General features: G+C 49.7%; 1 protein-coding gene and 1 long non-coding RNA gene across 4 annotated transcripts; one reads left to right on the top strand and one right to left on the bottom strand.

The window, feature by feature from the left end:
- Positions 1–39725: 39725 nt before the first annotated feature.
- Positions 39726–47590, bottom strand: IRX3 (iroquois homeobox 3). Of its 3 annotated transcripts, XM_079117944.1 has the most exons (5): positions 46579–47589; positions 45287–46409; positions 45043–45109; positions 41238–41304; positions 40670–40787 (listed from the first exon to the last, which is right to left on the bottom strand). In XM_079117944.1, the coding sequence occupies exons 1-4, from the start codon at positions 46846–46848 to the stop codon at positions 41247–41249; spliced, it is 1518 nt and encodes a 505-aa protein (XP_078974070.1). In that variant the 5' UTR covers positions 46849–47589; the 3' UTR covers positions 40670–40787; positions 41238–41246. The 3 variants fall into 3 exon arrangements, with proteins under 3 accessions (XP_078974069.1, XP_078974070.1, XP_078974071.1); XM_079117943.1 differs by lacking the exon at positions 41238–41304 and having other exon boundaries at positions 39726–40787; positions 46579–47590; XM_079117945.1 differs by lacking the exons at positions 40670–40787; positions 41238–41304 and adding an exon at positions 44133–44555.
- LOC306648143 lies at positions 46371–53241 on the top strand. The gene is made up of 2 exons (XR_013760302.1): positions 46371–46456; positions 50899–53241. It is a non-coding gene; the product is annotated as an uncharacterized lncRNA (long non-coding RNA).
- The last annotated feature ends 17460 nt before the right edge of the window (positions 53242–70701 follow it).

The raw sequence follows: 70701 nt of genomic DNA, 5'->3' as shown, positions 1-70701 counted from the left end.
TGAGCGCTGTTGGAGGAGTCCCAGTTCAGGCCCAGGGGAAGAGGCAGAGGCCACCAAGGAGCCCTGTGGCAGGGCTGGGAAGCTGGGGATGCAGCTCCGTGGAGACCCGCTTGCCTAGCATGCCAGGGGCCCTGGGTTCAATCCTCAGCCGCGGGATGGTGGGCAGGAAAGCAGCCACCAGGAGCGTGGCTACCTGTGCTGGGCAGTTGACAGGAGCCTGCCACTCATTCACCTGGGCCACTATCATCCAGGGCCAGGACTGGGTTAAGGCCGGGGAGGGGGCACTCACCTCCGTCATAAAACCTAACGGGACACCCAACAACCCAACTCCTAAGATAATAATTTCACTGCAATTTTGAAAATCAAAGTTAATGCAAAAACTCCACTTTGAACAAGTGATCAAATTTTAAGCAAAGACACCCTCCTAGTCTAACCTTTCAGGACTCCACCTCCCCGATCCCCCCAAATCTGGTCCTGGGTCCCCATTTTACAGACACAGAAATCAAGGCTGGGGGACACACTGGTCCTCCTGCTCAGGAGCCGGGGCCTCTGACTGGGGCTGGAGTGACAGGGCATGCTGCCTCCCCTCTGCTCCAAACATCCCTCTGCTTATCCACCCCTTGCAGAGTGACAGGAAGGGCCAGCACAGAGCAAGGTGGCAGGAGCAGCTGTCCGTTACTGTTTAACATGTATTAAGAATCCGCAGTGTACTTTGAAATCGAAATGCACCAGGAAGCACGCTGGTCAACTCAACTCCGTCACCTTTGCGGGGCACCTGGCTGGACTTCAGAGAGAAATCAGATAAAGCAGAGAGAAGAACATCGCCAGTGACCGCGGATGGGAAGAGAGGGGAGAACTGGACACCAGCAAAGAGCGTGCGGGTACTTGAAAGAGCTCACCCGGGCAGAGCCAAGGGTGGCGACCCATAACCATGTTTTTCCTTTTGAAAAGACGACTTTCACAAACATTAGTTCACGACACTAGAGCACATTTTACGATTTCCATTTTACTTCTGACAAAGCGTCCACGTGGAGGACGTCCGGAATGAACTTGTGGTCACACGGTCAGTTTTTCTTGGGTGTTGGAGAAGAACAGGCCTCCGATCCTGTTTCCCTCTCTGCCCGCTTTTCTAACAGCTCCATGGCATCTGCTGAACAGACCATTAAATTCATTACAGAGTTTGCATTAAACTCGTGAACACGGAGCTAAACGGTTGACCTCTTTGAATTGGAAGGAAGCAGTGGTTTTCTCATCCAAAATCTGTGGGTCACAGACATGTTCACTGTCCCCTTCCTGGGCAAGTTATTCTTTGAACCAACATTCTGAACTTTGCACTCCTAACCTCTTAGATTTCATGATGCATCTACCAGGATCTTTTTTTTGGGGGGGGCGGGGGTGGTTCTGTGTTGTCCTCTGGTGCAGCTGTAGATCCGTATTGTAAAATGGCCTCCAATCAGGACTTCCTGTGTCTTTGCCCCTCAGAATGTGGTATTACTGCTCCTCCTATCAATGGTTAGAGTCTGTGTCCCCAGCTCTTGAGTCTTGGCTGGTCTTGAGCTGACTTTAGCCCACAGAACATCTGTGGCAGGCTAGACTAAGCCACCCAAGTGTCTGTCCATCAGCGGATGAATGGATAAAGAGCCTCTGATAGAGACATACAATGGAACATTCTTCAGCCTTTAAAAGGAAGGATATTCTGACATCCGCCACACAGGGATGAATCTTGAGAACATGACGCAGGAGAAATAAGCCTGTCACAAAGTGACAAGTACTGGATGAGTTCTCTTACAGGAGGTAGGCAGAGTAGACAAGTCCATAGAAGTCAGGATGGCCATTTCTAAGAACTGGGGTAGAGGCAAGGGCGGATGGCTGCACCCCACGGATGCGCTTAGTGCCACTGAACTGGAGGATGCCAAGACCGTCAGAACGGTCGGTTTTAAGTTATGTGTATTTCATCACAATAAGAATAAATTTAAAGAAGAGTAAGGGCGAGCGAGTTTGAGGCTAGGCCCTAAGACCTTGAAGCTCCTGTCCTGGCGCTCTGGGAATTCCTCTTGAAGACCACCTGGTAAAGGAGCCAGTGCAGACGTCCAGAGCCCGAGAGGTCCCAGGCCCAGGGGGTGCCAGGGGCCCCCACCAGCAGTGGACTTGAGAGTGAGAGAGACCGTGCAGGACCTTCCGTCCTCACTGACCCTGCAGAGCTCCTCGCTGCATGGCTGAGTCCAGGCAGAACCACGGAGGACCTGCCCGCCCATCCACAGAAGCCCAGAGAGGGCCGAGTGGTGTTTCTGGCCGAGCCACGAGCCTTTCCCTCTGGCTGTCAGACCCTTTTCTCCACCTCCCTGCTGGTGTTCATGGATTTGGGGACGACATATATCTAACTCCTCCTATTTGGGATAATTTTTTTTTTTCTTTTTAACGCACAAAACAGTATCTTGTCTCATTGCCACATCTCAGCCTGGAGCCTCCACCCTACCCAGTTTCAGTGGTTCCTAGAGGATCAGAGTGTTCAGCCTGGAGATGTGAATCCAGGCCTGGCGTCACCCAAAGGGCTGGCACCTGTTAACTCTCCCCACCCGTCCAAAAACTGACCGTGGCTTCCCGTCGCCTCAGCCCTCCTCGTGAACAATTAAGTTAGGGTTTGGGTCAGTGAAACGTGGAATTCTGATAGAAGAGAAAAGGTTACAATTTTTCTGCGGACAATTTGGCAAAGTGTTAAAAATGTCCATATCTCATGATCCCCTCTTTTCACCTCAGGGGTTTGTCCCGAGCACATAGTTGTGGATATAATCAGCTATATATTTGTTCATTGTGACATTAATTATATAGGTGAAAACCTGGGAATAACCTAAGTGTCCAAAAGCAGGGGATTGGCTAATTACTTAGATATAGCTGTAGAGAGGAATGCTACAGAGTTGGTAAAATTATATTATAGAAAAGTATTTAACGTCATAAAGAGAAGCTCATAATGTGCTGTGAACTAAGATAGCCATAAAATAATTTAGTATTAGTTCCTTTTTAGGAAAATATGTATTTATGTAAAATAGAAGTTATATATATGATAAATTTACGTATAAGATATACAGGAAGGTTTTATCACAAAATGTTAAAAATGGTGAACTCTGTGGGATGGAATTGAAGCTGATCTTAATTTTCTTTCTTATTTTTCCTTTCATCCATCGCTACCAAATATTCTACATTTGGCAATCACTGCTTTTGTAAAAAGGGAAAACACAATAAAGAAGTACTAATGCGGTTGGTTTAAACTACCCACTCAACAAAGCTTATTTTTAGTCATAGAAGAAAAGTTAAGGAACTGTGTCCCCTTCCTCTGCCTGAACTTCTAAATGTTAATTTGGAAGCGGTGAGGTGTCCGAGTCCCTGCTGCGGAGTAGAGCGTGACATGCTAGGTCAGTATCACTGAGGGACATTCACCTACTGAGGCTCCTGAGGTCTCGGTGTAGGGGGCACAGCTCAGGAATTTAGAATGCTCTTGCCACATGGCTGGCTCCAGACAGCTGGATTACCTCTGTGTCGGTGGGACCAAACTCCGTGGGCTGGAGTCCTGCTTTTGCCAGTTGCCACCTTTGGATTCTGGACATGAAAGGAGATTCTCAGCCTTTGTTTACAGGAAGCCAGGATCAGCCATCTTGCCAGCCCTGTTCCATCAGTCTGTGGAAGCTTCCCGGGCACCTATGATTGATGTGTTTTTCCAGAAGAAAGCACTGGAAGTAATTTAAAAATATTCAGGACTGAGAGATTGCTTTCTGGGTGAGGGAGTGGCTCACCCCTTCCTGCCCCTCACTGGGCATCCCCAGGGTGGGGAAGGCCAGTGCCCTTGGGACCCACCTTGCAGCCTCATCTCCATTCTGAGTCTGCGTCAGGTGCTGAAACATGCCACAGCTTCCCGAGGGGTGAGGAGCAGCCTCTGTGCCCCACATGGAGAATCCAGAAGGCAAGCCGAATGTTTTCAGCTCTCAGCCACCCGGCCTCCTGTTCTTGATATTTCCCTAACATATGCTAACATATGCTTTCCTCAAGAACTTCAAAAACATGCTTTTAGCAGCAATGAAAATAGGGCCATGCGTCCAATTCAACCCTAGGTTTCCTCGTCTCCCTCTAATACCATTACCTCATGTACAGAAGAAAATGTAAATCTAAAATATGCTGGTGATTATAACCTTTCTTCCTGACAGACATTGTAATATAAATGCACATAAATTGAATTTCTTCTTTAAAGAAATTTGAATACCTTTGGAGCATTTTAGCAAATCATCTGCAGCCCTCGTGGCACCACATCAATGATCTGTGGAAAAGGGATCTGTCTGCAGCATGGCTTCTGCAGGAGGACGGAGCAGGGCCGGGACATGCCAAGAAAAATAGCACGCACTTTATTGATATTCAAAATTTATTTTATTAAACTTGCACAAAAGACACAGACGGGGGGAGCTGGTTGCTACCAGGGCAGGAGCTTCAAATATTAACTCCCCGAGTCCTGCTCACGTCCCCTTCCTGACAAGGAAGAAGGGTTTGCAGTTTTGCTTCATTTCAACCCTGCTCGGCGGGGCTACAGGCAGAGGCCTTGTGTTAACTACGAAGTCGGGAAGGGTAACAATGGTGAGGGTTGTGGGGGTGGCCACATGTCAGGTGAGAGCTCCTGGGTCCAGATGTCCCCTGGGGCTCAGGGAAAGAGCCTTTGTACCACCTTGGGCTCACCAACTTGCACCCGATGGGTATGGGGCTGCAGCGGGTAAGAAGCTGTGTTAGCCAGGGTCGTCCAGAGAAACAGGCGGATAAGGCCTCCGGTCATTGCTGCACACTGCTGGGTGGCCTATCATGGACCGTGTGCACAGCTGAGCTTCCGTGATGGAACAAGAAAACTCCCATCGCCTGGTGGTTTTGCTCTGTGCATTTCCTACGATTAGATACAAAAACACTTACCATTGTGTTGTGATTGCCTACAGTATCCAGCCTACAGTCTCCGGGAAGAACAGACTGTAGGCCAGGTATATGGTAGGCTCACCATTGAGACCTGCGCAAGAGCACGCTAAGATATTCAGGTGACGATGGAATTATCAGACAACACATTTTTTTCTTTCTTCTTTTTATTTTATTTATTTATTTTTTGGTGGTATGGGAGTTGAACTCATCAGCAATGCTTCACCACTGAGCAATATCTCTGGTCCTTTTACTTATTTATTTTTGTATTTTGAGGCAGGGTCTTGCTAAGTTGCTGAGGCTGACCTCAAACTTACGATCCTCCTGTCTCGGTCTCCCGAGTTGCTGGGATTATGGGCACGAGCCACCGTGACCACCTGACGATGCACCAGGGGCACACCCCTGTTGCTAAGCAACACATGACTGCATATATATGTACATGTAATCTGTACACTACCCACAATTTCTTCATATTTATTTATTCTAGGATATTGGCTCAGGCAATTAAAAAAGCTAAGTCTCTTGTTGATGCAACTGGAGACCCAGGACATCTGGTGGCATAGTTCAAAAGCCCAAGGACCTGGTGTGCTGAGGGCAAAAGATTGTTGTTCCAGGTCACATGGTCAGTTAGACTGCTGTTCTGTTTAGGTCTTCCATGGGTTGAAGGATGCCCACCAGTTGCCATGCTAATCTCTTTCTGGGAACAACCCTACAGAGACACTGAGAAATAATGTCCCATTACGTCCCATCATCCTCCATGGAGCTGAAGACTTGGTCTTAATGGATTAACAGACTACCTGGGCCTCTCATGGCCCAGTCAAGTTGGCACAGAAAAGAAACCATCACAGTTCTGCTGTGGATCAGCTGCTTTGGGGGCATCAACTGGACGGGGAGATTGTCACTGCTGAGCTAGGGAAGTTAGGATAATAGGGAAAAGAGCATCCAGATGCCAGCCCTCTGCACTCATGGCTCACACCCTGCTCTGTGCCTGGGTTCATCGTTCAGCCCTGGGCTGGCATCTTTGCTGGTGGTGACTGCACTAGTCCCAACACCTCTTTGGACCCACGTCCAGCAGGTGCCCAAGGACTCTGTGTTTGTGGTTCGGTAGCTTGGCCTTGGAGCAGCCCATCTTGTCACCTCTGGGACGTTAGGAGAGGAGCTGGTGATTTCCAGGTGGAAATTTGAAGTCAGGAATGATGTTGAAGTGTCCTTTGGCCACAGACGTTAGGAGTCAGTCAGTGCAAGCCCACTGTCCTCCAGAAGCAAATGCGGTCCATGTTCTCCTGAGGAAGTACCACGAATAGCTCCACTTCCACCATCACCCAAGCAGTCAGCTGAGGCCACAAATCCCCGGGGGTGGCCTGGGAGGGCATCAGGGAGGCCCTTTCTGGGGCTACTGGCCCTAACTTGGTCATGTTCCAGGGCAGATCTCCTTTGATCCATCAGGTCATCCATCGCCCTTGTGAGAGAAAGCCCACCAGTGCCTGAGCAGGGACAGGACCCCTTTGACGAGAGGGTCTTTGGCAGGGGTGGGGCAGGGGGTGATTCAGAGCCCAGGGTCATAGCACCAACTGCTCCGGGCTCCATCACCTGGGATCTTGTGCAGCGGTGACCTCACCCTCCGGGCCTCAGCGTGCGCATCAGTAAAATGAAGGCTAATTGGCTCCTCAACCTCAGGAAACCGCCCTCGATGTAGACCAGAAACTACCAATTAGCGGCGGTTGCACGTGGTTCATTCTGGTGGAGTCACGGGGAGATGGACGTGTAAAAACGTGCATTGCACTCGGGATGGAGCAGAACACAGGGAAGAGCCGCGTGCTAATGGTCTGATGTGCCCTTCCTACCTCTCGCTCTCCTGCCCAGCTGGGAATGAGTCCTTAGAGGGACTAATTTCCCCCGGGGGGTGTGTGGACTCAGGGGGTTGAGGCAGGAGAGGACACAGCGACTCTCCGATGCCTTGGCTCCCTCCTGCCCATGGGGCTCAGCCCTCAGCCCTCACCTAACCCAGCAGCACGGTGTGCTCCTCCAAGTTTGACCATCTTGCAACAAATGCATTCGCTCGTCCCCTCAGCCAGGGCCAGGGTGAAACCAGCGAGGACAAATTTGAGTGCCAAAAATTTCAGCCATCAGGCTAGATCATATTTTTAAAAAATCAAAATTAATGCAAAAAAATCCCTGCAAACAGAAACAGCAGCAGCATCCAATGACCGTCCGGGAGGCGCAGGGGCTGCTGCGGGCTCAGCCCCGCGTGGGGCGGGCAGAGGGGGCGACGCAGAGAGGCTGGCAGGGGCGCAGGCGGCCTGCCCTCCCCGGTCTCTTCATTTCCTCTGGGCCAACTGTTATTGCTGCTCCTTCTTTTCCATCTGTTCCTTCCAGTTGGGACTTTATTTTATTTTATTTTTCATGAATTTTGATGATTTATTTTTGTTTGGAAAAATATAAACCATCTGACGTGCTGGGCGAACCGCGCGTCTGCAGGCGGCGGTCTGCCCCTCTGACAGCCTTGTTGGAATCACATAATTACTTGTTAGACTGAACTGTACTGATTTATGGGGGATCAATCTTTCTGCTGGTCTCGGTTCCACAGGGTCCCATGCCAGGAGCCTGTCAGAGTCGCCCGTCGGACTAGAATCGACAAGACACTGGAGAAAGCACTAGTGGACGCGGAGCCCAAAGAAGCGTCTTCTCCCCTCACCTCCCCGGGAGCCGGGAGAGGAGTGTGCGCAGCAGGCCCGAGCTTTCCCAGGCCACCTGACACTTCCCCTTTCTTCTGCAACATGTAAAAGGATGTTAAGAAAAGAAAGCCCAGGCCTTCCTGAGCCGTCATGGGCGGACCCTGGGGAGAACTTCAACAAAGAGGATTTGCACAGTGCTTAACTTGAGTGGGGCAGGAAGGTTCCAGAGGGGGCTGGGCAGACTCGGCTGGTCCCACGGAGTCGCAGGTGGTGGGCTCTGAAGTTAGATGACTTTAGCAGGAATCCAGATTCTAAGACTTTCTAAGCACATGGCCCCGCATGGGTCGGTTCAATTGGTTTCAGTTTCGGTTTCCTCATCTATACCACTGAGCTAGTGTTCAATGTATGAAGCAGTAGACCCAAAGCTGCCCTGTATACAGTAAGCACTCAATAAATACTGGCTGATACCAAGAGGTCACTGTGCTGCAGGAAGCATCACGAGTTTCTCTTTCCCCTTCTCTACATTGGGGGAACTCTGGGGGAGGGGACACGTTGATTCCCTTCTGCGTCCAGCACCCAATTGTGGGGCATCAAAAACCAAGGTTAAGAATGAGAGGTTGGGACTGGGAACTGAGCAGTCTGGCTTTTAGTCTCAGCTCTGTGACTTTGGGTAAGTCCCTTTCCCTCTCTGGACCTTAAATTTCTCACCTGTGAAATAGAAGGCTCGGATTGGAAGCGGCATTTCTCCAAGTTTGTTCTGGAATTCTAGAATGCTAACGTGGTTTATATTTCTGCAGAGCAAGGGAAGGGAGGAGAAAGGCTCTGTGGTCGGGTGTGTTGAGGAACGATCTGCTCCTGCCGCAGCACACAGCTGGCGTTGGCTGCTCTTCATTGCCAAGTGGTATTCCGACTTGGTTGGTGTTTTAAGCAATGATGGGAATTCCCTGGAGGGTCTGGTGTCTAGAAGAGGCCTTCCCAACAGCACCTGCAGGTCATCACTGGGCCAGCCAGAGGTCTTGGCCCGGATAGGTTAGGTTCTGCCTCAGATGGGCTGTTGCCTGTGGGGTCATTTCACCTCCCTGAACCCTACCTCCAGTCTTTTTATATTATTTTTTAATAATTTTTTAAATTTTTTGTTTTAATTAATTGTACATGACAGTAGAATGCATTTATACATTTTGATAGCTCATATATAAAGAGTGTAATTTCTCATTTTTCTGATTAAACATATTGCAAGATCACATGGGTCATGCAGTCATATATGTACATGAGGTAATAATGTCTGTTTCACTCTACTGTCCTTCCTACCCGCATGTCCCCTCCCCTCCCTTCACTCTCTTCTACCCAATACAAACTCTATTCCTCCCTATACCCCCTTCTTATTGTGAATCAGCTTCCGCATATGAGAGAAAACATTTGGCCTTTGTTTTTTTTGGGATTGGCTTATTTCACTTAGCATGATATTCTACAACTCCATCCATTTACCAGCAAATGCCAGAATTTCATTCTTCTTTAAGGTCGAGTAATATTCCATGTATATATATATCACATTTTTTTAATCCATTCATCTGTTGAAGGGCACCTTGGTTGGTTCCATAGTTTAGCTATTGTGAGTTGAACTGCTATAAATATTGATGTGGCTGCATCACTGCAGTGTGCTGATTTTAATTGTGGTAAAATAGACAGAACGTGAAATTGACCAGATGAACTATTGCCAGTGTAGACTGCAGTGGCCTTGAACACATTTGCAGGGTACCACAACTGTCTCCGCCACCCATCTTCACAACTACCTCTTCTCAGATTCAGTACCCACTAAACACAAACTCCCTGTGCCCGCTCCCCCATCCCTGGTAATCACGGTTCTATTGCCTGACTTAAGAGTCTCCTGCCCCGTGGACCTCATATGCTTAGATTCACATAGCATTTGTGCTTCATGTCTAGCTTATTTCACTGAACAGAATGTCTTCAAGGTCCATTCATCTTATAGCAGATGTCAGAATGTCCTTCCTTTTTTAAGGCTGAATACTACTCCATTGTATGGATATACCACATTTTGCCCATCCATCCATTTGTTAATGGACACTCAGGTGGCTTCTACCTTCTGGCTACTGTGAGTGATGCTGGGACATGGATGTAGACTCACTCTTCAAATGGGGGCGAGAAGCTGCCTGGTACAGTTGTCACGAGGATCAGATGAGATGATTCACACAGAGTGCTTAGCAGAGCGCCTGGCACATACGAAGTGCTGAGAGAACACCCTTCAGTACCCGTGTAATGACAACAGAGCCATTATTAATCATGCTGATTTTAGCCAAGCACTTGATAGAGAAATTTCACAGGACTGCAAGCTCAAAGAGAAGGCAAAGGGACCTTCTTTTCTTTCTTTTTTTGGGGACACTGGGGATTGAATCCAGGTGCACTTTACCACTGACCCCTGAGCCACATCCCCAGCCCTTTTAAAATTTTTTAACATTTTGAGGCAAAGTCTCACTAAGTTGCTTAAAGCCTCACTAAATTGCTGAGGCTGGCTTCAAACTTGTGATCCTCCTGCCTCAGCCTCCTGAGCTGCTGAGATTACAGACATGTACCACTGTGCCCAGCTAACTAGCTCTTTCTGTCTTTCTTTCTTTCTTTCTTTCTTTCTTTCTTTCTTTCTTTCTTTCTTTCTTTCTTTCTTTCTTTCTTTCTTTCTTTCTTTCTTTCTTTCTTTCTTTCTCATAAACAACAATGTGGTCCTAATTTTTGAAATTAAAAAAAAAAAAATCGAGAATAAAAGAAATGCTGCCCATCATCTGGTCATTCTGAGTTTCAATTTCCTTCTAGTTCAGAGGATTAAACAGACTGCATTTCAATAGGACAGAGGGAAATTGGAAGTACCTGGGGCTCAGGAGCTGCTGGGGAGGCCAAGGAGAGGCTCAGCAGCAGCCTCTTCTCCAGAGCACCCAGGCGGCTGTTTTGCTTCGGAAGTCCCGGGCCGCCTGGCTCAGCAGAGGAGGGTTGCCTGTTTGGCTTGGGCACCGAGAGAGAGAAAATCAAAAAGAGGAAATATCATTTCCTTAACTAGTAGGTATTAATATCCTGTTTAATTTAATTTCGGCTTTCTGCGCTGGTGAGCTCTTTCCCTCCTAACACAGTGTCAGCTTGGCAGGGAGTTTTGACAGTATCAAAAGAGGATTTAGCTCTGAACCCTTGCCATGAAAGTGTCTCTATCTGCGCACAGAAGAGAGCATTGTGTCCTGCGAAGACGGTAATTGAGTGAACGAGGCCTGGCACCTGGGCCTGCGGTGGAGCTCTGATAAGGACATAAAGACAGGCTTAGAGGGCCTCTTTGCCAGAGGCAGAGACGCTCCCGCGGCCCTGGGAGGAGGGAAGCCCAGCCATGCCTGCCATCCCCGCAGAGAGCTGAGCTGAGTGCAGGGCTCAGTCCCTGCAGCCCTGCAGAAAGCAGGTCCTGGATAGATGGAGGCGGGAGGGATCTGCGCGTGGCCGGGCGCCTGGGAGGAGATAAGCAGGAGGCGAGGGGGCGGAGCTAGCTCCCCAGGCTGACGCCCCTCTATTCCTTGATAAGCGCACTGTTGGCTTACTTGGCCAGAACCCACCGGGCAGTCTGTACACGAGCAAAGATCCAGCCTCAGTTGTCGAGCCGTATTTGTATGTTATCTTGAGGTACGGAGGGGCCCCTGGAAAACAGGATTGAGACTTCTGTGACTCTGCATGGCTGATTTCCCTAGGGATTCCTGTGTGCATCCAACTGCCCTTGTTCAGATTTCCCAGCCCCAAAACAAACTGCCCATCTCTCTAGAACTGTAGGATGATAGGATTGCTTCCTCCTAGCTTTCAGCAAAGACTTGCTGGTCCTTCCTCTGTGAATTGATGATGATTTAGCAGATAAATTACCACTAGGTCAATGTCCACCCATCCAAACACCCACCCATCCATCCACTCATCCATCTACCTATCCATCCACCCATCCACCTATCCATCCATCCATCCATCCATCCATCCATCCATCCATCCATCCATCCATCCATCCATCCATCCACCAACCTATCCATCCACTCATCCATCCACCCATCCATCCACCCATCCACTCATCCATCCACCCATCCATCCACCCATCCACTCATCCATCCATCCACCCATCCATCCATCCATCCATCCATCCATCCATCCATCCATCCATCCATCCATCCATCCAACTCTGAAGAGCCTGTTGTGTCTTAGGTAGTGGTGCACAACAGCTTTTAACGAATTTTAATGGTGAAAGCTATGGTTAAGAAGTTGACACTTGAATTCCTAACTAGCTGTGTGATTCTGGCTGAGTTACTCCCTTAGAGTTTGCTATGATGGGGCTTGCATTCATCAAAGTAGGCAAACTTTTAGAATCTTAGCTCCCCAGTTTTGGCAGTTTTGCAGAATACACATTAACTACTTACTCATGATCCCAAGTAAGTGTTCTTGATCGGTGGACAGCTTTCTTCCATGTAGTGACTTGAGGATCTGAGCTGCTTCCATCTTGAAAGTTAGGCTCCTCTAGTCCAAGGAGTGCTTTCCATTCTTCTGGTACGTGGGGCGGGAAAGAAATAGCACTACCCAGGGGAGGCCTGGAAGTGGTGCACCTCACATCTGCTCACATTCCATCAGCCAGAACTAAGTCACATGGCCTAACAGTAATGGTGGCTGTGTGCCCAGGGAGATACTGGAGAGTGCCAGTAATCTCTGTCACTGGGCCTGCAGAAGGTTTTTGGTCACAAAGAAACAGTGAAATATTAGATACTAAGAGAAAGAGGTGGGCCAAAGCCCTTTGGACATTCCTTATTCCATAAGTAGAAAGCTGGGTGTTATCTTCTTTACCTCCGACTATATAGTCAAAGCGGGGAGATTCTTCAATGGTGTGAGTAGCCTGGGGCCTTGGGGCTGGTGTAAAAGTGGATAGCATTAGGGTTTCCTTTGATATTGGAGCCCATGAACTTTCACATATGACCAGAACACTGTTCCAAAACGTTGGGACAGTGGGAGATGCCATGTTTCGAATTCTGTAAACATTTGACATTCGGAAGAAATGAAAGGGCTGTGGTGTCATCAAATCATCGTCTTCTTTTGTTCTGTGGAGGATTCTAATGGACAAGTTTAGACCTAGTCTTTCACAGATGCACATGTAAGCGTGTATTTCAAAATTGTCACCACTGCCACCACCATGGCCACCACCACTATTATTTATTGAGTCCTTACTATGTGATGTACGCCAGTCTTTTATTTAATTATCTGATTTACTCCTTACAACAATCTTATGTGGCAAGTGTGATTATTATCCCTATTTTTTAGTGATCTGTAACAGAAAGCATTCACCCAAGTTGCACAGTTACAAATGATCAAAATGATCTTAGTGACCTTTGCTTGAGTCCAGTAGTATCATTGGAGCTTCAGATTCAGTGCAGGAGATTTTTCTTGGGATGCTTTTCAAGGCCACTGTGTGTCAATTTTTTCATCCATAAAATGGGTACGCCCATCACTGTCCACCTATGTGGGCAGCTTTACTGAAGGGAATATTTGAGAGAATGGGCTTGGAAGCCTTTTTCCAAGTAGAGGATGTTAGCAATGTGCAGGATCATTTCTTTGGTTGTACTATCATTTGTTTTTAGTCCTTTTCTTGCCCCAGGTCTCAAAATTAGAGAAAAAGCCTGGAGCAAGTTACTTAGCAAAGTGAGGGTTTATAACAGAACGGGGTGTTCACATAAGTCCCGGCCTTTGGAATATCGACCTCGGGAGGCTCAGGGGAGCTGGGAAGTTGGCAGTCTGCTTAGCTGTGTGTTTTTCTAGCTCCAGAAAAGGGAAGCCTCATCTCTACACACCAGATGTTTCCAGGCCTGCAGAGCCGTCCGTCTGCAGCGGGCGGTTGGGTACCGACTCTTGGGGCTACTTTCTCCCCGGGGTTCTCTTTACCCTGCTTAGTTTCACTGTAGGGGGATGTTGAAGACACACAAGTGTTTTTGTTTTCTCTTTTAAAAAAACACAGAGGCTGTAATCTGTTTTACATCTGGGTCTGACTGCAGACAAGCAAGAGTAGGCGGGACTGGGCAGCGGGCAAGTCAGCCACAGGAAGGGGCACGTACCCCTCTGCAGACGGGGCACAGTGCAGGTGCGCAGTCGCGGGACCCCTCCACTTGGGTGTGGGGGAAGGGGTTGTTTCTGTTTTTCAGTGATGCTGGAACCTTTTCTCTTGAAGCATGTCTGGTTCTGTCTGGGTTCTCTGGAAGCAGTTAGAAAAAACAGCTGGACATTTGAGGAAAAATGTCTAAAGTGCTTAACATCTTTATAAAGCCGGTTCACATTTAGAGAAATGATTTATCAGAATTGATCTCCTCCAAACCGGCTCAATTCCCCCTATGCAATGGGCTTTCCTGAAACTTCCAAATGTTTATAGGGTGGATTAAACAACCTTGAGGTCATAAAATGCAGCTGCTATTTAAATACAAGTGTCTAGGGCTCAGGCATCTGATTATTGATAGGTGTTGAGTGCCACTTGCAAAGTGTGCAGCGGGCCTGCCTTAAATAACTCTAACTAGGCCCAAACAGTCCTGAGGAGGTTTCTGGGATTAGGTCACAGCCTGGCAAAAGCCGAGAAAGTCTGGAAAAGTCCTATGAGGATTTTTACATTTTCCTCTCCTTTTGTTTCAAATCCACCAGATCAAGAAAACTGATGCAAGCTTTGGAGTAAATTAAACATTTCAATAACTCATATTTTTAAATCACAATCAACTGGAGGAATTCTGATTTGCGACTGGCCCAGAAGAGCATTCTTGCGGCTCTTTTGAAAGTCTTACAAAGAACAGGGCTGGTGAAGCGAATTACTGTCATTGTCCCCTAAGGAAAGCAGGATTCATTTTATTCCTAGCTGCAAGGTATTCAGCAGGTTAACAGGCAGACGCAAAAGAGTCAAAGCAGGTTACCTCTTGGGACCGTCAAAGCATTTAATAAACCCAGACACAAATGCCTCCCCAAAATTATGTCCGCAAGATTCGCTTCTGCATTAAGAAGCACAAAGGACTGCGAAGTCCTATTCATTCACGCGGGCAACGCTGTCACCCCGGAAGTGCTGCTCCAATGGCCTCATTCCACGTCTGTCTCCTGATGCTATGAGTCGACAAGGTTTTTGGAGACAGTCCTGGAACAAAATAAAATGCCAGAGGACCAGCACTGTTGTAGGATTCTCCCTCAACCTTTATTCCATGAAAGAGGGGCTTTGTCCTCTGGAGAGGAGCTGGAAATGAACTTGACGGCACAGGTAAACTCTTAAGAGGCTGGGTAATGCCAGGTGATGCTCTCAGCTTGTGGAATCTCAGCCTTTTACTTGGTCATATTTTCAAAAGAGAAGACAGCTAATGGGAGTAAGTTCTTTACATTAAAAATATACTTACAGTTAACAGCACCAAACCACTTAAGTTGGCAGCGGACCAATTATTAATGAGATGAATGGCCTTTTATAAAGCCCTCTGCAGCCTCAGGACAACTGATGGGTTTATGGCCCATGCATTAAGGAACATGGTTCCTTGGTGCTTATAATTATCCACAGTTACTGGCGTTTGGGGTTCTTTAGCACCAAAAACAGCTGCCTCCTGGACATGCTGTCCCGTGTGACCACGGAGATACGGAGTAGAAAGTTAAACTAGCAGAGGATGGTCATTCTATTACCCTTCTTAGCTGTTTGATCTTGGGAAAGTGCCTAGAGTGTTTTCTTTGTTTCTTCATAAATGCGTGTAGAGTTGGAATCTCTGGTTGTTCACCTGCCTGGATTCCATTCTCCCATTCTTTTGATATCTTGGTTTCCATTCTCAACCCCCATCCATTGGTTTAGGGGAACTGGCTCTACTCAGTGCTAAGGATGGACATGTGACCCAGCCCTAGCCAATCAGAATGTCCTATCTTTCTAGCCCCAGCCATGGGTTCAGATCTAGTCAGAAGCAAAGAAACTCAATTCCCTGGCGCCATATAGACAACCCTTGTTTGAGGGAGCAGATCTGACATGTTTTTCCTCTGGTGCTCAGCTTTGTTCATGTCCGTGAATGTTTGTAAGCTGGAAGTTTGAGAAGTTTTGATTAAGTTTTTTAAAAAATTGCTTTTATAAGACAAGTTGTAGGAAGTGGAACTCTTGGTTGGCGCGACTGAGAAACACCAATTTAATCAAGAATCGCCTATGTATTAGTCCAGGTTATGGCTATTGTAAAATGCAGTCGATGCTGAATAACGGCCCAACATGCACATGGAATGTAGTTATCATGTCATTGGCCTCTTGACCGTGGGTAGGAGGGGATTCTGCCCCCTCAGTCACTCAGTGTCTAGGCTCTTTCCATGGAGTGGCTCCACTATCCCTGCACCTGCTAAGCTCCCTCTAGTTCTTTGTGCTTTAAGAGCAAGTGGCAGGAAGAGGAAGCATGGAGTATTGTGCTGAGGTCTGCCCCAAAGGCTGGTGGTGGTGCTTATCCATTCTGCTGCCCACATGCCATTGGTCAGAACTCAGTCACATGGCTGACCTGATGCAAAGGAAGCTGGGAAATGTAGTCCACTGGGTACCCAAGAGCAAGAGGAGAAAAGTGTTAGTGGACAGCCACTAGCCAGCTTCTGGCATGCTCCACTAACACAATTACGAGTTTGTGGTTACATTGAAAACATACTTCAGTCTTGTGAATGTAGATATCACTAGTGTGCTTTCTCTGGGGCACTGAGGATACAAAAGAAAATAAGAAAATCTCAACCAGCTACTTCTCAGGCTTTCTGACTCTATGGGATTGAAATTCTTCAGACGTCTTGGTGGTCATTTAATGGTACCTTTGCCTTAAGTGACTTACTAGACCCCGAGTAACAGAATTGAAGGGTTCCACACTGCGCTAGTCAGACCTGGTTTTCCCGTAACTGGGCATAAATTTGGTGCATATACTATCCGTTGGCTTGTTTATGAGTGTCTCAAAATCCAGTTCCCAAGAAAGCTGGAGTTCTACATATGTCAAATCATCTTAAGGCTCCACTCTAGTTCTGTGGGTGACATTGTATGTGTTCATGAGAAAATCATTTCAGGGGCTACAAATGAGTCCTTTAGTAATACCCAGGAGTCATAATGTCTGTGACATAATGAACCTTCCTAAATTACAACCTACACTAATTAGATCACTTATTGCTACATTCCAGGCCCTGAAACAATTTGCTTAAAGTGATAGTTACCTCTAATGAAAAGATACATAACGGGAAATGTCAGCAACCTTTTAAATCCTCCACGACTTATCGTGAGGACTGTCTAGTGCCGAGTGCTCGGAGAGCAACTTCTGGTGTCACCATTTGCTCCTAAATCAGGTGAGTATTTTATGCTTGCTGGGACATAGAATTCCCCCGGGTAGGAAGAAGATTAGGTAAGTGTTGGCTGCGTCCTTCAGCCCTTTCCTCTGCGCCCCGCCCCCAGGACTCACCGTGCCTGCGACTCTCCCAGCATCTCCACTGGAAGGATCTGGGACGGTCACTTACCCACTCACGGAGGGGGCTTTCTTTGCACCACCCTGGGGCCTCGAGCACCTGCAGAGCAAGGCTCCTTGTCTCTCTAAACCCCCCAGAGTGCAGCACATTTCCCAGCCACCTCCCTGCTGAACTCGGAAGGGACCCTCCAGGCCTGGGCTGATGGAGAATGGTCTGGAGAGGGCCAGCTCAGCAGTCCAACCCTCAGCAGGCAACCATCAGGATCCCTGGAGAAGGCCTATTTATACCTGCAGGGAAGCCCAAGGGGTGACAGAGGACTGGTTGCTACCTCTAGGCCCAAAGGGACAAGGGGTTGCGGCGGTGATGAGCCTCTAGAAGCGGTGGGTGAACAGAGGGGCCCATGACCTTGACACTCTAACCTTGAGCCACCTGCGGCCCACAACCTGTTCTCTCACCCAGGGAGGGAGCCTGAGACAAATACCCGACTCTCTCCTCTTCCCTCTCTGCCTCCCTTTGTTCTCCTGCCCAGACCCAAACTCTCTTGTTAGCTGTATGTGTTTTGGGTGGGTCTGAGGGTGGGTGGGAGAAGGCATGTGCACTCTTTGGTTCCGACCTTTGGGATCAGCTTCCTGAGCCCACCTTCCTGATCAGGGGGTGGACAAGTGGGGAGCAGGCCTGGGGGAGGGGCACATGGCTGTCCTGCCATCAGGTTCTGTCTGGAGTCCTTTTGAGTGGGAACCACCTTGCCCCCTGCCACAGGTCCCCATGGTCCTTTATCCCCAGTACCAGCAGGACCCTCGGCCTGGGCCTGTGCTGTTGCCCTCGGCTTTGGCTGCCTTCCGGTATCGATGGGCTGTCGGAGGCATCTGGTGGAGTCGGATTGGTGACCTCTGCCCAGGAAGCAGCCAGCACTCTGAATCTTCCTTAAGGGACCTCACGTCCCTGTGAGAATAAGGGAGTTCCATCAGAAAAAAAAAAAAAAAAAAAAAAAAAAGTGAAAACCACATCAATTTTAAAAATGAGGTCTTTCTACCACATGCCTAGTTCTAAAAAAAAAAAAAAAAAGTAGGAACCAAAAAAGGAATTATTTATTGCTTGGACCTCTGGATTCCAAAAATTTTATTAGAAAGCACCCAGGATGCTACCTGGCACAGAGTAAGTGCTGGGAAGTTGTCTGGGAAATGGAATCACTGGACCTAAAAGTTAATTTCAAGAGTTTTAGAAAATCTTCCTGGATGCCAACCATCCCCCCAGAAAAGGAGAGAATCCATTTTGTAACTAAAAATCCGTTTTGCCTTCAGGCTTGTGCATCAATAATAATTGTGATAATAGCAATAACCTCCTTTCGTACATGAGGTAGTTATTTGTATTTTCCCATTTTGATCCACAGAACAGCTCCATCAAGTTAAGACAAGAAAACAAGCACAGAGAGCTTGAAGCACGTGCCTCCGACGTAGCCAGGCTCCCGAGAGCACACCTGGCTGGCCTCCTGCTCCCCTCCACAAAGGTAGGGAAGGTCTGTCTCCAATGACACTGCTTGCTGTAGGGTTCAGACTCTGTGTGTGTGTGTGTGTGTGTGTGTGTGTGTGTGTGTGTGTTGGTGATAGCAGGCTGCCCCCACAGGAGCAGAACATCTCCTGCTACTCTTTCTCATTCTCTAAGTCCACTCAAGATTCAGTGTCCCAGGGAAGATTTTGATTGGTTGTGCAATGGAGTGACAGTACACACCCACTGGACAGGGGAGGGGTGGGGCATCTTGACTGACAGTACCACCAAAACTATAAGTGACGTGGGAAAGGTAATCCACCCAAAGGAAATTCCATTGCTGTTATAAAAAGAAAATGGAATTTATTAGAGGAGGTTGAAAACTCAATAAATGTCCATTATGCAAGACATAGGTATATTGTCAGATTTTTAAGCCCATGTGTAGAGCAGGTGGGATTGCTTTATGACAGGAGGGGAGGTGGAAGTCCAGAGAAGGAAGTGACTTGTCCAGGTGACACACAGCATCTAACCTGCCTCGCCCTTAATATCCTTCAGGCCACACAGCCTGTGTGTGCCTGTTCAGGCCTCCCAAGTCCTGCCTGGCAAGGGAGGGGTTGGGATGAGCCCAGGACAGTGAGTGATATGCCTCACCTGCCCAGGCTGGAGGCAGAGTGGGTCATGGGTCAGGGTGGGGAGAAGGTTCCTTTTTTGCAAAACTTCCTGGCAGGTATGTGTAGGCAACAGCTTCCACTTGGAGAACATGGGACTCCACCCAGCCGTGGTACCAGCTATGACTCTTCTTTGCTGGAAGAGGGCTCTGAAACATGAAGACAGGGAGTGACAATAAGCTGGGGGCTCCAGATGAGCAGTGCATGTTGGGAAGTTCTGGTTCCAGAACCCAGGAGAAAAGCAAAGTGGACCTTCCTCTGTCCAGCAAAGTTGTGGGCAGCCCTGAGATGTGGGCTTCGTAAAACCTGGGGAGCAAACCTTTCAAAGTTCTTGCCCCATCTAAAGCAAATAGCCCTGAGTGGGAACCTATTCTTTCTCCTAGTTTCTAGGGTGGGTCAGAAGCCAAGAGAGTTTTGATCCAATTCTAGTCCTGCCACTTACTAGCTGTAAACTTCCATGGCTATCTCTGGATCTCATTCGTGCAAATGGAAGATTGGATTAGAAAATTAATTTTAGTAAACATTAGTATTAATGAGTAATGCTGTACTAAGTGTTTGTGGTAGATGACAGCTACCTGACTACTGAAAATTTGAGCTCTTCTTGCCTTGGGGTTCTCCCTAGGAGGCAGTGCCTCAGCCAGGGACTACATTTCCCAGCCTCCCTTGCATACAAGTAGTTCTGAATTCCAATAAAACTTTATTTGTGAAAACAGCCAATGGACTGAGTTTGGTCTCAGGGCTGTAGTTAACCTCTGGAATAGAAAATGCCTGTTTATCTTTTCTCCAGATTTGCCATTAACAGCATTTACTAATCTGCACCTGCCACATGTTGGAATGGATTTTATTGAATTCTTCCACCTAATATTTGTTGGATCTCTCTATATGCTGAATACTGCTTCCGGAATATGGTTGTGAACAGCAGATCTTGGGGCTCTGCTTACAAATCCTACATTGTACATTGTACATTGATGGGAGTAATGCAGCCTATGGGAAGGGCATCTAACTCAAGTTGCTAAGGAAGACTTCCCTAGGGGACACACGGGGCAAGGGTCACTGCCTTACCTGAACTTGCCAGATCTTCAGGTGAAATTTTCCTTGTCTCTGCATCCCAAGGACCTCACATATTGCTTCTTTCTCTTTCCTGAAGCTAGAAATAAAGGAATACCAAAACCCTAGGGGATGATGGAGAATCCTGATCCCCCACACATATTATCCCAGCTGCCTGCTGACCAGGAGCTGTTATGCTACTGAAACTGTACCATTATTTGTTATAGCATCTAGCATGACCCTAACTAATAATATACTTCATGCATATCACCTCCTTTAAGATTCTCAAAAATCTTATGAAATGGGAATTCAAATCATCCCAATTATACTGATGAGGAAACTGAGTCCCAAGACATTAAGTGACTTTCCCAGAGTCACTCAGTATGTAAACTAAACAGCCTAACTCTAACCAAGAGAAGTTTTATCTCCAATACCCATATTTTTGACCACTATCTCTGTTCACTAAGGGTTTAATTGGCTCTGATTCTGATCAATACATAACCAGCCCTCCTGTCCAGTCCATGCTGTAAAGCCCGGGAACAAGCAGGAGACAATCCTGCCTTGGGGACTTCGATTAATGGGTTGAGACAGGATTTCCCCAGGGCAGGGACCTGAAGGCCAGAGGCCAGGCAGAAAAGGGCAGCCTTCCTGCTTTGGAGAGAGTCAGCCTTTGTCGGAGGAGTCTGGGCATCGCTGCCTGAGCAGTCACATGCGCTGAACCCCAAATCCTTCCTAGGCCGTGGGTGAGAGATGGGAAGAAATCTCTGAACGAAAGAACTCCCAGCATTCTTTCTCAGTTCCTGCTCCCTTGAACCATTTTTTTTTTTTTTTTTTTTTTAACAGGCCAGTGAGGTACCTCTCTCTTTGGAGCCAACATGTCCAAGGTTGACAGGCTAAAACTGTTCGCTTGCTTTTAAGTGTCAGGAGATGTAAATAGTTTTAGTCTTCAGTGGTTTCTGATTGAATATCCTTTTGAAGTAATGATAGCTATAATTTAAAGCAACAGTTACCATATTTTCCTAGCTGGCTGGCTTTCTTTGAAGCACTAAGTATAAATCTGCTTAAAATCTTAAAATAGCTGTAGTTCTGTCTCGATATTCTACCAGGAGCCAGGGAGATTCAGCCTCTAATTGCCATCATCTGTAACTAATATGAGCAGCACAGTGGGCTCGTGACAAGGTGGCTAGGAGAATTGCCCTGACGTGGACAGGAAGGTGGAGGCAGAGACATGGTCTCCCTTTGGGGATCTTGGCTTTGCTTGGACTTCGGAAGAAACCCTTTCTGAAATTAGGACCAAATGGGCTCTGAGCTGTTGGAGAGTTTCAGAATCTCCCTTTTTCCCCGCCAGCCCCCTTCCAGAAGCCTGGGATGGAAATGAGGGGCCTTCCTGCAAAATGAACTCAGGAAGCTCCAGGGTGGGTGGGGCCCCGGTGCTAGCCAGTGGAATTCCCAGGGACTGCAGCTCTGCCTGGGATGGGCTTTGAAGAAGAAGAGCTGCAGCAGGCGTTCCGAGGTCCCCCGCGGGAGTGGTGGGCAAACATTTTTGCCGCCCACCTGCAAACACAGTTTTAGAGGGTGTAAATTTTAAGTTGACTACATTTTCATGCATTCCCAAGTATCCATTCATTCAGCACATCCCTATTGCCTCATTCCTGTCTGCAGGGCAATGAACCAAACAGCAATCCCAGCATCCACAGGGCTCATGGTAGGCACCACACACAAGGCAGATGGTAACAAATGCCCCAGGGTAAAGCAGTGTAGGAAGGAGAGCAGAGAGCCAAGGTGCAATTTTAAATAGGCTTGTCAAGGAGAAGGTGGCATTCAAGTGTGGCATGAAATGACATTTCTACAACCCCATTTTTATTTTCATATAAACTATTAAATGAGAAGTGTCCCCACTTAGACATACTTAGACATTCCCAAAACAAAAACAAAAAGATCCCAGTGGGGAATATTCAGAAAAGTGAACTATTTATCTTTAAGTGCCAGGACTACGGGTGATTTTAACTTTCTTTGGTGAGCAAGCATTTTCTAGATGCTTCATGATAAGGACGTATGCATTTTGGAAAAACTCATAATTGGATTTGCCAGTTCCTCAGTCAATTAAACAGAATGACCAGTAATTCCACTTTTGGGAATTGAAAAAAATACAAAGACATTTACACATATATATGTATTGAGTATGTGTGCGTGTATGTGTGTGTGTGTGTGTGTGTGTGTGTGTGTGTGTATAGTCACTCAAAAGAATTGAAAATAGTGTGAAAATAAAAGCTTATACCCAAAGTGTAATGTCATTCACAATAGTCAAACAGTAGAAGTGATCCAAATGTTCACCAATGGATGAATGGAGAAATGACATGGTATAGCCTTACAATAGAATATTATTTAACCATTAAACAAGACACATGTGATGTCATAGATGAACCTCCCCACTTGCTAAGGGGAAATTACACCCAGTCAATCACATGTTATGTGATTCCATTTATGTAAAATGTCCAGAATAAGAAAATCCATAAATACAGAAAGTAGATCAGCAGTTGTCCCAGGTTGGAGTGGGGAGAGGTGAATGGGGAGCATCTGCTTAATGGGTATGGGGCTTCCTTTTGGGGTGATGAAAATGTTCTGGAACCAGGTAGGAATGATGGTTGAACAACATTGTGAATGTAACAGATGCTGCTGGATTGGACACTTTTTTTTTTCTCTCTCTCTTTTCTCTCTCTCTCTCTCTCTCTCTTTTTTTTTTTTTTTTTTTTTTTTTTTGTAGCCAGGGATTGAACTCAGGGGCCCTTAACCACTGACTCACATCCCCAGCCCTTTTATGTCTTTTATTTTAGAGACAGGTTCTCACTGAGTTGCTTAGGGCCTCACTAAGTTGCTGAGGCTGGCATTGAACTCATGGTCCTCCTGCCTCTGCCTCCCTAGCTGCTTGGATTATAAGCATGCACCACCATGCCTGGTTCTGGATTAAACACTTTTAATGGTTTAAAGTGGTAAGTTTTGTTATATGTATTTTAATACAATAAAGAAGTGGTAGTTGGGGACATTATTGGAAAAACTAAGTGGCCGTAAATGCCTGGTGAGGGTTGCCTGAGAGGTCTTCACAGGTGACCAAGGTGAGGTACAGGGGGACTGGGCAGAAGCCCACTAGAAAAATTTATTTCTTCATTGAACCAGGGCTTACCAAGTGCCCCCTAGAAGCCGGGCAGGGGCTGCAGGAGTGAGTGACCACAGGCCTGCTCTGCTGGACCTTCCAGACAGGAGCCAGCCAGGCAGGGCGAGGAGGTACAGAGGGTGAGGTGGGGCTAGCGTGGGCTCTGTTGCTCCTAGGCTGAGGACACAGATGTCAAGAGAGACAGGCCGACGCTCTGGGAGGCCAAGCCAAGTGTATGATGGGAGTAGGTCGGGCAACGAGCTGGGTGGCCCTGCAGCCCATTAAGGGATTAGCAATTTTCCACAGATGATCCACGGAGAGGGCAATCGAGACACAAATAATTGAGAAGGAGCCTGTTTCCCTCAACCTGGGCGTTCCAGTCTCTTTAGTAGAAGTTCCCATGCTTTAGAATGGCGGAAGTCAAAAGATGCTTTTCCATGGATAGGGACAGGAGATGAGGAGCTGCTTTTTATCACTGACTGCAGGCAGGCGAGCCCTCTCCTGTCTGTCACCTCCCTGCAATGCCACCTTGCCAGTGCACACCTGGGACTCTGCGACTCACTAGAACTTTCCATGCTTTCAGGCCAACACGAAGCAGAGCAAGGCCCAGGCAGCCAGCGTCCTCACCAACACCCCTGCTGTTCCTCCAGGGCTTGGGCAGATGTGGGCAGCTGCCAGGCACAGCAGAGGGCTGGTGCCCACTCTGCCCCATGAGAAGTCTGCAGGGCCCCACACCCAGCTGGGCGAAGCCCGGCACCTCAGCTGGGGGCTCCCAGTAGTGGCCTGCCTGCAGCTGCTGCCTCCCCAGTGTCTTCTGGCCACACCCGACACCTGGGACAGCCCCTGCCCTTTCCGACCTCCACTCCAGGTCGTTGAACATCCTGTTCTTTTCCTTCTGGCTTGCCCTCGCTGAAAGTGCCACCAGTTGAAACCCTAGCTGTCCTTCGGGTCTCATCTCAAACGCCACCTCCTGCTGTCTGAGCCCCTCACTGCTCCCAGTGGGTCTTGCCCTGCGCACGGCCCAGCCCTCCGCTTCCGGGGGCCGTCACACTCTGCCAAGCACCTGCCTCCTTGGCCCCCTTCTCAGGCTGTGACCAAATCCCACAGTGCCCTGTGGTTTAGAGCACAGAGCTTGAGTTGACAGCCTGGGGTTCAAGTTCAGACTCCACTGGGGCACACGGCTTTCCCTCCTGTGCCCCAGTCTTCTCATCCGTAGAATGGAGATGAAGGTAATACTGGAGCCTACTGTACAGGCTACTCCTAGGGACTAGATAAGAGGACGGTGTACAGACGGCGGGGCCAGGAGCAGGGCAAGGCAGTGAGGTGATGGGGCGCAGGCTTCAGGGAGGCGTGCACAGGATGTGAGCATGCAGGAAGCTTCTGGAATTTTGTCCCTGAGTTCCCTCATGGGATGCATTTGAGCAGATGTTTCCTGATAATGCTGAGGAGTACGGGAGATGGGGTATGGTCTCCTTCTCCCAGCACAGCTGAGGCAGAAGGGTGCAGAGACCTTATGGGAGATCACCATATGGGTATGGATGTCACTCAGTGTCATGAGCAGAGTCTGGGAAGGGAGGTGGAGTCACAAAGGGCAGAGCACTCAGCTTCAGGGGACCTCAATACCCAACCACCAATCATCATGTCAACGCTGCATCAATATGTGACCCTGGGCCAATCGCTTCACCTCTCTGGGCTTCAAAATGGGAATCAGAAAAGAGCAAGGGCCCAGATCTGAGCAGGCGAAGGACAGAAGGACACCTGGGCATTGAGAAATCCCTCTGGTTGCAGGTGGATGAATTATGGAGAAGTCAAGGAAGGGAAGTGCCTGGTGGGTGAGAGGGCAGGTGAGTGGTCATGGGAAGGAGCTGGGTGGGAAGAGTCGAAAGACACGGCAGATAAAGATCAAATGAACTTGGCCATCGATTAGATGGAAGGGTCACAGTAGTGCGGGGGCAGGTGTTGGGGAAGGGAGAGAGGATTCATAAGTGGAGCAGTGAAGAAAATTTCCTGAGGCTTGGAAGGGCTGGGTGTCGTGACAGGGGAGTGATGTTCTGTAGTGAAATGGGGTTGGGCGTGCTGAGTTCGAAGGACCGTGGGAATCGAGGTTGAAATCTTGGAAATACAAGGGTGTGACTCTAGTTAAAGGTGATTGATGTAAGTGTTCTGTCTGTCACCTTTGAAATAGGTTCCTGGTTTATACATCCTGAGGTCTTGGAACTGGTTATTAAAATGTGACATCGCATGGGTATAGTGGCTGACTTTTCTTACAGATAACGTAAGGGACTGTGGTTCCCTTTCTTTTAAGTAAGGACCATGTTTCCCAAAATATATTCTATAATTGGGTATTCTAGGGAAATGAATGCTTTGCAGTTAAGTAAATTTTTTTTCCTTGATATGGGACTTATCAGGACCTTTAATGCGCCAATGTGTTTAGTCTGGGGAGGAACATGACATGTTAAGTTTCTCAGAATTATCTTCCTGCAGAACTCTCTTTCCACTCCTGAAGGCTAACTTAATTTGAACCTGGAATGGGGAGTCTCCAGGTCTTCTGCATCTTGGAGCAGGATCATAAACTTTAATGATCATGTGTCAATGTGGATCCCAAGACTTGCATTTCTAGGAAGTTCCTAGGTGATGCTGATGATGCTGGGGATCACACTCTGAGAAGGAGCCTCTTTGAAGACCACCTTCCTCAACTGGCCAGTCACCTGGGGGGATGCCACGAGGCTTCAGGTTAGAATGGGGCAGTGATGTCATGCTAAGAGTGGCCACCTCCTCCCTCTTATTCTATCCCCAAAGTCTGCACTGTAGTTGCTCAGGAGTTGCCACAGCCTTCCTGCAAGAGGTGTGGAAGGAGCTTGGGAGCTGTGGAAATCCTCAAAGGTTCTCACAAGAGGAAGAGGAAAGACCTGGAAACTCACAAACCATGTCTAAGTGAGCAGCCCCTGTGCTGAGGTGCCCGCCACCCACAGGCAGAGAGGTGGGTGTGGGCAGATGCAGATGTGGCTCCAGATGGCATCAGAGGTCAAGGCTGGAGATGCTGTGAAGGATCTGCCTAGTGGGAGAAGCATGCACATGAAAATGCATCTTTCAAAACTGCAAAACCATCTCAATTGGATTGAGCCGTCCTCCAGTCTCTTACTTAGAATGGAATGTGGGGCCTGAGCTCCGCTTTCCTTTATGGGGAAGAGGGAATGAAAATAAACTGTTTGACTGTGGCTGAGAAGCTGTTCACTTTGTGTCACTGTGAACAAAATACCCAACAAGAACAACTTGGAGGAGGAAGAGTTTATTCTGACTTTCAGTTTCAGAGACTTCGTTCATGGTGGGCTGACTCCATCGCTCTGAGCCCAAACTGAGGCAGAACATCAAGGTGGAAGAGTGTGGCTGAGGGAAGCTGCTCTGGACGTGGTGGCCAGGGAGCCGGAAGGGGGAAAGTGGTTTCAGGGAGAGGCACCCTTCCAGGACATGCCCCCAGGGACCCACTCCTCCAACCGTGCCCCACCTACTCAGTCCATTCAAAGTAGGATGGACTGATTGGGTTACATCTCTCACAATCCAATCATTTCACCTCTGAATGTTCTTGTATTAACGAGGAGCTTTGGGGGGATACTTCATACCCCAACCATAAGGGAAGCCATGGGGGAAGTCTGGACCTCCACAGGGTGATGCTGAGCACCACAGTCGTCATCAAAATTGAACAACCCGGTCTTCTGTAGGAGCAGGGATCCTGGGGGACATTTGGGAAGGACACTGGCCCCTCCCTCCCATCCAAACCCTATTCTTGAGCTTTTGCAGCCAAAGGGCCTGCATTTTCAAGTGTGCAGGGGTCGTACAGCACTAGACTTGGCATCCACACCATTTACTGTATCTGTGACCTTGGACGAGCTTCACCTCTCCAAATCTCCTTATTCAGCTTCCAGAAAAATGGTTATAATAAGAGCTTCTTCCCGTACTTCTAATGGCTGAAAGGGTGTCAGGCAGTTTTTTGTTGCTGTGGCCAAAATACACGACAAGAACAAATTGGAGGAGGAAAATGTGTTTTAGTTCATGGTTTCAGAAGTCTCTGTCTGTGGTCGAGTTACCAAGGCAGAAATATCATGGTGGGACGTCATGACAGCAGAGAGAGGAAGGGACCAGGGATAGATATAGTCCAAGGCCACGTCCCCAGTGACCTACTTCCTCCAGCCACACCCCACCTGCCTACGGTTACTATCCAATAGTCCTTTCAAGTTACTAATCCACCAAATGGATTAATCCACTGATGAGGTTATAATTTTCATAATCCAATCTGTTCACCTCTGAACACTGGTATTGCCTGACACATGGACTTCGCAGGGTGGGGTGGGCATTAATGATACAACTATAACAAAAGATGAGCTGAGAGAATGTAGATTTTACATTACTTAGATCCACCATTGTGGATCAAGAGGTGGATGGAAATAATACACTAGGAGTGAAAGAATCCATTGACACAAGGAGTCCTGGTCCTTGATGACTGTGGAGCCACAGTGACAGGTGGGACTTGTTTATTCTGAATGTTTTATATATACATATATGGATGGCAGTGGATGATTTTATATTTCTGTTATTTTGGGTTTTTTACTACATGCATTTGGATCTCATCCCTCCTGATTCATCACACTTACAAGGGGGTGGCATCTCAAGAATTTGAAAATATGTGTGCACATTGCTGCATTGTTTGTGGCTGGGGATACTGGAAACACTCTACACACACAACAGTGTATAAATCTTGTAATGTTTTTGGAAATCTGTAATCATGTCAAAATAATAAAATGAAGAGAAAGAAGCCAGAGTGGATGATACAGTACAGTTGATGCTGAGGCTTGACTCGGATCCTGCAGGCCCCGGTCATTGTTCTCTTCCTTGTCCTATAGCTTTCTCCTCCTGGCTCAGTGTGGATTTTCTGAGGAATTTTTGGTTAAGTTCAGCTCTGGGCAAATGTGTTTGCTGAACCCCTTCTTGTTGAACTCGGGCAGGGCTGCTGAGTAGGGCGCAGGGAGAAGACATAGAGAAAGAGGGCGCCCCCCCACAGGAGCTGCAGCCACACCCGCAAGGTCTCCTGGTTGCTGCTGGAGCAGAGGAGAGGAGCTTGTGCCAGGGACCTGGCATGGATGCAGGTGGGGGTCCTGGCCCCGCCTTTGAGGAGCGGCCCTGGACTCTCACCTTTCCTACTCACCCACTGCCTGCTCCTCATGTCTTCCCCAACGTGCACAGAGAGAAGAGTCAGGGCCACTCCTCCCCAGGCCCTCTTGTCCCTGGATCTTGCTGGGGATGTTTTTGTCGCGTGTGTCCTATACTTGGAAACACTGCTACTCAGGTGTTCCCGCCACAGCGTTCGGTGCAATGCCGGGAAGGAGGAAGGAGCTGCTCCCTCCGCCCTTCCCCCTCTTCCTTGGTGAGTTTGTGTTCAGAGCTGCTTGGCAGCATCCGTGATCAAGATAAGTGGCAGTGGTGCTGGACAGAACTGCACTCAGAGCGTCACCCAGGCCGGGTGCCGTGCTGCAGGCCACACTCAGGAGGCTGAGGCGGGATGATTGTGAGTTTGAGCCCAGCCTGGGTAACTTAGCTAGACCCTGTATGTATCCAGTCCCCACCTGCAAAGTGGCCATGATGATAGATAGCATTGGCCCCACTGAGCGGTTTTGAGGATTAGAGGAGCTAAGTACTCAACACAGTGCTCAGCAGATGAGAGAGCAGTCCCAACACACCAGAGTCAAGTGCAGTGATAATTGCACTGCAGTACAATAGATGAGCCTAGAGAAGGCCATGCTGCTTCTGTGACCCCATGCTCCCCTCCCTGGGTTTGCATCTAACCAGTGAGTGCACTTGAACCATTTGGCAGCCCTCCTAAGAGAACCCACTGCTTTATCTGCCTGGAACCCAGGCTTACCCAAATCTCCACACATAGAGTACAAACCAGGGCTACTGCCCTGACCTGGGTGTTAGTTACAGAGCCTCCATTTTTCAGAACACGGAGGTTGCATTATGGTGCTAGAATGTTCCAGAAAGTCTGTCCTTTCTTTTTGTTAGGTAGGAGCAGTTTGCTGTGTGGAGGGAAGATCACCTATTCTTTGTGGGGGAAACAGCACCAGACTTTTATAAACGAGGTGCAGGGTACCCTTCAAATATTGCCCTTTGGAGTTCTATTACTATAATAATGAGAATATGAGCCCAATCTCGAGTGTTTCCCAAACAAGAAAGTTCCAGAACATAATTGAGTACACAAAACTGCTGCTTCTTTGTGGAAAGCAAAATTATGTGTAAAGTATTTTATGTGTAAGTATTTTCAACAGGATCTTTTATGCCCAAACTAAGCATCATCAGCCTTGGGAAAAAATTTTCGCAGCTATTTATGTTGACCTAGTTCTCTCAATGTCTTCATCTTGCTTGTGTCTGTCAGGTGTGTGTATTGGTGTGTGCTTGTGTGTGTTTGTGTGTGTGTGTGTGTGTGCATGCACATACATATTTGACTCTTTAAGTGTTGTATTTGTGTGTTGGCCAGTGGGACACATCCAACAGCTGGTTTGAGGCATAATTATACAATCCACCCATTTAAAGTGTAAATTCAGTGCCATTTAGTATATTCACAGAGCTGTGCGATCATCAGCCTAACCAATTTTAGAATGTTTTCTTCACTCCAAAAAGAAACCATGGACCCATTAGCAGTCACTGGCCACTTGCCTTATGACCCTAGTCAACCAATTACTTTACTTTCTGTGTCCACAGATTCACCTATTCTGAACACTTCACGTAAGTAGGATCATACAATATGTGATCTTCCGTGGCTGGTGTCTTTCACCTGTTGTGGTTTCATGGTCTGTTCAAGCTGTACCATGTATTAGTACTTCATTGGTTCTTATGGATAAATAGGATTCCATTATATGGCTCCACACCACATACTGGGTATCCATTTCTCATCTGATGGACATTTGGGTTGTTTCTACATTTTGGCCTCTGTGAATAATGTTGGGATGAATACCTATGTGCAATTTTTGACATTGACATGTTTTCATTTCTCTTGAGTACACCCTTAGGAGTAGAGTTTCTGGATGTTATGGAGACTATGGTTATTTTTGGGGGGGAGAGGTACTGGGGATTGAACTCAGGGTCACTTGACCACTGAGACACATCCCCTTCCCTATTTTGTATTTTATTTAGAGACAGGGTCTCACTGAGTTGCTTAGCTACCTCACTTTTGCTGAGTCTGGCTTTGAACTCGAGATCCTCCTGCCTCAGCCTCCTGAGCCCCTAGGATTACAGGTATGTGTTGTAGTGCCTGGCCTATGGTTAATTTTTTGAATAACCATCAAACTGTTTCTTAAAGGGACTGCACCATTTTACATCCATATCAACACTGAATGAGCTACAATTTGTACCCATCTTTGCCAACACTTGTTCCTTTGTCTTTTTGAAGACAGCATATTAGTGGCTGCAAAGTGGCATCTTGTGTGGTTTTAATTTGCATTTCTCTGACATCTAATGATGTTGAGCACCCTTTTGCATGCTGATTGGCCATTTGTCTAACATCTGTGGGGAAATGTCTACTCAGATCCTTTGTCCATTTTTAAATTAGGTTGTAGTAGTTTACCTATTTACTAGTGAGTTGCAATAGTTCTTTGTGCATCCTGTACGCAATTCTCTTTTCAGACATATCCTTTGCAAATATTCTCTTTCATTTGTTGGTTATCTTTTTACTTTCTTGATGGTATCCTTCATACCATACAAGTTTTCCATTTTGATGTTTCTCTTTGTGTGTGTGTGCTTTTGATACCATGTCTAAGGGTTTACTTGATCTAAGACTACAAAGACTTATACCTCTATTCTAAGACTTTTATAGTTTTTGTTCTTTCGGTTAAGCCTATGGTAGACTAATTTTTTGTATATGGTGTGAGGAAGGGGTTCGTGGACATTCAGCTGACTCTGTTCCTAAAATATAGAAATAATTTCATGCCTGTTAGTAAATTGTGCTGCCCTGAGATCAAGTGTTCCCTCTTTTCTGGCCCTTCTCTGGGACCTCCTGGATATTTCCATGTCTCAAAATGACCTGCCAGTGCCTGATTTAGCAAGAGACCTAAGAACCATGCCAGTTCTGAAGCTGGGGAGGTCCATTTGTCCAGCATTTCAAATGCCACACATCAGTGTGCATTACACCCATTCTTAGGGTTAGAGGCACTGATATCAATTCAGAGATGTCTCAAACTTGTCACTAATGATCATGTCTTGTACCACCAGAAGAATGGCTGGAGCAAGGATAAATGCCAACTTTTCTGTAAATAACACAGAAAGAAGACTGGAAATTAGATGGTGGCCCAAAATGGGCTTAGCAGTTGCACAAAAGCCCACGAGCCAAAGATCTCAGAGGCTGGAAGAAGCAGAGCCGCCATGGTCGCCTCAGGCCAGTCCTCACCCATCTTTTGCTCCTCTCGTCAATGTCCTCTAAGGACCAGGGAGATGAAGAGGTTTGGCACAGAGAGTGACAAGAGGAGACTGTGGGAGTGGGGGTCCCTCGTCTGCTCCCTTCTAGGGGAGATGACCTGGCTCTCCCTTTGCAAAATGAGTTTTGCTGGAGAGCAGGGACCTCTCTCTTTCCCAGGAGGTTGAACAGTCAAGACAACTTCCACAGATGCCTCCCGTTTGCAGACCAGTCTGCGCTGGTGCCTGGCACCTCCTATTCCTCAGTGGCAACTGACCAGACCATTGAGAGAGGCCTCAGAAACTGGCTCTGCTTCTGCCAGCCCTTCTGTCCCCTCCCTCCCCCACCCTCTCTGCTCAGCTCCCCTCTCCTGCAGTGTCTTGATTCCACATTTCTGGATGATTGTATTTTTGGCACTGGCCCTTCAGTGTGCTGCAGAGCAAGTGGCAGAGTCTGTGGCCTTCTCCCAAGTGCTATTTCCAGCTGGGCCAAGCCATCCTGTTCTGCTGTATTCCAGAACACAAAAGGTCAGAGGCCCTGCTGAGAGAATAGACCCTGGTGTGGAGACCTCCTGGTCTGCTGTTATGTGGACCACACCTTAGGACAATCAGCATGAGCATGTGACACAACCCCCAGTTCCAACCTCACCAGCTGACCTCGTGAACCATTCCAAACATGCTTCAGTATTTGGGTGGGAGTCAGAGGTGCAGAGCGTATATTCAGAGTACTCAGGTGTGGAGGGAGAGATTAGAAGACAACTAAAAATGGAGCAGCAGCTGCCTTCAAGCCTCATACATGAAGATGTGAAGATGAGTCCCTATCACTTGGCAAACCTGAGCACAGGACAACTTACTGTCTTTTGTAATTACTCCATTTGATATTTTATGTGAACAGTTGTGACATTTGATAACTACTAAAAGTCTTTTCATAAAAATTATATTTCTAATGATTATATCTTTAGTGTTTAGTGGTTCTTATTTTATAGAATATTTGCAACTGGTCTTCCTAAAGATCTAGAAGATATCTTTAGGAAAGCTAATCTTGTTGAATTCCAAAGCAGCAATGCATTTGGTGAATATTTATTGAGTGCTTACTAATACTTGGCCCTGGGATGTACCCAGTGTCAAGGGAGTTCCCAACCCCAAGGTCCATGTGCCATCTCAAGTTCAAGTGTGAAAGGAGAAGCAAGATGGAGGGACAAAAGGAACTTTTGCTTAAAGTTCTGGTGACTCTAAGCAAAGCATGGGTCTCTCAGGAGTCTCCTCCACTCCAGTCTGGTCCTTGGGCTCTGTCACATCTTTTGGGGACCAAGGTTTGACAACTCCCCTGTGGAGTTTGTGCACCAAGAGTACTGTGGCACTTAGCATGTCTCAAGATAAATATGGGCCATGAGTTACTCATTTTCTCTGAAGATCTTTACAGGGAAAAACTACCTTTATAACAAGACAAGCCAGAAAACATGGAGGAAAGTGCAAATTCCTATATATTTAAGATAAAAACGTGAGACATAAAAGAACTTTTGCTCCTGGTGGAGGGCTACTTCTGACCTCAGATTCTTCAGGTTATGAAGTTCATTCACCCACCTCTTTCCTTGGGATAGGCAGGTGGGGAAGCTGGAGAAGTTGTGACATGCCCCATGCCCACCCCAATGTGTGACCCAGTAGAGACGGAAGGGCCCTGTGGGAGGCCAGGGAATGGTCCAGAGGTGGAGAGCCTTTGATTTCAGTCTTTGCTTAGTCGCCAGCTCTGCAAGACAGGCCTTTGGTGAAATGACTTAACACACTCTGTGTGTGTGTGTATGTGTGTGTGTGTGTGTGTGTGTGTGTGTGTGCGCGCGTGTTGCTGGGGGTCAAACCCAGGACCTTGGACATGCTGGGCCAGTGCTCTACCTATGAGCTACAGTCCAGTTCACAATTACTCTCCGTTTCTGCTTGCCTCCAAACTTCTCCACAGATCTTCCTTCACCCCTCCAATACCTCTTCCGTCCTCCATGTTCTCCTCTTGCACCTGTCCAGTAGAGCAGACATTCTGGCTCTGCCCACCATAGATTTACGTTGTAGCACCTTTACTTGCTCCAAGGAAATTCCTCTTATTGCCACACCCCCTGGCCACGGTGATTGGCCCAGCAGTGAACACATGATCCAAGCTGGGCCAATCAGAGGACTTTGTTGGGAGTTAACACCTGAAGCTCTGCGAGAGAAACCTTTTCTTTCCTTTTCCATGACCATCTCCAAGGCGGTGGGCATGGGGTTCATGGCAACTGTTTTGAGAGAAGGAGCCCAGCCCTGAAGCAGAAGTTGGAATGAATGGGAAAGTACCCATGCTTTCAAATCCCTGGCCTGCTTTCTGCTTTATCTTCGGTACTTACTTTATAAGATCTCAGATTAAATGGGTTAAAACAGAAGCTTAGCACATGATATGAACTCGGTAAGTGCTGGATACTATTGTTTTCTTAAACTACCAAAAGAAGAAGAAGAAGAAGAAGAAGAAGAAGAAAAAGGTTCCTATCCTTTGTACCCACCCAGGCATCCAGATTCTCAGGACCTCAGGAGAATGTTTTCTTAGAGAGGAAACAGGGGCTTGAAGTCGCACAGATGTGTCAGTGGTTGTAGCCTCCAAGATGGCCCCAATGTCCCTTGCCCGGTGTGAGTGCCCTTGTGGTATCTGCTCGTGTGTTGAATAGGACTGACTTGGGTAATGGCAGTAGGATATTGTAGAAATGATGAAGTGAGACTTCCAACGGTAGGTCATAAAAGACATCGTAGCTTCTCTTTTGCTCTCTTTTGAGTCTCCTGCTCTGGGGGCAGTGGCTGCCATGCTGTGAGGATGCTCAAGCAGCTCTGTGGAGAGGTCCATGCTGTGTGACTGTGGGGAGTGAACCAGCTTGGAAGGAGATGCTCCAGGCCCAGTGGAGCCTCCATCTTGAATCTCTGAAGCACAGAAACTGTGAGAGAATAACTGTGCCCCTAGGTTTTGGGATAATTTGTTATGTAGCAATAGATTATGAATACGACATCTCAATGTGTGACTCTTGCCAGAGTGGACCATCATCTGATCATTGTTATACTATTTTTGGTAAAACTTCTTTGTCGTCACCTATCAGCGCCCAGCGCTTATATGGCCTAGGTGCTCTCATAAGGGTTTTGCGTACATTCCTGCCTCTGTGAAAGTTCTCCATATGCTTCAGGTTAGAGTCTAAATGCCCCCCAAAGGCCTGTGTTAAAGGTTTATTCCCAAGAGTGATGCCAGTGGGCAGTCACTTTAAGAGGTGAGGCCTAGTGGGAGGCCCTCAGGTCCCCTGAAGGGGGACTCCAACCCCTTCCTCTTGTCCTTTCACATCCTGGCCTTGAGGTGTGTAGTTTTGCTCCACCATGCGCTTCCCGCCATGATGTGCTGTTTCACCATAGGCCCAAAGCAATGGGGACAACTGACTGTGGACTGAGACCTCCCAAACTCTGAGTCAAAATAAACCTTTTCCCTTTATAAAGTTGATTATATGGAATTCTTGTTATAGTGACGTGAAGCTGATTAGCACACCGTTGTCCTCCTGGGGCGCGGGTACCGCTGCCGCCCTCAGGGCAGCATTGTGATTTTGTAATAGAGGCTGTGGATCAGAGTGCCGGTGTTAAATCCTGTCTCCCCCACTTTCTGGGGAGTCATATCGCTCTGAACCTCAGTTTCCCCAGTAACAAAACGGTAAGTGCGGCCCTACCTCATAGGGCCTCAGGAAGATTGAGCGGATTGATACGCGGGCTTTGCGCATACAACCTGCTCAATAAGTCCCAGATGTCATTACTCATAGAGGAAGATACTGAGGCTCAGAGCAGGGGTTATTTGCTCAAGGTGCCTTAGCTAGTGAGCCTGGTGCTGGATCTAGACTCCTGGCATCTTAGTCTCCTGGGGGCAGAAATGCAGCATGAGTCATGTGTGCCAGAAAATTCCTAATAACTGTATTTAAAAAGTATAAAGAAACAGTTAAAATTGACTTTAATAATATATCTTATTTAACCCCATGTGTCCAAAATATTATTTCAATATGTAAAACAAAATTATGGGCTACTTTGAATTCTCTTTTCTTTTAATGCACCCGTGTCTTTGAATTCAGAGTGTATTTTGCATTACATCACTCCTCACTTAGAACCAGTCACTCACTCTTCAGGGGCTCGGTAGCCAAGTGTGGTTAGTGGCCATCAGACCCTCTCAGCTACCAGGCCCATGAATACATTACTCTATCTACACCCACTGCCTCCCCCACTCCAAACCAGGTTAGGGTCCCTTTTATAATGTATGCTTATAGCATCCTGTTTATATCATAGGCAGCAAATGTAACACATTATTATTATTAAATCATTTGTTTCCAGTAGACTGAAACCTCCAGGAGGGAGATTCATGTTGTTTCTTTGAGCAATAAATATTGGCCAATGAATAAAAAGTAGTGAATGAATAGCAGGCAGCTGGCCCACATTTGTAATCCTAGCAACTCTGCTGAAGCAGGAAGATGCAAGGTCAAGGCCAGTCTTGGCACTTTAGCAGAACCCTGTCTCAAAGCAAAAACTAAAAAGAACTGGTAAAAAGGTAGCTTAGTGGTGAAGCATCCTTGGGTTCACTCCCTAGTAGGAGGAGGAAAGGAGGAGGAGGAGATAGTCCTGGCCCTCCAGGACTCCTGCCTATTTTGTGTCCATCCCAAATGGCCAGCCCATTCTTCCACCTACCTCCCTTCCTTTCTTCTTGCCTTCTTCTCTTCCATTCTCTCCTTTTCTTCCTCTTCATGACATATAACTGAGTTTACTAGGGATCACATGTGATCCCTGATGCAGGAAAAATATCAGCTGCTATTAATAAAAATCCTAAATTTTTCTAGTGAATCCCACAGCTATGTTGTGCACTATCTAGAAGGACACGTGGGCAGAGGTTGTGGATATGAGGAGCCCAGTATTACCCACAGGCATGTTTAAAATGTGGAGGAGGAGGCAGGATGCGTCTTTGGTTTTGGTGTAATCGGCCTTGGTTGGTGCTTGGTATCGTCTTCCTCTTGACTTCCTTCCTTCCTCCATCTTCTCCACCTCCCCAACCCAGCATCCTCAGCATCCCCAGCATCTCCAGCATCCTCAGCATCCCCAGCATCCCCAGCTCCATCCTGCATTTCCTATGGAGGCCCAAGCCTCGGAGATAGTTCTGATCCTGGGGGTGCACATATTTCACTAAGGAACCTCTAGGCCAATGTGCCCCATATTTTAATATACTTATGTCATCCAGACATTTCTAGGGACGTGCAGATTCTGACCCAGTTGATGTGGGAAGAGGCCTGAGTATCTCTTTCTAAGAAGCCCCTGGGTTGATGCTGACGCTGCTGGTCCAGGGACCACAGATTGAGTAGCAAAGAGCTAGGAGGACAAGCATTTCTCCTGCCAATATGAATGGCCTCTCCCTCCAATATCTGATGTGTACATACATTGGAACCCCCTTCACCAGGACTGAATTTGAGAAAGACGAGAAGGTAGCAAATGCAAGTCTTTCCACTGGTACAGCCACTTGGATGCCCTGCCATCTTGTCTTCCACAGCGGAAACGGGTGGGAAGCAGTGAGAACCAGGTGCTGGTCCTGCATGTGATCCTGGTCCATCCAAGAGCGTCGGGCTCATGAGGTAGGTCAGGTATCAGTGTGGTGGGGGGGAATGAAGTGCAATCACAGCTGCAGGGCTGCCTGCTCCAACTCAGAGGCATGAAACAGTGGTTGAGCCCAGTGCAGATGAATGCCTGGGCGTGTGTCCTGCCTCCAGAAAGACCAGAGTCAGAATGTTGGCTCTACATTTATTGGCCATGCTGTGCTAGTGGCCAAGAAGGGACTTACTTATCTATGAAATGGGGGCAATAATGCTTATTGCCTAAGGTGGTTGTTCTAATGAATAAAAATAACACATGATTTATTAGGTCATCATCGTGCACCAGGTGAATCATCGTGTCGGATACATTGCTGGGAGCATGAATGAACTTGCTTAATTCTCTCAACGGCCCATGAGGAACATAATAAAATTACTCTTCCTGCTTTAGGAGGGAGCAAAGATCAGAGAGGTGCAGTTCATATCCAAGGTCACACAGTGAGTGATGGAACCTGGCTTTGGACCAAGGCAATCTGATTCCAGAGCCTGCCTCCTGGACCACCACCCTTTACAGGCATGGTCCTGCAGATTCAGGTGGTGCTTGGTGAGTATCTGTAGGTGTTAACAAACAAACGCATTATTTAAAAACAAACAAGGGTTTTGAAGAGCTAACACATACACATGGTCAAAAGGAGCAAAGGATTATATACTGAAAAATATTCCTCCTGCCTTGATCCCAACAAGTGACCAGGTCCTTTCTCTGACATAACCCCTCTTATGGGTTTCTTACACAAATAAATTAATATTCCCCTTTTTTATTCAGATGGAGGGCGGGGGATACACCAGTGGTAGAGGACTTGGTGTGTTACCCAGCACCACACACACACAAACACAAGTGCTTTGATCCAGATGGGGCGCACCATATAGAATTTTCTACTTTGATTTTTTTCACTCCTTTCTGATTGTTTTCCATGTTTCCAGAAATTTCTCCACACCCTCTGTTCTCCCTCACCTGCAAAAGGGAGAGAATATGGCTTCTTCCCAGAGGAGGCCATGAATATTGAATAAAACACACGGGAAGGGCTTAGCATGGGGTCGACCATGTCATAAACACTTACTTAACTCCATTTTTAAATTTCATTTCATGTTTTCAAGGAGGCAAGGAAATAAGAGCTCAAAGAGCTTCCCCTCTGGCCAGGCAACCGAGGCTAGCACTGTCTCCTGAGGTGGCAGGACTTCCCACTGGTGTTTGTCCACGGGAATGAGCCAAACTCCCAGGACAGGAAGGAAGGAGGAAACAAAAATATGGACAAAGAAAACTTCAAAGCCACTCTAAAATACAGACACCAAGACCCAGACACCAAGCAATCCAGGCTGCTGACTTCCCCTGCACAGACCTGAACAGGGCCCATGTTGACACCATCTGGCTCCAGACACCACTTCTCAACACCCCAGCGTCAAACAAAGCGGGGCGGGAGGAGAGAAATACGTTCACACGGAGCCTCCAGATTCCATGCTCCTTTGGTAAATCATGAACAAAGCTCAGGAACATGGTTCCGTTGAGCAGGCCTCTCCCTCCCAGGCGTGAGCTAAGGTAACAAGCCTCTTCCGATCCATCTGTGGAGCTATGATTCCAGGGGCTAAGCAGGGGTCCAGGCAGCTGGGCCGGTCTGTTACCAGCCCGTCCTCGTGCCAGGCTCTGTGGGCCTCACCCAGCGTGGCATGGTAAGGCTGGCGGGGACCAGCTATCGTGGCAGGAGACATCTGCTTCTCCCTGTCACTAATCCGTTTCTCTCCTCCTGGCCGTCGAAGTCCCACGTCAAAAATACTAAAATAATACTCACATTATCTACACATACTTTTACCACCTTTAAAAAGATCTTTTCACATTACCCCTGGAAACTCTAAGAATTATTAAAGAGAGGGAGGGAAAGAGAGGGACACAGAGAGGCCCACCAGAGGCAGGGAAGCTCTGCTTTGTCAGGGAGAAGAAAATAAAGAGAAATCAGCCTGGCTTCAAAGGGCGCATTTCCATAATTGCCCTGTAACTTTGGCAAAATAAATCTGAGCGGCTGAGAGAAGCGCAATCTGCCAGATGAGTGCACTCCAAAGGCCCGAGGCTGTGGGCCCACTTGTTAGCGGCCTAGCAGTGAGAGAATGCAGGGCTCCCCACCACACAAAGCCATGACGTCACAGCCTGCCCAGCCAGGCCAGCCACGGTCAGCACAGCCTGCCCAGCCAGGCCAGCCCCGGTCAGCCCTGACCTGCCTTTGTCTCCCTCCTGCTGCCTGACAGGGCGCGCGCGCACGCACACACACAACACACACATACGCATACACTCCTAGGTAAAATAAGCAAGTAAATAAATAAATAGTGGCATTTATGTGCACAGAAGACACGGCAGCCGCTGAGGGTGGCGGCAGTTCCTAGGCAAAACCCACACATCTTAAGCTTCATCTGTAAGCGGCTTCCTGTAACCTGCTTCTGACATCAATATCAAGGGAGAAAGGCCCCAGCTTTGCAGACACACATCCTCCTGGGGGTTGACCCTCCCTTTCACTGCTGGCTGGAGAAGGTTCCAGGTCCACCGGCTGGATTGAGAGTCACTCTTACTTTTCCCCAGGCTCCCCGTTTCCGGTTTGCTGTCTTTCCCCTGCTACTTCCCCCTCCCAGGGCCAAAAGGTTTTTAGGGAACCCAACGGCTCCACGGAGTCTTAGTGTTTCTCTCGACTCAGCTGGGGTTTCTGGGAGAGCATCCTCGTTGTGCCGGCCCCAGACACCTCTCTCTCCTCGACTCACTGCTTCTCATCCCCAGCACCAGCGACGTTGTGGACTGCATTTCAGGTACTAGTGAGGCCTGACCTAGGTGGCTTTTGAGATCAGATGAGGTCAGGCGCACCTAGGGCGCTGATTCTGTGCCCTTTACCTCCTCGTGCCCTATAGGGCCTTCAGCAGCATCCCCGGCCTCGGCCCCTCGCAGCCCCATCCTAGTCGTCTGCAGACATTGTCCACTGTCCCCAGGGTGGGAGGGGAGACAAAATTGCCTGGTTAAGGAGCAATACCTCCTCCAGCTGTGTCCCACCTCAGCAGGGGGTGCGTTCAGGGAGATTTTCCAGGGATGGCCTTCGGAGGCCTGGAGCTCTTCAGAGAGGAGCAGCAGCTACATCAAAGCTAGGCTGGTCACACAAAGGTGGACATTTTTAATGTGGTCAGGTTGGCTGGCTGAGTCAGGTGACAGGGGCCAACTGGGGTCAGGAGGCAGTATCCCTCCCTCCCACGTTGTCTTTGGAGCCATTCTTCTTTCCTCTCTGCCTGATTCTGGAAACTGTTGGATTTGAGAGAATGTTGGGGTGAGTTTGTCTAATCCAACCCTCCAATTTTCCAAATGTTTGAGGAGGGGCCTAGAGGAGGTGATTCAGGTCCCGCTTTGGAGAGTTAGCCCCAAACACGGACACAGTGTTTACACGGCTGCAATTGCCCATTTTTACTGGATAGGCATGAGGGGACACATGCAATCAGAAATGCTAGGGTAGATAGGACATTTCTAGATGGTACAAATAATAAGGCCCAAAACAAGGTCTTGGCAAAAACTCCCCATAAACCCAAACCAGAAGATATCTGACATCCAGTTCCTATTCAAGCATTCGATTGCTCTGGCTAACTTTGCAAACCCAGGCAGGCCTAGGGTAGTGGAGCCCCTGGGCCTGCCTGCCCTCTAGGGGCCCAGAGAACACCAGCCCAGTATGCAAGGCCCTGTCCCCTCCTCACACCTCACCTGGGGGCTCTAGCTCCCCTTTCTTGTCTCCTTTTGATCGGACCCTGCTTTTTCCTCCCTATATTCCCTGAAAAGAAATTCAATTGAAAACCATTAACATCCAGTCCCAGAGGTGGGCGATCACTTAGGGAGATAATTTTATTCTCTGGCTTCCTGCCCTTGTGATGCACACCCCCCCCCCCAGCTCCATGCAAATAATGAGGGCAGCCCTGCCACACATTCCTTCCTCTGACCTAATTGATTATCCCACACACCTTGGAGTGCTCTGCATAACCAACCCCGACAGCAGAAACCCCTTCCTGGTGGGTGATTGACATATTTTATTTCTAATTGAAGCTTAATCAGACCAGGGATGAGATACCCATATTCTCATATTCCCTCTCTCTCTGTCTCTCTCCCTCTTTCCCTCTAAGTTCCCCTTTAGATTTTAAGGGCCAACAATAAAGGAATGGAGGCAGTTGTTCCTGGGCTCCTGAGAGGAGGGAATGGGGGGCTGAGGGAGAAGTCTGGGGAGGAAAAGAAATGAGACCTGGCTCCCTGGTGAAATGCCACCTCCTCTGCTGTGTCTTGCTGGGAAACTATGAGATTCGGTTCTGATTAGTTGATCTTATTGGGGTCAATTTGGGGCCACTTGAAGGGTCCAAGTGTTCTATGGGTTAAGTGAAGACACGCACCACGGGAGCTGCTCCATGTTTATGCCAAGTCTCCCCAGCATGTGCACTGACTGCTCACTCTTGCAGGGTGGAGAAAATTGGTTTCTCCAAGGGTCCTATCCCTGCAATGTGATGACCCAAAAGTTGACCAAACTCCAGGGTGTGCACTGGAGCAAGCCCCAGGGACCTATCACCAGTTCTTTCAAGCTCTGTCCAGTCTGTCCAGGCCCATCTTCCTCGGAACAGACCCAGTTTCCCTTTGGATATTAAATGTGGAGAAGTTGCCTGATTTCTGTCATAGCCTCTCCGCCAGGCTGGGCCCCTGTCTGGGGACGTTTCCTTTCTCCCTTGGTGGAGCTGGACTTGCCTGAAGGAAGACACTTCAGTGACCCATGGGTGGGGTAGGTGGGATCGTGCAGGCTGTCTGAGGGGTGGGGTCTCAGATTCTGGAAAATCTCAGCGCCACTACTACTTCCCCATCAGGTAGACAGCAGGACTTCCATCTTGCAGAGGAGGACATAAGAGTAGGAGGAGTTCAATGATCTGCCCAGGGGTTCAAGGAGGTAAAGGGGGAGCAGGGTGTGTGCTCCTCAGGACTTCTAGGCTGGAGAGAGAGTCTTCAAGGTTTGGGCCTATAAAGATTCTCATTGTGCTTACCAGGAGTTTCAGCCCTGGTCCTCAGGTCCCAGCCTCAGGTTCGAAGCCCTGGCAAGTTGAAGTTCTCCCACCGCCTGCTCAGCCGGTTCCATGTCTGGGGGTTCTGTGGCCAGTCTGGGCCTGCTCCCTGGAAATGTGCCCGACTCCAGAAACAAGGGGTGGGGAGAGGAGAGCGCTGTGAGAGTGACTCCCGCCCCTGGGGAACATGTGGAAAGGGCTGCAGGATGTCTTTGCCAGGGTCATCTCCACTGAGAAGCCCTTTGTGCGGCTGGCACTATGTTAACACTCCCTCCCCACTTGTAATTGGGGCGCTGCTGCACCCCAATGCCCTATCCTGAGTGCATGTCTCCAGGAAGGTGCTCAAACATCTGTGCCCGCCTGGATCCATCCCTGTCGAATTCCCCAGGTCCCGCCGAGCCCCAGAGGTGGAGGGCATACTCTGTTCCTTGTTCGGTGGCTTTGGGAGTGAGAGGTCTTCTTAAGCCTCCCCGGGAACCCGCAAGATGGTCCCACGCCTGCCCCTCAGCTCTACGGGTCCAACTCCCTGCATCTGGCCAGCCTATTTACTATCGTGGGCGGAGGGGTGCGAAGAAGGCGGTCCTACGTCCTACCCGGATGCGTCACTCTCAAGCATTCCCCTCTTCTTCAAGTCAAAGGTGATCAAGATGGGTTGGCAGACCGAAAGAGGAAAAGCAGGGCGCCCAGGGGGCGCGATGCCTGGCCTGGCTGCCGAGGCCCTGGAAGCGAGGCGCCTAGCGTCCCTTTTGTCCTGTAGAGGGAGCTCCAGCCCCAAATTTCCCGGCTCCCCCACCCCCCGTCCGCCTCCAGCCGGAATCCTGGCTGGAAAGGTGCAACAACCCGACCCCCTAACTCCGCTCCAGGACCCCAGAAAGTTGCCCCTTCCACTGGAGCGCCTAGACGCAGAGATATCGCCACGGTCCTCCAACTCGACTGCAGTTGGAGCACGTCAACTGGAGGAGTCACACGTCACCCAGAAGGAAGGGTCTGTACCCCTGGACACCTCTCACTCCATATTCCCCCCACCACAGCCAACCCACAACTTTGCATCTATACGGAGACGTCTGAAGGCTGCAGTGTGGCTGGAAAGAGGCCTGGAAGCTGCGCTTGCTCAGCCCTTTAGACGTAAGATTGAGAAAACCTCGATTATGCCAGTCAAAGAATGGGAGCAGGGAGTGACCAGAACCGCCCAGCCTGTCTTCCGCGTCCAGACGTTTAGGTTTTTCTGCTAAGTCACCACAGAAGGCTCCAAAGGCCCGCGGTTGCTTCCGTGGACCGGGTTGTTGGACCCAGTTTCCCAGCTCCTGGAAGTCTTGCCCAGGTTTCCCACCTGTCCCCTCCGCCCTTCATCTAGGGCGCTCCAGGTACCTCCATGCCTCTCCGTCTGTGGCCCCCAGTCCCCCCCCACTTCTGCTCCTCCTCAGCCATTGCTGTCCCCTGACTACACGGTCCTGTCTCCTCACTTGTCCTTTCCTGACGATTCGTGAGAGCCTTCGAACAACTGGGGGGAAATCCCCCCAGACCCAAAAGAATCACCAAACAGATCTGTCCGGGGGCAGGCAGCCGGTTATAGTCAAAGTGGCAACAGCTCATTTATTTAGCCAAAAATAGATACTTTCTTGTACAATTTGGTTCACACATATGTACATTTTTCTGTATATACAAAACAGTCAGACGCTTAATCTCACTGAAACTCCACCCCCTCCCCAATCAATCGAACAAACCAACCTGACAATGGCAGCTAATGTGGGGTGGCACAGAAGCGACTTGGGGAGGGTTGAAGGGGACTGATTTTATTTCTTTTTCTTTCTCTTTTTTGTTTAGTTTTCTTTTTAGGTATTCATACACGGACATGCGTACAAGTTGTAACTATACAGAGCGATTTGTTTTTACAATTATTACAATGATTTAAAAATTATTAAAAATAAAAACAAACTAGGATGAGGAGAGAGCCGATAAGACCAGAGCGGCATCCAGGTGGTTCTGGGGCCTGGAAGAGAGTCGGTGGGAGCAAAGGAGGTGAGATCCAGGGACTCGGAGGCCGCCTGGGGCGGGGACACCCTACCTGGGGCTGGGGCCGGGGGCGGGGAGGTGTCTCAATGCACAATTGTGTACAAGTGGAGGTGTATGTGTGTGGGGGTTACACTATTAAGATGGGCAGAAGGCGCCAAGACCCCAGGGTCTGGAAGGAGGTGGGCGTCACAGCGAGGCCGCTCGTTCTAGGGGCCTGCTTGCCCAGTCAGGTTAGGGCTCCCCAGCTCTAAACTCGCAGGCCTGGGCTGGAACTGGCGAGAGGTTTCTGGACCCGCAAGAAGTAACAGTGGAGTGAATTTTGTTCCCTTGTTAAAAAACAAAAAACAAAAAACAAAACTTCCCAGCCAGTTTCCCCCTGGGGCAATAAGAGGTGCGTTTGGCTCCGAATTCTTTCCTCCTCCCGCCCGCCGGCTCCCCATCCCCCCAAGCTCGGGGTCTCTTACCGCCTGGGCACCGGCTGGAAAGCTGTCTTGAGTAACTTTTTCTCCACTTCCAAGGCACTACAGCGATCTGAGAGAAGCGAAGGGGGGAGAAAAGAGGGCCTTTAGAACGCTGGGTTCAAGCACCAGGGCGCGGGAGCGCGACGCCGAGCGTAAAGAAAAGCGCCTCGCACCCCCAGAGCCCTGTCCATCCCCGGAGCGGGCCTAGCGGAACCCCCTCCCACTAAGCCCAGCGCTCCACCGTCACCTGTTCCGCCCTCGGGCTCCGTGGGTCGAGCGTAGGCGGCGGCGGCAGCCGGGTGACCAGCGGCTCCGGGAAGTCCCAGCAGGTGCTGAGGGGCCGAACCGAGCAGGGAGAGAGGGTGCGGGCGTGCGCCGGGCGGCGGGCCTGGGAACGGCCGGTTGGTCCAAGCGGGGAATTTGCCCAGTGGCGCCGAGACAAGTCTGTGAGCCGCGGCGGCGGCAGCGGCTGCTGCGGGAGAAAGCTGCAGAGCCGGGGGTGCGACGGCTGCCCCAGGAGGAGAACCTCCCGTGCCAGGAGGCGAGCGGCGCGGGTTGTCCGGGCTAGTGGCCGTCTCGGCCAGGGACCAGATTTTGGGCTTCTGCAGGGCAGACGAGGGAGCCGGTGCCGGAGCGCAGGGGTCTAGGCCTGTGGGAGGCGAGGGCGGAGATGGTGGAGTCCCAGCCACTGGCGGTGGCGCTGGGGCCAGACTCAGGACTGGAAGTGGCCGCTCCTCCAAGCCCTCGGTGCTGTCTTCTGAGTCGCTATTTTTGGAGTCCGAAATGGGTCCCAGGCCTAGGTCACCGTCCCTGCGCCCTGCCCCAGTCAGGGCCAGTTCAGGCCCGGCAGCCGCGCCGTCTAAGTTCTCCAAATCGATCTCCTCGTCTTCATCGTCGTCTGCCAGGCCCTCGCCCCCCGTGTCCTCCTCCTCCCCCACGAGCTCCTCCTCCTCTAGCTCCAGCTCGCGTTTGCCATCTTCCTCGTCCTCCTCCTCGTCTTCCTCCTCCCGCTCGCTCCCGTAAGCATTGCCCTCCTCATCGGTGCGGCTGCGGGGTGCCCAAGTCATCTTGTTCTCCTTCTTGAGACGCCGGCGCGCATTGGCGAACCAGGTGGACACCTGGGTGAGGGTCATCTTGGTGATGATGGCCAGCATGATCTTCTCGCCCTTGGTGGGGTAGGGGTTCTTGCGGTGCTCGTTGAGCCAGGCCTTAAGCGTGCTAGTACTCTCTCGGGTAGCGTTCTTGGGACGGGACGGGTCCCCGAACTGGTACTGGCCATACGGATAGAAGGCGGGGTGCGGGTGCGGAAACGCTGTGGCCGCGGCCGGATGCTGCACCCCAGGACTGTCCTTCAGCTCATACTGCGCGCCCTGTACGCACATGGAAAAGGAAGGGGACACGCGCGGAGGGAGCGCGGGTGAGCTTCAGCTGTCGCTGCCTCCACCCTCCTGGCCCGGACCCTGGTAGTCTAGTCCCGCGTGCTCACCTCGCCCGGCACCCCAACTCCAACCCTCTTTCCCCGGTTCCTCCGGATCTTACCAGCTGCGGGAAGATGGGCAGCTCCGCGGCGTAGGGCAGGAAGGCGCCGTAGCCTTGGGCGGCGGCGGCAGCCGCAGCGGCCGCAGCGTAGGGCGCCCCGTACACGGACGAGAGCACGTTGGATAGGGACCCAGAGGCGGTCAGCTCCGAGGCTCCCGCGCCGGGTCCGCCCCGGGCCCCCGCGCTGCCGCCGCCGCCGCCTGCAGCTCCGGGGCGCTCGGGCGGGTAGAGCGGGCGGATGTACTGGTATCCAAGCTGGGGGAAGGACATGGTGGCCCGCGGGGCACGGACGGAGAGGGGGCCCGGCCCCTGGGGCCGCCCTGCTCAGCGCCGCCCGCGGGCTCCGGCGCGCATCGGGGGCTGGGCCGAGCTGGGGCCGCGCTACCTCCCGCTCTGCGCTGCGCTCCGCGTTCCCCTATTGATCTGCTCCGCGGCGGCGGCGGCGGCGGCGGCGGCGAGGAGCCAGGTCAGGTCCGAACAGATTGGCGGAGATTCCCCGGGCTCCGGGCTCTGATTGACATTTCTACGGGGCCGCAAGCCCCTCCTCTCTGCGCCGCGCTCCCTCCTCTCGGCAGCCTGAGCTGCCTCTACCCGCGCGGCGCTCCTCACTGCCCTCCTCTCCGCGAGAGTGTCGCGCCTCGCTTCCTTCGCCCTCCTCTAGTTTTCACTCCCCCTCCTCTCCCTTCCTCTCCCCTCCCCTCGCTGCGCCTCTTCCCCCCAGGATCGCTTCCGCTCCTTCGCCGTGCTGGACGCTAGCAACTCTCTCCTTTCCTTCTTCTTCTCTTTCCCTTGCTCCCTACTGCTTTCCCCCGTTCTGTTCCCTTCACTTTTTCCTCTTTCCTTCCTCTTTTAAAGCCTTCCCTTTGCTCACAGCGTACTGCCTCCCCCGACCTTCCTGGCCTTTCTGCGCCCTGGTCTAAGGCGGCCTAAAGTTGCGGGCACTTAGGGCGCTGCGCGGGGGGTGTGTGTCCGCGTCGGTGTCTGTGTGTCCGTCCCCGCCCTTCCACCCCCTCCCTCACCCTTTCCCAAATCTCGGGTCTGACGTCTCGCCCTCTTATTCGACTTTCCCTGGCGTCTCCTCGCCGAGTCGCCAATCGCCGGGGCGCCTTACGGGCGAGGCCGCCCACCCCCGCGGATACCGCGCACGGGGCGGGGCGGGGCGGGAGCCGGGGCGCTGCGAGTCCCTTCCCGCCCCCTCCTGCCTGCGCCGGGAGGGGGAGCGAGAGACGCAGGGACGCGGGTTAGGACAGGGTCAGCTCGCCCCTCCCCGCCTCCCGCTCCTCGCGCTTCTCCCCCAGCCGCAGCGACAGGCTCGGGTCGGGACCGGACCCTGGACCAGGGGAGACTCCGGGGTTTTTCTTTGCCGGGGTCCCCTTTTCAGCTCGCACCTTCCGACTCCCAGCCTCTCTCAGTGCGGTCAGGTGGGAGGGAGAAGAGTGCGCCCTAATGGCATTTTTAAAGGCCATCTCACTGTCCAGGGAGTGGGGAGTCATCCCGCTACCCGGGAAGACCAAACACTGCAATTTGCCACATTAACGCCTCCCGGGTGTCGGGGTGCGAATCCCTGTTGGAAATGGCGGGCTCGACTCGTTGGCCAAAGGGTGGACACTCCGGAGGTCTTTTAGAGCCGCGAAGAATCAGTAGAGCCAGGAGGAGTGGAAGAGGGGAGGAACAGGGAGCCGGACGTCAGAGGGCCCAAGAACTTTCAGAGTACTTTGAGAAGTTTCTACATTGGCATTTTTTGGTCTGTTGAGATCCTTCGTTTCACTAGCCCTTTCCTGCTCCCAGGTTCCGGCGTCAACCCGTTTTTCTTTCTGCAAGGATCCTCCCACCACCCGGGAGGGGGTGGGGGGATGGGAGGCAAGACTTTTGGTTGTATGCTGGAGTATTTCCTAAAACAAACTTGAAATATCAATATCAGGCGCCCACCTTCACGGATTAGGGCGTACAGTCAGGAAAGGCATTGAAATTGCCGGAATTGCTGCGGCTCGGGACTAAATGCTTTAGGCCGCGGCGGCGACCCACGCACGGGCCTGGCCTCAGGCCGTCGTGCCTCGGGGACAACTCGTGGGGAGGCGACTCTGCAATGGAGTGGCCAACCTCAGCTCGGAGGCGGAAGGCTGCCGCCCCGCACTGATTAATCAAGGAATCGAATCCAAATTTCACTAGAGTGGGGGTATTGGAGGGTCTCCGATCACAGCAGCTCGGGGGAGCCCAGTTGCATAATAAAAAGTTTCTTCTAACGTGGCCGTGGAACCCAGTTTTTACCCCAGCCCCACTCCTGCCACTTTCTTTCGACCCGTGGATGACTCAGGTAGATTCGAACACCAAGAAAATTGAGGGAAAAGACAAAAGAAAGTTCGGGGAAGACCAGGTTTAGGATTCGATGGGGCGGGGGGGCGGGGGGGACGGGTGTCTTCCCAAATTGGGTCTGAAAGACTTCCCTATCCTCTGTCCTGCGCCTCTGCTGGTGCTGGGCTTTGGCTTTAGGTGAGCCTTGCTAAAGGAGGCGACATCAGGGGCAGCTCGGTGGCCTTGAAATGTCTCCCTGGAGCCTGATTTCGTTTCCAGTTAAACCTTTCAGAGAATGTCATAGGGAATCCTGGGCTCACCTTCTCACGAAAAATCTTAGGGTTACAAAATCGAGGGTAACATTCCCCAGGATGTGTTCTAGGTGCGGACGTCGAGCCTCCACAGCCCCGAAGTCCTAGAGTTTGCACAGTGGTGGCACCAGACCAGGAGGGCGGTGAGAGAGAGATTTTGAGGTGGGAGAACCAGGGTTGTGCTGTAAGTGTCAGGGTGAGACGCCGATATTTAATTCAATTCTTTCTGAAGGAAAAGAAAAAAGTAATCATGAGCCTCCGAGATGCTCCTTCCGCATTAACCAGTTATTGACCGGCTGCGTCGGACTGAGGGCCGCGGGAAAGAGGACCCGGAAGGGCGAGACTGTTTAAGGAACCAGACATACCGGGCGGGGTCCGCCCCTCGCCCAGAGGGTGAACCTCCACACCAAGACGAGAACCCAAGAACTCTGCTTAATTACATCCCTCCAGGCGCCCCAGGCCCAGAGCAGAAGCAGCCTCCCCGGCTACCCTAGTCTCCAGCTGGGAACAGCCTTGGTCTGGCCCTGAAATCCGCACCCCCCTGTCGGGATTCAGCGTATGAGACAGAGGAACCCCGACGTGATGCTGGTCCCTCAACTGGACCGGGCCAGTGGAACCCGAATCCGGACTCAACTCGTGGGTCCGCGGGCCGACGAATATTTTCCAGGGATTTTTAATCCAAGAGATTAGGTCAGAGTGATATTCTCGCATAGCGAGGAAAAGCAGGTGCACGTGAAGTTGATTTGGGAAAGACAAACGCGCACAAACGCGCCGCACGCAGAAGCTTCTCCATCATCTCTCCTTCTTCCAATATTCCTAGCGCACAAAGCGCTGTGGAGACTCGCTGCTGACGCTCTTTGAACACCGCCCAGGGCGCAGGGAGTGTCCCGAAAGGGTGTCAGTCGCACACGCGTGGCGCACACAGCCGTGTGCGCTGGACGCGCACCCATAGCCGCTGCCCGACGTGAGCCCAGGGCCTGAGGCCCTCTAGTTTCACGGGCTGCGCCGCGCACTGCACACAAGCCTGGAGCCATCAAGGCCCGTTTCTTGATCCCTCCTCGCCCAGCCCCGCTGTGCGCGCGCGTCCCGGTGGTGGAGAGCCCCTGTCGTTCTGTGTCTCCCAGCCGAGGCCCATCTTCGGTCCTTTCTTCCCAAGGCCCGGAGTCCCCCGGCGGCAGTGCAGGCTGACTCTCCCTCGGCTTCCTGCAGACGCCGCCAGCGCGCGCTCCTACCGCTCCCTCCCCCCGCGCTCGGGTTACAGGTTAATGAAATGCTCGTTTTCCTCAGTCATTTGTTTTGTTTTCCTGCAAAGTTCTGATAAGTAGCTAACCAACGAAGCTTGTAATTACAATCTTACAGAAACCGGGCCGATCTGTATATAAATCTCACCATCCAATTACAAGATGTAATAATTTTGCACTCAAGCTGGTAATGAGGTCTAATACTCGTGCATGCGATAATCCCCTCTGGATGCTGGCTTGATCAGATGTTGGCTTTGTAATTAGACGGGCAGAAAATCATTATTTCATGTTCAAATAGAAAATGAGGTTGGTGGGAAGTTAATTTCTCTCCGCTCTGTGAAGCGTAGACAAGAATTTAATGATTTAATTACAGTTGTAAGCCCTTTCCATGAGACTTAAATTGAGCTGAGAATATTTTTTCCTTCCCTCTCTCTCTCTCTCTCTCCCTCTTTCGCATTCTCTCTCTCCGCTATTAGCAGCCGCACGGACCTAATGCGTGGCCTGGCACCACACCGGGAAGAATTCGTGTTTGGCCAGGAACCCGGACTCCGAGCATCCCAGGAGGCGCGGGCCAGGGGCCTCCAGAGCCTTTCCGGAAAATGCTACTGCTCCCTACAAGCCGCCAAGGCCTCGGAGGTCTTCCCGGAGTCTGGAGAAGTGACAGGGAAACTTTGGGGGAAACTTTGCCAACTTCGCTCTCTGTCCGGGAGAGGCCGCCCACCGGAATGGCCGCAGCGGCAGCGGGTCGCGAAGCGCCCGGTGGGCCCCGGGCCAGGCCTACGCACTCCCCAGCGGACAGGCCGCCCAAGGAGAGGCGGAGGCGGTCCAGTGGGTCTTTGGCGGCCCTGCTCCGCCCCCGCGCCACCCGACCGGGCCCACTCCCTTGGGTCCTTGGGCCGCCCGCGATGCGCAGCGCCCCAAATAATGGCCTAGATCGAAAAACCTGGCCCTTAGCGTGAATAGTTTTATTTTTCTTTACCTCTCCAGGATCGTCTTTTCCCACCTGCAGTTTCGCTCCCCTCACTTCCTTTGTTTTTCCTCTATCCCTTGCAAGCTCTGTGTTTGATTTCTGGGTCATTCTTTTTGTCTTTCTTCTGCTCCCTAATTTGTTCTGTTTTATACTGTTTCGCAGGGCCACTTAATTCACTTTTCTCCATTCTGCTCCGTTTCTCTCCTCTTTTGTCTCTTTTTCCCTCTCCTGGTGATGGTGTCCTTCCCCCCACCTGCGTTTGTCGTTCTCTTTTCTCCTCCTTTCACCCTCACCCTCTCCTTGTCCCTTCCTCAATTTCTTGGTCCCTCTTGGGTGCTCCTCTTGGTGTATATCCCTTCTTCTCTCCCTCTCCAGGATCTGTCGCCTCCCTTCTCCCCCTCCTATCGGCTGCCTCCCTGGCGCCCCCTCCTCATCCATCTCGAGAGATGAATATGTCGCCTTATTGGATGCCGAGGCCAGAGCCGGTGATGGGGCTCGGCCAGAATTGCGCATTTTCTTCATGCATATTGAAGATATGGTAATGAGTCCGTTTGCATTGTTGCATGGCTGCTTGTCCTGCAGCAGTTTGAAGTGGGCGAGGGTGGTGGGGACCCCAAAGAGCCCCGCAGTGGGTACCGGGTCTGGGGGCCGCAGCTGTCCCTGACGCTCAGGGCCCTGGGGAGGAAGTGACCTCGCCGAGCGCGGGGCCCGGCCTTCTCCGGCTTCTCCACAAAGGCCGGCCGCGCTCCACTCATTAAAGCCTCGTTATGGGAACCCCCGCCTGGCTCGCTGTGGTTCCTCGGCGCTCTCCGCCCAACGGCCTCTGAGCCCCTCCCCTGGTGTTTAGAGGCCTGTGATGGAGCGCCACCAGGAAATTAGCGCCTGACGACGTCATCTAATGGCAATAAATTGTTGGCAATGCCGGGCGACACATCGCGGGATCAAGCACAGCCTCAGCGTGGACCCTGCTCCGCTCGCTCCTCTTACATTTTGGAGGGCGCGCTAGCACGACTTGACCAGGGAAGGTGCTCTCAGACCCTTCTGTGGTCCGGGGCGGGTTCCATTCTGGGCTTAGCCCCAAGAGAGCCAGACTCCGTCCTCCAAGAGCGGAGGTCGCTCCCTGAGGTTGGAGGAACTCGGGACCCTTGACCCAGGTGCGCCTCCCAAAGTGAAGGTTTATCAGAGTCCAGGCGCAAACTGAGTTGAGACCAAGGGAACCCACGTGAGTTGCCAAGAAATCAGAAGGTAGGAGCGCTGGTTCTAGACGCTTCCAGACCTGTCGCACAGAAGACCCCTGGACTTGAAACATTTGCACGAACCCCTGTTCCTTTTCTGCTTCCTGTCAGGGGAGTCACAGTTCCTGGTTCCAAAGAAAAACGTAAAGGTCTGACCTTGCTTGGAATTGGCCGAGGTCAAGTTTCCCAAACTTCAAGCTTTCTGCTACCACTTCTATTTGACTTGACATTTTCCCTTAAATCAGGTCATTTAAAAAACTCAAATACATATGTTTTGGAAGAAAAGTTAATACTACTATTGGTATGACTGTTAAAAAAAAAATAGTTGTTAGTCACCAGAAAAGGAAATTGTAAAAGATAAACAGCCCAGGCTTGCTTGGGAAAGACTTCTAGGGGTTCAAGTGACATTAGCAAGTGCTGAAGGTGTTCAGTAGTGAATCTTCCTAGGAAGAAATGAGAACATTGAAGAGAAACTTCTTATCATTCAGTATTTATTTAATTCTCTGTCCTCACTCCCTCAAATCATATTGAAGACCCCAAGAGCTGCCCTGCTTTGAGATTTGCCTGTATTATGCAGTTGAAGATCATGTAGATAAATTAAGAGTAAAGGATAGCATGCTGACTTATTATTATTATTGACCACATAATAGTGCTAAGCATTTTACTTTTAATTTTTTTAATTTAAAAATTTTATTTGTTCTAATTAGTTGTACATGACAGTAGAATGCATTTACACAATTTGATAGATCATACATAGAGTGCAATCTCCCGTTTTTCTGATTATACATCTTGCAGGATCACTTGGTCATGCAGTCATACATGTACATGAGGTAATAATGTCTGTTTCACTCTACTATCATAAAACAGTATCATGTTTAATTCTTACAATAGGCTTACAAGGGAGAGATTATACAGGGTGGCTATGTTTGGTTGTATAGGAGCTTCACTGAATAGGGCACCCAGCAGAGGAGCTAAGATGGTATAAAGTCAGCCTTTCTGTGATCACTCAATTGTGTGTCTTGGTTTAGAACTACACTGGTGGAAAAATATCTTTCTTTAATTTGCATAATTTTGTACAAAGTTGGGGTATGACCTAGCCCTTGTCATAGAGATTGGACCACTGAGGCTCAGAGACCTGACAAAGCCCAGACTGGAGCCCTCTCTAATATTCTTAATTTTGATTCCTTTGGGAGGAACATCAGGGTTGCTGGGGTTTTTTGGGAAAAGGGATATTGGAAGAGTGATTCCCGGTTTGATCGAAGGGAAAGAGAAGACAGGACACCTGAATTTCCCTTCCCCTCAGTCTTTGCACTTAAGTGAATGGGTAAAAATATCACTAGGGTCAAGGACCTATTTTCTCTCCTAGGAGTTGGACTGCAGGAAGGGAAGAAGGTGTTTTGGTTCAGGCCTCATTGCGTCCAATCTGCTTTTTTTTATTTTTTGATTCAATCAACATGCCTGAGCTTATGGACCAGAGTCCTGCCTTGATCTGATCCACACTGGAAATTTCAGATTCTTAAAGATAACTGGGAATTGCATGACACAAGAGGTGGTCAATCAAGGGTCGCCTCTGGGGACATACTCTTTTTTGGCCTCCAGTGTCCCACCAACCTCTTGATTGAATTGCTTGAATTCTATTTAAGAACCTATCTGAATATTTAGATCTCGGTCTTCGTTTGAAAGTATAAGGCTCTTTTCAGAGAGCAGTCCTCTGAAGTTCATGGTGCCTGCCTCTTTACCTGGGTCCATTCCTCTCAGTGACCTGTGGCTGCTGGGTTTGTCCACCCTGCTTCTCAGGCTCAGTTGTAGGAATGGGACACCCCTGTGGGTACAGAGTGCTCCTCCCTCCCGCAGGAAGGAAATGGCGCCAACCTGACCAAGATCCAAACTTCAGGTGCGTCTCCTGCCTTCTCTCTTGGCCTCTCAAATTCACAGCCTCCCCAGAACCTGGCAATGTGCATGCCTTGGGACATTGGGCCACTGCAGATGTGATTGGTCAAGGTCAAACTTTGCTGCAGTTCCGCCTCATCCTTGAGTAAGGTGGGATCTTCATCCAATGTGACCAGTGTCCTATGAGAAAGACACAGAGCTGGGGACACGGGAAGGACAGCCCTCTGAAAGCCAAGGGATGCCAAGGGCAGTGGTAGCCACCAGGAGCTAGCAAAGGCGGGAAGAGGACTCCCTGCCACCAGAGCCTCCAGGGACAGCATGGCCTTGGCGATACCTTGATTTTAGATTCTAGTTCCCGAACCCAGAGAACATCTTTCTGTCATTTTAAGTCACCACTATGAGTCATTTGTGATAGCAGCCCTGGCAATCTGATGCACAAGGTGATAGGAAAGGAGGTAAAGGAGTGGGACTTTAGATGGCACCATCAAGGGAGATATTTGTGAGGAGGTGCATTTAAGCTGAGACCAGAACCGGGCTTGAAAAATCTGGCAAAAGTGTATTACAGGGTTTCTCTATTGGATACAGGAACCCAGCCACATACGGTCCCGGGCCGCTGGTATGAACTGAAACGTACTGTAAGTGTCAAATACACAGCAGATTCCAAAAGCTTCGTATGAAAGGGAAAAAAATAAAATCTCATCAGTTTTAAAATTTGTATTCTGCGTGGCACTGGTGGGTTGAACTCAGGGCTTCACACATGCGAGGCAAACGCTCTACTGTGCAGCTACGTTCCAAGCCTTTTTATTTTTTATTTTTTATTTTTTTTTTTTGAGACAGGGTCTCACTAAGTTGCCCAGGCTGGCCTCGAACTTGTGATTCTCCTGCCTCAAACTTCTCTGTAGCTGAGATTACAGGCCAGCTAATTTTCAATTATTGGTTACCTGTTGAGATGATAATATTTTGGGGTTAAATAAAATATGTTACTAGAATTAGATGGGCTAGGGGTGAAGTTCAGTGGTAGAGCTCATGCCTAGCAAGCATGAGGCCCTGGGTTCAATATCCAACACCAGACACACTCACCAAATTAATTCAACCTCTTCCTTTTTACCTTTTAAAATGTGGTTTAGAAAGTTTAGACTTAACTTTGTGGCTCACATTTTATTTCTATCGCATAGTGTCATTCTAAACAACAGGAATAGCAAATGCAAAGGCCCTGTGGTAGAGTTTCTTAGTTAGTGTTAGTGCACGTGTTGATATTTACTTGGTGATGTCGTGGAACCTGGAGAGCTAATCTGGGAAGCCCTGCCGAACTTACAAGAGGCACTGTATGAGCAGAACATATTGTCTCATCTCAAGAACAACGGGAAGTTGTGAAATTCTGCCCTCCAGCCTGATGCCTCCTTCCCCCTCCTACCCCCCCTGTGTCCCCTCAGACCTCAGACTGAGAGAGGAGGCCGGCCCAACCCCTCTGCTGGCTGTGTCCCTCTCACCCGCCCCCTAAGCGTTGCAGCGTGAAGGACTTAGGGCTAGGCTGAGCCTCATCAGCCCCCTGGCGACTGACCGTGGCGTCAAGGCCATGGCATGATGGTATCAGGACAGCGGCCACTTTTTGCTTTTCTAAGTTTGCTTTTCTAAGGTAGAAGTCACGAAGCGTCATCCTGGCACCGACGCCAGCCCGTTCTGATCATTTTGCATGGTTTCCAACTTCAAGTTCAGTATGGAATCAATCCGTCAGGTTAGGCTGCTGTGGCCCAGTAACAATCGACCCTCGCATCTTGCTGGTGACGGTCGCCCCCGCTTTGCCTGGTGCTGGTTGTGGCTCTGATCCACGTCCTCTTTACTCCAGGATCTAGGTGGAGCGTGAGCGCCTGTCTTGCCACGGCCACACGCAGGGCACGCTCAGCACACAGCAGCCCTGGAGGCCCTGCGGGGGCCCTGGCTACTCCTGCTCATCCTTCCTTGCTTAAAGCCATACGAGGCCATGCTTGAAGTCCACGGGGCGGGGCGGTGTTGCTTCCCACAGGGAGGAGCCCTCGTGGATCCCTTTCTGAGCCACCTCAGGTCCCTTCAGCTCTACCTCCCTGTGCCGCCACTGGTTCAGGCAGGACCCTCCCAGCAGCCACCACGGTGCCTCTCTCGTTTCTCTGAGCATCAACTGGAACGTCAGCAGGGATCTCATGCCCATTGGTTTTACATCCTGCAGGTATGTAACACCCTTGGCCAAAGGAGGGGGACCAATGGCTAAATGTTTCTTGCTCCATTCCCAGGGCAGGCACTTCTTTTTATTTTATTTTATTTTTTGATTCATTGTGCACAAATGGAGTACGACTTTTCATTTCTCTGGTTGTACACAATATCGAGTCACACTGTGTAATCATACATGTACATAGGGTAATGATGTTCGTCTCATTCCATTATCTTTCCTTCCCCTGCCCCCTCCCCTCCCCTCAATTCCCTCTATATAATCCAGTGTTCCTCTATCCTTTCCTTATCCCACCCCCATTGTGTATCAGCATCCATTTACCAGAGAAAACATTCGAGCTTTGTTTTTTGGGGGGATTGACTTATTTCACTTATTTCATAATATCCTCCAACCCCATCCATTTACCTGCAAATGCCATAATTTTATTCTTCTTTATGGCTGAATAATATTCCATTGTGTGTATATACCACAGTTTCTTTATCCATGCATCTATTGAAGGGCATCTAGTTTGGTTCCATAGCTTAGCTATTGTGAATTGAGCTGCAATAAACATTGATGTGGCTGGGTCACTGTAGTGTGCTGATTTTAAGTCCTTTGGGTACAAACCGAAGAGTGGAAAAACTGGGTCAAATGGTGGGTCCATTCTAAGTTTTCTGAGGAATCTCCATACTGCTTTCCAGAGTGGCTGCACCAATTTGCAACTCCTCCAGCAATGTACCAGCATGGTTCTCCCCCCACATCCTCGCAGGATAGGCACTTCTGAGAAGCTTACTCCAAGCTCCTTAGAGGGTCCTGGCAGAGTCTAGCACCTATAGCAGGGCCAACCCAATGGCCACATTCTGGGCTAGCTTCCCCTCCATGCCTGGGATTATGTCCATGATTTCAACCTGGGGGTGAGCTCAGGAGCAGATTCTCTAGTCTCACCTCACCTCAGTCTTCTGGTGACTGTGGTCCCTGTTGGCCACTTGATTGCAACCCCTGAGAGACCACTGGTACCCAACTGAGCTGCATATGGAGACCTGACCCACAGAAACTGTGAAATAATAAATGTTCAAAGGCAGAGTTAGCAAACTTCTTCCCATTGGTTTTTGTAAATAAAGTTTTATTGGAACCCAATATTACCCATTCATGCACACATTGTCTACGGTTGTTTTGGTCTTATAACAGCAGTAACTGTTGAGTAACTGCAAAGGAGGATGATATGGCCCACAAGCCTAAAATATTTACTATCTAGCCTCTTAAGGAAAAAGTTGACAATCCCTGTTTTAAACTGCCAAGTTTGAGAATAATTGTCACCTAACAATAGATATCAAACACGACAACTTTCACCACTAGAGCAATGGACCCCATTGGTCTTGCACATCTGGGGGTAGGTCTTCTAATTTCATAAAAGCTCAGTTTAAGAAGCATTAAGTGAGCACCTACTGTGTGCCAGGCATGGACCGAATCATGTTTCATAAAGCTGTGCTCATTCCCTGAACCATTGTCTCCCTCCACATTTTCTTGATCTGAAGTATGTTGTAGGAGTGCCAAATGCTTGTGGATTTAAATGAGCATTTACAGCCTGAAATGAGCCAAGCATTCTCAGGAATGCAATGGAGAAGTCCAAAATAATGGGGAGATGAGCATGATGTAGGGGCACGGTCATGTTGGAGGGGTCCTCCTATTCCACCTTCCTGTCTCAGAGTTGCAAATATCCCACCTTCTTTGCTGGCCTGATGATCCAGCCACCAAAGGGTTCAGTGTGATATTGCATGGGCCACCAAAGTTTCTGGGGTCCACTCTCATCGCTCAGGTCCCAGGTCATGCCACTGATTAAATATTTGCATGTCACCCAGAACAAATCCTTCAATACTTTTACAACCAGTCACTCCTCCACTCAGCTTGGAACATGGATGAAGAAGGGAAATCACTGCCCAGAGAGAAATAAGATGGGGCCCCAGCCTAAAGGAGAGGGGCTCCTTTAGTGATTGTCTAAGTGTTTCTATCCTAACTCAGTAGGAAGGTTTGGAGCCAGGCCTTCTGGGTCAAATCCAGCCCAACTTCTTAGCAACTGCATGACCTTCAGTAGGTGACTTAGTTCTCTGTGCTTCAGCTGCCTCCTCTGAGACAATAATAGTCTCTACCTCACAGCCTCTTCGTGCGGATGAGTTAACACATCAAGAATAATGTCTTGAACCCAGTGACTGCTCCATAAATGTTAGAAAATACTGTCACAGTTCAGGGACCCAAAGGATCTTCTCAGAGGGAATCATGATAATGGCAAGATGGACATTTGGTACCTGCTGATTAAGCACTAGCTAGGTTCCAGGCTCCGGAGTAGATCTTGTGCATGCAGACAGGGCTGGCTTCATGGACCTGTGACCCATGCTTGGGAGGGTCTTGAACAGAATGTTCTGCTGTCACCATCTTGAAATTTTTAAGTTTTGCAAAGGGACCACCCATTTTCATTTTGCACTGGCCCCAGTGATGATGTACCTGGTCCTGGGCACAGAGGTGTGCACAGCAAAGTCCCAGTCCCCAGGAGTCCTGCATGCCTGCTGCATGGCAGGGGGACCCACTGTAATTCCCTCGCAGATCGACATGCTGGTGGAGAGTGGGCCTAGGCAAGTGGGCTCCCTTGGTTCTTGGTTGGGTAGAGGCAGCCAAGAAAACCTGCTTGAGACTGCAAAGAAAACCACAGCAAAGACCGAGCCTGTCTTACACTATCAACACACCGAGAGGAAAACCAGTAAGGAGCGTGGGTCCCATGATGCATTTGGTTAAGGCAAGGCTGCCTGGATTTATTTTCTGCAAGAGGAATAAGGTCTTGAATTCTGAAATATTTTTGAAACCTTTGGAAAATCCCACTTTAATCACTGATGACAGTTTGACATTTCTCCAGCTGTTTAGAAGCAGTAGACAAGTCAAGTTGCTCTGCAGGGCACAGGTTGGCATGCTGGGAAATGTGGGGGTTCTCACCTCCCTCCCTTTCCGTGGTTCCTTGTGGCTTTGAGGAAGAAAGAAGAAGAAGAAACAAAAATCCACCAATGAGACCAGGTTCTTCCCGTTTTCACACCATGCGTGCCATCTGCATTTGCAAATTTTCTCCTGAAGATGAAATCTTAATTGGGTGACATTTCCATTTCCCTTCCCGGGTGCATGGACTCACCTCCTCCTCACCAGAGCACCACAGTAGGGGCTCCTGTGCTTTCTGTCCTTAGACCCACCTCTCGGTTGAGAGGATTGCTTTGGTGGCTCGCCTGGGGCAGTGAGCCTCTTGATTCCTTGCCTACATCTTCCACGGGCATTGAAGACAGGGGCGTGGGTTGCAGGGGTCCGATATAATCTTGTGCATGCAGACAGGGCTGGCTTCATGGACCTGTGACCCATGCTTGGGAGGGTCCTGAACAGAATGTTCTGCTGTCACCATCTTGAAATTTTTAAGTTTTGCAAAGGGACGACCCATTTTCATTTTGCACTGGCTCAGATTCCGGCTTTGCTTCTAATTCTCTGGAAGCCTTTGGGAAGGGACTTGGCTTCTCTGTGCCTTCGTTTCCCCACTTTTAAAATGCCATAGGAGAACGAGATGACTTGATACGTGTGAAGTGCCAGAGTCAGGAATGGGGAAGCATGCGCATAATGCTAGCGCCTGGGGCCGTTGGGAGGATCCCAAGTTCAAGGTCAGCCAAGGCAACTCAAAAACAAAAAAGGCTGGGGATGTAGCTCTGTAGTAGAGCACCCCTGGGTTCATATTTCAGTACCAAAAATAAGTAAATAAGTAAATAAATAAAGTGCCAACAACATAACTCAGTACGTAGGCACACAAATATACATTTAACACATCTTAAAGGCATTTTTCCATTTTTCTTAGGGTAGATGTAGCACTTCCTCTACATAATAGTACATAATAGTCCCTAGGTCCCAGGTGGTTAGAAGCCCTTTACAAGTCTTACCTCATCGAAACCCCAAAACACTGTTTGGAGATGAACCCTGTTATTCCCTCCTCTTCAGAGATGAAGAAAACTGAGGCACAGAGAGACTGAATAACTTGCCCGTGGTCACACTTCTTGTAAGTGGCTGAGTCAAGATGGACCCTCAGGAATCCAGCCCTAGAATCTGCCCCACCCCCCGAATCACTGCTCTCGGAGGATGTATATCACTCAGGCTTTGCTGGGCATCCGGGGCTCTTCCTTCTTCCGTAGGATTTCTGACTGCTCCTTGAATATCACCACCCACACGTAAAACTCATGCCTTCCAAGCATACGAGGCACACGTGTCCACCAAGGGAGGACAACCACTGTGCAGACCCCAGTCACTTAGGAGGCCCTGGGTGTTCTTCCAGTCACTCGGTCACCCCCGGGGATAGCCACCTTGGCCAGATAACCTGAGGATGGCTCATCTTCCGACAGTGTGGACTCGCATTGATATATGCACGACATTTATTATTTATTTTTTCTCAGGGCGGAGGGAGCCAGGCAGTGTATATCTTCCGTTTCTGGTGTCTTTTGCTCTACCGTTACACTTGTGAGATTCATCCGCATCCGTGCACTTGGCCGTAGATTCTCTCTTCCCAGGACCACGTGCCTGCCCACGTACAGTCCACTCACCTGCTCCGCTGATGGGCATCGGGGCACTTTGCATGCATAGAGCTGCAGGGAGCACCCTGGCTTGTGCCTTTTAGTCGACCTCTGTGTGTCCTGTGGTCCTGTCCCTGGGAGTGGAATTGCTGGGTCACCAGGATGCCTATGTTCTACATTGGTAGATAATGCCCAACAGTTTGCATTTTTTCCTGGATTTTGAGTAGTGATTTCAGAGAATAAAATGAAAAGCTGGGCAATTTGCAGGTGGCTTCTCTTTCTGGCCATTGACAGGAAATAATGGACCAGGGATGGCGTGAGCACAGCATGGTCCTTTCAGGGGCCTCTGAGTCCACCATGTGTGATCAAGTGGCTCAACCACCCGTCCACTCACTCATCAAACACTGATGGAGCACATTGTGGGTGGCCAGTCACAAACTGGGTGCTGGGGACACAGTGACAATCAAGGCTAGCAAGGGACCTGCTGCAGTCTGAGCTTACGCTCACTTGGGGGACACAGATACACACAAGGACACTAACAAAGGTCTAAAATTGTTTTCAGAGCGTGATAAAGAAGTAGAAAGCCTAAAACAGGGTTATGGGAAAATGAGCACAGGGGAAGGAAGGCGGGACTGGGGACAGCCCAGGGGACACTGGTTCGAGGTCCTCCTTCGTTGGCTTGGAAATAGCAGTGGAACAGGGCTGGCCTCATGGCCCCGTGTGCTTGCTTCACGTCTTCCTCGTCTTCAGGATTTGTGAACCAAGGGACCCGCATGCCCTTTGAATCCTGTCATTGGTCCTGCTGGGTTGTTGAGGTTCCTGGAGAATGTCAGAGGGTCCCCTGTGCCTCCTGGGATGGGGAAGGAAGAAACAGCACTGCAGACGGCCCCGGTGGCTACACCGGTTGACGTCCTCTTGCGCTTCAGTCGTTTCCTTCCCCTTCGTTTCTCTCCATCTTACAAGTTCTGAACCTGGCCTTGGAGCTCTGTGAGCGTAAGTCAGGATACAAACGGAGTGGTGGCTTTTGATGTGGGCTTGCCGTGGCTTGGAAATCCTGCGGTCCCCCTCCCCAGAGCATCCTGGGTGATTAATGATGACAGGGCTTTCTCCACTGTGCAGGCCAGAAAGAAGGAGAGGTGTCCAAGAGCCTTGTCCCTCGTAGCCCCGGAGGAGGGAAGCTTAATGCTCTAGCACGGGGCCTGGCTGGAGCAGCTTTGGGGAGCCGGATGGGCTAGTGACCTGGGTCGGGTCATCAGGCTATGACCTCAGGTCGTCCCTGTTGTGCTTTGATGATCAGCACTGCAGTCCAGCTGAGGCCCCGAGGGCTGCTGCTAAGGCTCTGAGACTCCACAGAGTCCACCCTCTGGACTCATCCACCATGATGGGGCTCAGCACCCTGGAGTTCCCAAAGGCTCAGGAACATCCCCAGGACCCTGGGTCGCTGTGAACAGGGACTCTTAAAGCCTGAGGAGGATCCCACTTCCGGTCTCATGAGCTCCCCAATATGTGAAGAAATGCCAGAATAACGTTCTATAAGACTGTGGTTCACTTTAAGCATTTGTCACCAATAAATGATGTGTTTAGCAAGCACACAGAGAACATCATGACTTACATTGAGGTCAGAATTCCGTATTCTCAGTCATGTTTATGTTTATAATTGGTTTGCTAATCAGTGGAGAACAGGACTTTTCGGACACACACCACAGCTTTCCATTTCTCTGTGGGATGATCCTGAGCTGAGTTCTACCGGTTCCTCTGAGGGCCAGGTGGGATGGAGACCTAGTGGCTCCAGGGGTAACATGCTCCTTGATATGCCGTTTATTGGCTTCAGTCCCTTCTCTGTTCTCAATTTCCCCTCTGACTCCCTTGTATTTCCTGAGATCACCTCCTTCCCTGCAATAAATCCCTGCACCATAGTGTATGTGTGTGTATGTGTGTGTGCACTTCCAGATTTGGGTTCTCACTTGGAATTTTTCAATTCTACCATGGTGTGCAAATGTATCCATACAATCATTCTGTTTTTTATGTTCATTGCAAGATTTCCATACCTTATCTGAGATATGCAATACTTTATAAAATGGGTTTTGTGTTTGGTGATTTTGCCCAGCTATAGGCTTTCGTGTGTTCTGAGCACGTGTGAGGTGACCTAGGCTAAGCTGGATGTGTGGTAGGTTCTGCGTGCTTTCAACTCAGAGTGGATTCTTTGGAATGTAGCCTCTGTGTAAGTCAAGAAGCATCTGCATGAATATCTTCTCTGTCTTGTACACACACGCGTGCACACGCCCCCCTCAGGTTTTTGTAAATGAGGTCCTTGATGTGAAGTTGTTCTTGGAGGGAGGGGTCACTCTGGGTACTCCAGGTATGGGGGTAAGGGGACCTGGCAGTGTTCAGGACAGCCTGGACATGGCACCCAGCCATCAGAGTGCTTCCGTGGAAGAGTATGCTCCTGGGGCCTGAAGTGACCAGGAGGCCAATACATGCCGTGTGCTTAGCAAGTTTTCTAGATTCCTGCAGAAGAAAGCAGAGCTCCTGGTGGCCTGTCTTTGAATGTTTCCAGTGTCTTTCCCCTGGACTTGCTCTCTGCCTCCCGAGGAAGCCATGGTGGAGACAGGTGCGCCAGGCTGTGGGGGTGACCTTTTTTCACACTGGCAGGAGGCCGGGGGAGGCTGTGTTCTATAGGCTGAGGGTGAGGGAGAGTCCTTCACACCTTCCTGGTAAATGGTCACCCAGAGTGGGTGTTGGTTCCCATGGGCAGAGGGCAGGCACTGGATTGCTGTCCTGATGGACAGCTCTCCCTGGTGGCGGTGCCGGTCTGACTCGCTGCACCTGCTCCAGCTGTGCCAGTGGTTGGATCCCTGCAGGGGCAGGAAAAGGCTGAGGGGGTGGAGATGTTCAGAGCCAGGGTCTGGACTTGGATCCCCTGGCTCCTGGCTCCACCCTTTCCTGCCTGGGTTGGAGAAGCTTTTTGGCCTCCGTGCTGCAGTGTCTGCCTCTGTTCCCTGGGGATCTTGTGCCACTTTATGCCCCCAAGTTGGTAGCAGATGATGAGGGTCCCTGCGCAGAGGGACCGGGGTGTTCATTTTCTTCATCCTTTTCTATACTTTCCAATTTTTGTATCGTACATGTGTAAATCTTTTTAATTCAGAGGAAAATAATATGTGCTCTTAGAAAATTTAAAGACAGTTTGGAAAGACTGGAGCACACCAGGAAAGAGGAGGGTGGAGACAGTGGGATTTGGAGGCAACCAGCAGCCATTTGGGGGCCTTGCAGCCTAGGGATGCCCAGAAATATCAGTGGTTTTTCTGTGGGCAGTAACCTGGGAAACCACGGGTCTCACCTGGGCCAGGGAAGGCTGGACTTAGGTGGGAGAACCTTCTCAGGCCCCTGAGTGGGAGGGAAGGGACTGGTCTGTGTTGGGATTGGAGCAACAGAGCAGGAGCATGCTGGGAGCTCGGGGGTGGGGGGGAGCAGGGAGCCAGAGAGGACCAGGCCACAGGGAACGGAGGAGGACAGAGAAGAGGCCAGAACAGACACCCACATGGAAGGAGGGCTTAGATTTGCCCAGATGTCACCTCACATGGTTCATGAGAGGAGAAATAGAAAGAAATAGTAATACTTTCAGGTTCTGAAGCATCTCCACTCCTATTCCCTGACTTCAGTCAGCTCCTCGGTCTTGGAGGAGGCCGCCCCCTCTGTCCCAGATGTTGCCATAAACCTAGTGCCTGGCACACAGGAAGTGTACCCCTCCCCCCAATCTTATTCTTCAGCTGACTTAACCCAAATATAAGTAGGGTCCCCAACATGACCCAGCCTTATCTCAGTGCTGGGGAGAAACCACCCCAAATTAAAACTATTAATACTTTTTACAAGAAATCTCATCTCTATTCATGCCTCTCAAGTCTTTTCGCATGCATGCGATTCGCACCCTAGAGAGTAATGCTGCCCCGAATCCTGTGATTCTCCCTCCTCCCACATCCGGCAGCCACCCGGAGGCGCAGGATCTCATGCCCCCAGATCTGCTCCTCATCTCCAGCCTGCATGGCGTTTCCTCTTCCTCCTTCCATGTGTCACACTTTATGGCCTCTCTGCCAGATGTCCTGGGAATTTCTACTCCGGCCAAAGAACACAGCAGTGGGACTGGAGCACATGAAAGCCCTTGTCTCCAAGTCCTTCCTCATTCTTCGCAGAGGGATTCATGCAGAGATCGATGATCAGATGAGCAGGCCGAGGAGGGACTTGGGACACAGGAGCCTGGGTCCCCCTCATGTAAATTCTAACACATTGTGGAGTGGAGCTATTTGGAAATTCAGTTTCCAGAGGAGTAAAAAAGGGAAAAATAATTGAAACCCGTAGATTAGGATTTGTTTCCTCCTCTTCCTTCTTATTTATTGTTAGTGTCATTATCATTGTCATGATCATTGTTATCCTATGGGCTTTGGCCCTAGGCTCTGTCACTTACTTGAATCCAGGAAAACGGCTTAACTTCCTCTGTGCAATAAGGCTGATAATAGTGAACAGAGGTGCTTTGAGGACTGAAAAGCTAATACTATTGTAGAAGGGGTTAGAAAAGTCTCTGGCCTGTGGTAAGGGCCAACGAGTGTTCATTATTGTCTTCTACACAGAGTAAGAGGTAGAAGCAGGGTTTGAAGTCAGTCCTGTGTGGCTGACTATGGCCATAACTATAGCCATAACTGCCAGCCTGCTTCTCCCTGCCAGGCTGGCTGTGGGGCTATTCAATGCTGCAAAAATGTTCTCACCCTACGTGTCCCCTCCAAATTGAAAGCAAAGTCTCGAAGACATAGTTGATCACCCATGTTCTTGCAGCCTTATTTGCAAGAGCAGAAAGGAGGAAGTCACCAGGCATCCATCAACAGAGGAATACATAAATGGAATACAGGGATATATTCATGCAAGGGGATACCATTCAGTCTTAAAAGACAGAAGGACAGTCTGACACATGGTACCACACAGATGAACCTTGAGGACATGGTGCAAGGTAGCATAAGTCAGGAACAAAAGGACAGACTGTATGATTCCACCTGTAGGAGGTGGTTAGAGGGGTCAAAGTCATACAGATACAGAAAGTTGGTGGTGGTGGCCAGGGATTTTGGGGTGGAGGGAAGTAGAGACTTGTTCTGTGGGTACAGCGATCTGGTTTTGCAAGATGACAAGAGTTCTGGGGATGGATAGTGGCACAATGGTGGTGTCATGGTGTGAATACTTAAAACTGAACAGTATACTTTAAAAATGCCCAAGATGGGGACATTTTATGTGCTGTGTATTTTACCATTAGTAAAATATACTGAAAAAAATAGTTTTCTCCTTCTGCTCCAGGAAAGAGAGGTGAGTGAACCCCGCTTCTCTTGCATCCCTTTGTTGCTGTTCGGGGGATTGTGGTGGCCCCGGTTGGCAACTTCACCTCTCGAAGGTTCCCTGATGGTGTTCTGGTCACTCAGCGGCCCACAGCCTTGAGCCTGAGTCTCCTGCTGGGGTGTGGGGTGCATGGCCAAGACCCTGGAGGACTCTGACCAGACTAAGGAAACCAGCCAGAGCAGGTGGCTCAGGCGCCTGGAGACCTTTCAAATGGATTGATTCTGGAAAACGTGGGAAAAATCCTGATTTTATTATCATGTGTATATTGGTAGGAAAAAGGAAATCCTGTTTCTTTCTGCTGCCTAATTGGTGTGTATTGGGGGTTGGGGAGAAGTTGGGGAGACCTAACTCTGTCCTCTTTTGTCCCAAAGCTCAAAGTAAATGACCTGGCCATGTTTGCATTAGGGTCCCCAAGGTGAATGGGACCCTTGAATTAGTGGAGGGGACTCTACAGGGACCTGCAGATAGATTTTTTTTTTCTTTTTCTAGATAATTCGCTGATGTCTACTGTACTTTGGGGAAAGTCTTGAGATCGTCCCGTGTCCCCCGAGGAGACCCTGCGTTGGCAGAAATCACTTCTCAGGAGCAGGTTGATTGGAATGTGGGGAAAGCAAAGGCAATTTGAACTTGACCGAGAAGTGAGCAGGGAGCTCACCGGCAAATTGAGTTTTTTTCCTTCCCCTCTCTCTTTCTCTTTTTGCTTCATTTTTCTCCCTGTCTTCCCGGGATTCCCTGTCCCATTTCTCTCTGCCAACCTATTCTATTTCTTACTTTAAAAATGCAGTTCAAACTCGTAGGCCTTTGGCAACTCTGATTATTTTGGATTAAAACCATAGTCTCCCTCCCCAGAGCAGATCCTAAGGCAAAGGCTGACGTGCAGGGAGTTTATCTGGGAGAATCCTGGGGTGCAGGTGGACAGGATGGAACTGGGGCGTGGGGGATGGGCAGGTGAGACAACCGGAGAAGCAGCTGTAGGTGCATATCAGCGGACCTCAGCCCCGTCCCCGGGGCTGGGGAGGAAGAGGACGCAGCGTTTCCCCATCAGCTTCTCCCTCTGTTGGTTGAGGCTGGCCCCACAAGCCTTAAGCTTCTCACATTCTTGGGGAATGCTAAGTGGGTTCCTGTAGGCTACAGAAGCCCCACAGGGTCAGAAAAGCCCAGGACAGGAAGTGAGAAGAGTCACCACTTGTAGCTGTGGGAAGCTGGTCAGAGCCCCCCTGGAGCCAACCACCATGGCGTGGCTGGACTAGGAGAGGGGACTACAGTGCCCCATGTGGACCTTGAAGGGCCCAGATCTCTGAAGGATCTGTGCTGCAGCACATGCAGGAGTGCAGATCCACACACAGCTAGCACTTAATGTGCAAGAGAATTCAGCAAGGGTCCGGGCGTCCCCAGATGCCTCCTTCGGTGACCTTGAAAGTCACATATCTGTGCCTTGACCTTGCTCTCTGATTCTGGGTGCTCCTGCTGTGCCCAGACCCCATACACACACTCACCCACCCTTGGTAAGACCCACGGGCAAGGCCACAGTGAGGACCAGTGCCAGCACTGGCCGCAGGTGTCAGGGACGGCTGTGGGTGTGAGACTCCATCACGGACCTGACACATCTGGATCATTGCTGCTGCCTGGACGTGGCCATTGGCTTTCCTAATTGTATTGTCCTTGTCTTTGTTTTGGAATCCTGGATAATATTGAGAATTGAGGGAAAGAATTTTAAAAATCCCTCTCTCATTCGAGGGAGCAGGAGAGAGAGTTCCTAGTGTAGCGGAAGTGTCTGTTACAGTTGACCTTTTGTGTCCATGAGCTTAACAGCCAGGGCCTCCGGATATTTGGGGGAAAAATATGTCTGTATTGCATATGCATGGGTTTTTGTTTTACTCATTATTCCCAAAACAATACAGTGCAACAACTATTTACATAGCATTTACATTGCATTATGTTTTATAAATAATGTAGAGAAGATCTGAAGAACAGAGAAGTTGGGCAGAAATTCTGAACAAGCACTATGCCATTTTACATAAGGGACTTGAGCCCTGGTGGACCTTGGCATCTGTGTGGGGTCCTGGAACCAACCCCCCAAGGACACTGAGGGATGACTCTGTGTGTGTGTGTGTGTGTGTGTGTGTGTGTTATATCTTATATTTGGTTGGATTCATCTCATGTGTCCTGAATCCCTAGCACAGGCTACTCCTGAGTGGGACAGGAGAATTCAGGAGAAGCATGTTGAGCTATTGGTGTCCCAATGTCCCCAGTGTCTACTCCAGAGTCATCCATAGCTTCCTTGGGCAGTTCTGTGGACAGTGGCTTCCCACCTGCAGCACCCACATGAGGGCTCCTTCTGAGGGAGGAGTGTACCCCATCTCTGGGCTGTGCAGGGATGCTCACACCCCCAACCACCATGAACCACTATCCCCCCTTGGCTGGGTTACTCCAACAGGGCTCTTGGGGCCCCAGTGAGATCAGCCCTCTGTTGCCCCCCGTGACACCAAACCCATTCTTACCCTTTCTGGGCCCTCTACTCTCTCTGTCCACCTCTCCACTCCTTGGCTGTGCTTCTTGGGGTCATGGTATTTACCCCAGAGACTTTAAAAAAATTCTTTAAAAAATTTATTTTGTTAATAGAAGTAATTTGTGCTGATCGTAAGCCAGGCCCACATCACAGACACAGAGCGCTTGAAGGATAGCTGCTGACTGAGAAGCAGACAGGAAGATGGGATCAGACATGGAGTTTAGTTGGGGGAGGGAGCAAGAGAGAGCAGGGGAGCCTGCGGGCCGTGAGGCATTGATGCCCACAGGAGCAAAGCAGAGGAGAGGACGGAGGAAGAAGTCTCAGATTGCCTCACACTTCCAAGAAAGTGCCTGCCAGGCCAAGAGGAAGTCTTTGAGCCAGCATTGCCCATTGGAGGTATCTCTGATCCCGCCAAAACGGGCCTCACTTAATGCTTCTGCCATGTTTGTTCATTCCTGGGGCTGTCTAGCGGGGGCCTGGCCTCCCTCCACATAAGTGTAAGGGTAAATCCAGAGGTATAACAGCTGGGGCTGCCATGGAATTGGGCTCCCCGGAACCGGAGATCTGAGGGGGGCATTCTCGTGACCAGCACACCATGTGACTGAGGGCTGGCCAACGGAATGGGGACAGGACTCATGTGGCCCTGACCAACCTCCATGGTCCATCCTCCTGCCCATTTCCCTTTGTTAGCTTGGTGCAGACAAGGGTGGGAATCTTGGAAGCATGTACACCAAAGGCCTAGAGTTGGAAGAAGTTCAACCTACCTCCTGAAGAAGAGCTACCATCTCTGTTGACATCACTTGAGTGACAGGTCTTATGGCTGGAGTAAGCCATTGGGATCCAGGGCCTTTCCACTCCTAAGCCCTCACCTCACTTACATCCCGTCTGAATAAAGAAGTTTTCTGGTGAGAAAGTGAATCCAGAGAGATAAGTGACTCCCTCCAAGTCATGCTCTCTGTGACAATTTTCCTTCCTAATGGTCCCAAAACACATGAACTCTGTGACCTCTAGACATGGTAACCCTCCATTCCCCTCTCTCCAGGAAGGAGAGTGAGCTTCTACTGGGGATTCAGCAGAGCCGGAAAAGGTGAAAGGGTGGCAGGTACATATTTTGGTGGCAGACTGTCCCCACTTCCTCCTTTCTCTGGTTCATGACAGTCCTACATTGATAACAGCTTCCAATTCTATAGCCAGTGAAAGAAAACCTCATGAATACAAATGGGTACAATTATTTCAGGGCACACAGGAAATACCTACTAGTATTTTAAGGATAGGTTCTCTTTGAGCCCAGGATTCCATTTCTGAGACCTCATCCCAAGTCATGCCAACACCAAGGTGCAAAGATTGTCTGTAACAAACTCACCACATGTTGTTTGTTGGGTTTTAGTTACATTTCTTTTTTTATATTCTCTTACTGATATACGGGTCATCGACTAAAATGGGTAGAGTACAGCTATCTGGATGGTTTTGGGGAAAATACGCATTTAGTGGGAGTAAGTAACAGAATATTATAGTATGATTCCATTTTTATGATAAAAAT

This window comes from Sciurus vulgaris, assembly GCF_902686455.1.
Source record: "Sciurus vulgaris genome assembly, chromosome: 17".
Taxonomy (NCBI): domain Eukaryota; kingdom Metazoa; phylum Chordata; class Mammalia; order Rodentia; family Sciuridae; genus Sciurus; species Sciurus vulgaris.
This window is presented reverse-complemented; position numbering and strand designations above follow the sequence as displayed.

Coding starts and splice junctions, on each gene's coding strand:
- IRX3 (XM_079117943.1), bottom strand. CDS start 46,848: ATGTCCTTCCCCCAGCTTGGATACCAGTACATCCGCCCGCTCTACCCG. Junction 45,110..45,286: donor GGAGCCCGAGGGCGGAACAG/GTGACGGTGGAG, acceptor CGCTTCTCTCAG/ATCGCTGTAGTGCCTTGGAA. Junction 40,788..45,042: donor TTCCAGCCGGTGCCCAGGCG/GTAAGAGACCCC, acceptor CAAATCCAACAG/TTTCCAGAATCAGGCAGAGA.